Genomic DNA, 61,716 nt, shown 5'->3' with positions numbered 1-61,716 from the left:
TCATAACAAAGTTATCTCAAGGCACTTTACAAGATAAGGTTTAAGACCTTACGCAACTAAACCCAATAAATCAAACATACTGCAAGCATTTAATTACAATTTGACAGCAACAGGGGAGAGGTAAAACTCCCTCTCTAACAAGGAAGAAACCTCCAGCAGAGCCAGGATGAATGTGGGCGGCCATCTGCCTCGACCGGTTGGGGTGAGTGGATAGACAGAGAGAAATGGCACAGAAACAACAACAAGAAACAACAGAGCACAGGCAAGATGGTTGGACTAAAGACTGGACACAGGCAGGATGGTTGGGTCCACAGCTGCCTATCACAGACATCAAGCACTTAGTCTGATGATACCTGTAGGTGAAGACAGAGTTGGAGGGGAGAGAAAGAGACAAGGTTAGTTAAACATGGAACTATAATGGGAGGTTATTGGATAGAAGAGATAGAAGAAAACAGGGGAGCTCAGGAAACTCCTTTTAGCTATATTACTAAGGTGAGAGTGGGCGGTTCTAGAGATTTGTTTAATGGATTATATAAAAGAGAGATTCTGGCCAAAGATGACAACAAGGTTCCTCGCAGTAGAATCTGAAGCTAATGTCATGTCATCCAGGGTGGCTATCTGACTCAATAGTGTCTCTCTGATTTTTAGGCCCAACGATAAGAACCTCTGTTTTATCTGAATTTAGTTGAAGAAGGTTTTGAGACATCCAGGATTTGATGTCTTTTAAACAACTTTGAATTTTGACTAGTTGATCTGTTTCATTTTGTTCCAAAGACATATATAGCTGAGTATGATCTGCATAACAATGAAAATTTATAGAATGCTTCCTAATAATATCACAGATGGGAGACATGTATAGACTGAGCAGAACTGGATCAAGCACAGAACCCAGCGGTACTCCAAAGCTAATCTTTGCATATGGAGGATTTGAAGATGCAGGTAACAGATGTTTTCAGTATAGCTCAATGTGAGTTACTGTTAGTGTATATAAAGCTGGTTCTAGAAACAGACAAACACATCATGGTATGTATGTATCTTTGTGAAACACATAGACAGTAGAGGAGTGGAGAGAGTAGTGACAGTATACTGATACTATCACACTGTGACCTTAAACCCAAGCTCTGGAAGAAAAGAGCTTAGCTGCTTAACAATAATAGAAAAATTGAAATGGTACTGGACAGGACAAGAAAAAAACCCAGCAAAAATAGGAAACTGATATGCATGACATGAGTAACTAAATTAAGGATTAGGACCAAAACCCTGCCAGGCAGAGCCAAGAAACGGGTTATCGTAAAAAAGGTGCAGACAGAAACTGCAATCCAGTGTCTGTAACAAGAGCAGAACACGTTAACAGGAGCAAATAAAAGCTCAGGATGAGTAGGAAACGGTTTAGACAACAGGACAGTGACAGTAAATGAGCTGATTAGAATGAGCTTGGTAAGAGCAGGACGAGACAAGGCAGAATCTTAACTGTAGAGCACTTTTAGTCCAAAAGGCAAACAAAATCTAGATATTGGACAGGGTTGAAAGATACAAACATGGCACTAGGGTTTCCAACCATTACCGCTTATCCAGTATATGATTATTTAAAACCTATTTTAAACTAAATATAATTCTACATGCATGCCATTTTGTCACTAACTTTGTAAAATACTGTTTTAACCACAAAACACTGTTGAATCAGTTTCTGTTTTCGCCACCAGGCACTACGATCACTAATGTTTATCTCCAATAATTAAATCCCAGCTTTCAGTGAATAAAAGAACAAAATGCCTCTTATTGTGAAAATCTACTCCTGTTTCCTGCTTCCCCTCTAGGTAACAGCTCACCTGTCTCAGGTGTAAAGAGAAGAGTCGTCTTCTACTCTGAGAAACAACTGTAAGTTTGCATTGTTTAATTTTTCCTTTTTTTCTGTATGTTGGTAGCAGTGGTTTGTGTCTTAATGATATTTACTTTTTGACATGTAGATTATATTTATTCATTGAAGACATATTCAAATTAAAGAGAAAGAAATACATTTGTGTTAGTCGCTCTGAATAAACACTTTAACATTCACCATTAACTTGTGAAATACTGTAAAGAAGATTTTATTTCTGGAGTGATTTCTCTGTCCCATTGAAATGTTTATCTTTTTCCCCTGTTTAATTGTCTTTTTTAACCTATAGATGTGTTTATGTCACATGCTTGTTGCCCTCTTGCACTCTGGCCAGGGTTTCTCAGATCAGATAAACTCTATTGTTTAGGTCTAAGGTTCATCTCTGTTGTTACATATTAACTGAGTAGCCAGACATAATCAGCTCATACTCGGTGATGTGTTGAAATAGATGAAGCAGCTCAATTCATACAGTAATTAAAATGCTTTGGATCTACTGTGCATTGAAGATGCAGCATCGGTGTTCTGAGTATTTAAATCTTTTACTGTTGATACTAGAATCATACTACTCTAGTACTTCAGTCATGTATGAGGTAAACATATGAATCATATCTTTCTACTTTGTGGTGATGATGCTCAGATAAAACAGAACTTTGTTTATTCAGTACATAAACACAAACACACAGAAAGCGAATGTTTTTCAGCTGCTGGTTTTGATCCTCACTTAATCTGTTTATTATTATTGATCAGTAAATGGTTTACTGTGCAAAGAAAAACTGAAATGAATGAGAAATACTATATAATATAAATTATTATTAACATTTAGACTCTTTCAATTTGGTCATTGATGAAGGATTCTAAATATGGGAGGCCTGTTAACCCTTCTATCATTAAGATTCACTCTCGTGAGGACTCAGGATCATGTTTAACCCTGCACCTTCCTCCTTAAGGCTCTTTCCTGTCCCATAGTCAGACAGTGTTCTTGCTGTTCTGGGTAAATACTGTTGATGCATTGTGTTTCTTCTCCACATGAAGGTAAAAGTGTGTGTGAGCTGATGTGGATGTAAATTCAGGATCATGAACCAGCATGAGGATAAAGAGGAGGGAGCCCCTCCCTCTAAGATCAGGCTGTGTGGGGATCATGAGAGCCAGAACAAAGCTCAGAGGTGAGATGACGAATACCATCTGACTGATTCTATCTCCAAATCACAGACACCTTTTAATATTTCACCATCACATATCTCCTTTTATGGGTCATAAAGAAACGTTCACTGAATATGTGAAAGTCACTGAAGTTGTTTTTCTTTTAGGCCTTATCAGAAACAAAAAACAGCTGAACCTAAACCTGGACCTGGCCCTGAACCCAGCTGTGTGTCCTACAAGAGCAATGACTCAAAGGACATTATTTTTACTTTTAAAGACAAATGTCTATCAGAATCAAAGTGAGTTGTTGTTTGAGTTGAGTTAGTTTGAAGTGTTAATTGAAAAGGAAAAGGAAGAAACTGATCAAGACAAATGTTCAACTTTGATCAAATCTGTATCATGTGTACATGAAGATTGAGACCTTTTAATATTTCACCATCACATATTTCCCTTTATAGGTCATAAAGGAAAATTTAACTGAATATGTGAAAGTCACTAAAGTTGTTTTTCTCTTAGGTCTTATCAGAAACAAGAATCAGCTGAACCTAAACTTGGACCTGGCCCTGAACCCAGCTGTGTGTCCTGCAAGAGCACTGACTCAAAGGACATTATTTTTACTTTTAAAGACAAATGTCTATCGGAATCAAAGTGAGTTGTTGTTAGTTTGAGTTAAGTTTGTTTGAGGTGTCTTAAACTTATCAGGACAAATGTTAATCTTTGATCAAATCTGTATGTACACAGGATTTTAGTCAAATATGTCAAAGCATGTTTACTTCCAACAGTAAATTCTATTTACTACTGGAGACTTTAGTTGTGATGTTTTTGTCAGTAAGTGAAGACTACTGTTTTTCCACACACTAAAAAAAATAGATCTTAGACATGACATTTATTTTTGTAATTCTTGACAATCTTAAGTACAGGCACACAAGAAATCATCTTGTTGATTTCACTTCTTTACACTGATAAAAATAAACTAACTTTTTTTTAAGTAAAAGTATTTAAATGTCTATGTAAAAAGTAGTATTTTCTTTTGAAGTTTTGTTAATTTTTCTAGTAAATTCCACTCAATAACCCAGTAGTCTCAACTGCGCCCCCTCTGAATATGGTTGCTAAACACCCTAGATAATCAGTGCCTAAGCAATTGGAGTAGGAAACCCTGTGTGGATATACAAGCTCTTCCCCTCTACCAGAGGCCTGGGAACTTGAAGGTCCTTTGCAGTATCTTCTAGACAGAAATCTCAGCGGTTCCTGGGAGCTGTTGGCGCCACTCTATCATGGGAGTTACAGCCCCTAGTGTTCCTATCACCACGGGTACCACTTGTGCCCTCACACTCCACATCTTCTCTATCTCTTCTTTGTACTTGGTACTTCTCGATCTTTTGTGCTCATTGTTCCTGATGTTGCTATGACCTGGGATTGCTAAATCTATCACTTCAGCCTTGTTCCCTTATTTGTCCACCACTACTATATCAGGTTGGTTGGCCATTACCAGTTTGTCAGTCTGTATTTGGTGGTTCCTAGCTGTGTCATTGTCAACCACTTTTGGTGGTGTGTTCCATTTGGACTTTGGGACTCCCAACCTGTACTCTGCACATGTGTCCCTGTATTGTATATACCGGCCACTTGGTTATGGCGTTCCATGTATGCCCTGCATGCTAGCGTCTTGCATCCCACTGTTATATGCTGGATTGTTTCAGGGGCATCTTCGCACAGCCTGCACCTGGTGCCCTGCCGGTGGTAAATACCATGCAGCAGTTTGTTCCTTCATGAGGGTTCCTCGTCCTTCTACCCTTCTCCTCTGGTTACCGCTGCCTGAGCTATTCACAGCATGTCATCTGTTGGAGCCATCTTCCTGATGTATTCATGGAGCTTAGTTGTTTCATCCTGGATAGTGGCTTTGACGCTCACTAATCCTCGGCCTGTTTCCTTCTGCTTGGCATAAAGTCTCAGGGTGCTGGATTTGGGGTGAAACACTTTGTGCATTGAATCAGGAGCAGGAACAGGAAGGATGACTGTGGCAGATGACTGTGATGACTAAGGGCAGGCGGAGTCACGTTGTGGAACATAACAACTTTAGCCTTGTTCAATGATGGAGAGCTGCTGAGACTGAACCAATTGACTGTGACAGTAAACCTTCATCCCTACAGACAGTCTCCGACTCACTGCTCACATCCAACATCACTTCATGGACTTTTACCTTGTGTGTGTCTGTGTGTGGACTCACACTATGTGACTCATTGTTCATGGTTCCTCCACAGAGTGGACCAGCAGAGCTCAGAGGTTCCCAGTGCTCAGTCTGTCCAGCAGCACCAAACACAGCTGAACTCCATATTTATGGTCTGTACATGTACAACTACTACTGTTCATCTGTTGTGTTCACAATAATCTCATGCTGCACTTTTTAGACCAGTGAATTGTCAGTGTGTCCAACATGAATCTGATGTTTGGCTCCGTGGTTTTACTTGGAATGTGTCATTCATATAGTTTCTGTTCCAGCTGCTGGAGGAAAACATTGTCACATTTGTGAAGAAGGAGCTGAAGAAGATGCAAAAGGTTCTGAGTCCAAATTATCCAAAATGCTTAGAGAGTCAGAGGGAGGATGAGCAGTTGGATGATGAAAATGAAGAGCAGAGGATCAGCAGCAGAGACGCATTTCTGAAGATCACAGTGAACTTCCTGAGGAGGATGAAACAGAAGGAGCTGGCTGACTGTCTGCAGATCAGTAAGAGGGTTTATAACATTTTACATCACAAACACAATTACACATTTAATGATGTTAGAGAATTTAGTTGTTAAATGTGGAGCAGAATTCAATTGTTATGAATCATATTTTTGTTCATTCAGGATCTTTTGCTCCAGCTTCTCAGCGTCATCTTAAATCTCAGCTGAAGCAGAAGTTCCAGTGTGTCTTTGAAGGCATCGCTAAAGCAGGAAACCCAGTCCCTCTGAACCAGATCTACACAGAGCTCTACATCACAGAGGGAGAGACTGGAGAAGTTAACAATGAACATGAGGTCAGACAGATTGAAACAGCCTCTAGGAACCGAGACAGACCAGAAACAATAATCAGACAAGAAGACATCTTTAAAGGCTCAGCTGGAAGAGATGGAGCCATCAGAACAGTGATGACAAAGGGAGTGGCTGGAATTGGGAAAACAGTCCTAACACAGAAGTTCACTCTGGACTGGGCTGAAGACAAAGCCAACCAGGACATACACTTCACATTTCCATTCACCTTCAGAGAGCTGAATGTGCTGAAAGAGGAAAAGTTCAGCTTGGTGGGACTTGTTCATCACTTCTTCATTGAAACCAAAGCAGCAGGAATCTGCAGCTTTGACCAGTTCCAGGTTGTTTTCATCTTGGACGGTCTGGATGAGTGTCGACTTCCTCTGGACTTCAACAAAACTAAAACCCTGAGTGATGTCACAGAGTCCACCTCAGTGGATGTGCTGCTGACAAACCTGATCAGGGGGAACCTGCTTCCCTCTGCTCGCCTCTGGATCACCACACGACCTGCAGCAGCCAATCAGATCCCTCCTGGCTGTGTTGACCTGGTGACAGAGGTCAGAGGGTTCACTGACCCACAGAAGGACGAGTACTTCAGGAAGAGGTTCACAGATGAGCAGCAGGCCACAACAATCATCTCCCACATCAAGACGTCACGAAGCCTCCACATCGTGTGCCACATCCCAGTCTTCTGCTGGATCACTGCTACGGTTCTGGAGGATGTGATGAAAACCAGAAAGAGACCAAAGCTGCCAAAGACCCTGACTGAGATGTACATCCACTTCCTGGTGGTTCAGACCAAAGTGAAAAACATCAAGTATGATGGAGGAGCTGAGACAGATCCACACTGGAGTCCAGAGAGCAGGAAAATGATTGAGTCTCTGGGAAAACTGGCTTTTGAGCAGCTGCAGAAAGGAAACCTGATCTTCTATGAGTCAGACCTGAAAGAGTGTGGCATCGATATCACAGCAGCCTCAGTTCACTCAGGAGTGTTCACACAGATCTTTAAGGAGGAGAGAGGACTGTACCAGCACAAGGTGTTCTGCTTTGTTCATCTGAGTGTTCAGGAGTTTCTGGCCGCTCTTCATGTCCACCTGACCTTCATCAACTCTGGAGTCAATCTGCTGTCAGAAGAACAATCAACATATCAGAAGTCTGAAACAAAAACCAACAAATATGCCGAAATACAGTTCTACCATGACGCTGTAAACATGGCCTTACGAAGTCCAAATGGACATCTGGACCTGTTCCTGTGCTTCTTCCTGGGCCTTTCATTGGACACCAACCAGACTCCCATTAAAGGCCTTATTAAACAGTTAAGAAGTGAAAAAAAGATCATACAGGAAACAATTCAGTACATCAAGAAAAAGATCTCAGAGTCTCCCACTGCAGAGAAAAGCATCAACTTGTTTCACTGTCTGAATGAACTGAATGATTGTTCTCTAGTGGAGGAGATCCAACAGTATCTGAGATCAGGAAGTCTCTCCACATATAAACTGTCTGCTGCCCAGTGGTCAGCTCTGCTCTTCATGTTGGTGTCATCAGGAAATGAATTAGATGTGTTTGACCCAGTTAGATACTCTTTTTCGGAGAATGGTCTTCTGTTCCTGTTGGGTGTGGTCAAGGTCTCCAAGAAAGTTGTGTAAGTGTGAAGATACAATTTCTGTGTTAAAATGCTTTTCATTATATTTTAACTCACTAATACTTCCATTCTTTACATTTTTCTATTCAGACTGAGTAGCTGTAATCTTTCAGAGAGAAGCTGTGAAGCTCTGTCCTCAGTTCTCAGCTCTCAGTCCTCTAGTCTGAGAGAACTGGACCTGAGTAACAACGACCTGCAGGATTCAGGAGTGGAGCTACTGTGTGATGGACTGAAGAGTCCTCATTGTAAACTGGAGACTCTCAGGTCAGGTCAAGTTATTGTATTGTTTTAAATATATGAGCATATTTATTGGACATTTGAGATATGTATTGAGAGAAGAGACTAATCAGTGTAAACCTTTTAATATTAGAATTTTGTAAGTTTGATGAACAATCTTGTTCCACATTCTGAAAAAGAGACCACTTACAGCTGAGCGGTGTCATTTAATAGTTTTGTGATAACACAAAACCTGCTTATATGTAACATAAATTATTATAATTGGGATTATAGCTCCGGACTGGAGTTACCAATTATGCTTATAATTTAGTTTATTAGCTATAATAAAGTATTTATAACTATGTATAAAAATTGTGTTTAGTGCACTGCTGAAAAGAAAGTTGTGTTATAAATATTGTACATTTTATTAGCCAAAATGTGTAAAAACGTCTCTACGCTTTTAACAAGAGGTTATATTTTAACAGTGTGTTCGAATGAAGACACTCTTTCTAAGTCATTTAGCAGCTTTTTGTTTTGAATCAAAGCAGACAGTTTGTCGAAAGTCACAGATTCTGCATTTAGCCAAAGCCCTCTCCGTTTCTTCATTTGCAGTTAGTGGCTGGAAAAACAATACGGTTGTCCGTTTCAAGAGTCTCTGTGACGATATGTGGCTGGCCGATATTAATGGTCAGCCTGACCATTGCTGGAGCAGGTACCGAGAAAACCAGCAAGCACTAGTTGTAGTTTGTGAGCCCACGAGCAGTTGCGAATTACGTGTTTTACGTCATCATCTTCAACTTCAACAATGCCCTGGCGACTTTATGCAGAGAAATATGTCATAATTTGTCTGCATAGAAATTATGGAAGAATCTGATGGTCTCTTCATTCTTCAATACTACTCAATGTTTGTGTTCAACCCCTATTGAAATGATATTGGTGTATTCCTTTAATTTAATGATTAATAATAATTATTAAGTGAAACTGATAATTAATTATTAATAATTATTAATGGTGCCCCACCCTGCTACCAGGGTGGGGCAGGGTTATCAAGAAATAGCCAATACAATTTCTTACCTACTGTGTGTGTGTGTGTGTGTGTGTGTGTGTGTGTGTGTGTGTGTGTGTGTGTGTGTGTGTGTGTGTGTGTGTGTGTGTGTGTGTGTGTGTGTGTGTGTGTGTTACCATTATTTTTTTAAATCTCCGCTACTCCCTTGTGTGTACCTCTACCTGTGACAGCAACCAAAAGTGTGCAAAACAATTTCCCTCTGGGATGAATAAGTTTTTCAACAATACCTCAAATAAATCAGCAAAAAATAAATTAATAAATTGGTGTGTTTGGCTAAAAGTATATGTGTGCTTGTTACCTAAGATGGGTGTGCGTGCGTATGTACAGTATGTGAGTGTGGGTGTGTGTGTGTGGGAGAGAGCGATGAAAGAAAGCGTGCCCCCCTTTAGGCGTGTGGTGAGACTGCACAGAGGCAGCTGTGCCGCAGTATCTGTGAACTCTTTGAATGGCGCACACGTGTCCGGCACTCAGGAAGTGTGCAAAGCAATGTGAAATAGAACTAGCAAAAAGCACAGCATGCAGCAGCATTTCACCTCCCTTTTTACGACAGGACAAAAGAATGCCTCTGTTTTATTGCTCAATACTGGTGATGGGTTTGCGTGTCTGCACGGTTGCGGTCCGAATCAGGTGTGGGTCGCAGTGATGGCGCTGGGATCGGCTGATCCTCATCTGTGAGGTTGCAGCAGCGGTGAGCGGGACAGGCTAATCAAGCTGGCGGTTCCCTTTCGGGTTGATGGGAGTAGATGGGTGGTCAGAGTTGTGTCAGCAGGGAGTCCAGACGCCTCACTGGGGGAGCCAGGTATGGTTCTGCAGCCTGGTGCCTGGTTTTGGTGCTTAAGTTTGAAATCCCTTTCTTTCAACTCCCTAAAACCAGTCTGAAGATTTCCATGCAGGCAACATTTAGGCATATGATGGCTCATCTATATGCTGGTTAATTAGGGACCATTTGAGCATCTGGCTCCCCAACACCTGTAAAATGATATGTAATATGAGATGTCCACAAACACAACACTCAAAATTTTGAAGAGAAAAGATAAAATCTCACTAGGCAATGTTGAATGGTCATTGCTTTTCCATCAGTCACAAAACAACAAAACTTTAACTAATTGATCGCCAATGACCCAATGACCCACAGGAACAACCAGAGCAACAAAACAGCATCTCCCACAAGGGTTTACTTCTCCTAATTTCCTACATTGTTCATATCTGTGTTTCAGACTGAGTGCGTGCAACCTGTCAGAGAGAAGCTGTGAAGCTCTGTCCTCAGTTCTCAGCTCTCAGTCCTCTAGTCTGATTGAACTGGACCTGAGTAACAACAACCTGCAGGATTCAGGAGTGGCGCTACTGTGTGATGGACTGAAGAGTGCTCACTGTCAACTAGAGACTCTCAGGTCAGGTCAAGTTATTGTATTGTTTTAACTCTCAGGTGTTTCTAACTCTCAGGTTAGAAACATTGTCATACTGTACAGTAAGTAGCATTGTCACACTGCCATACATTATATAGTAAAAATCTGTGAAAACACAGTATTTAAAAGTTTATAATAGGTATAAATGATGATGAATGAACTCAAACTCACAAACCTTAAATATAGATATTCTGAGCCTGACCTGTGTTTTTTAATCTTCAAAAGTGATAAATGTCTTCAATTTAACAAATTTGCACTGTAGGTTTGTCAGTGTGTGACTCCAGTTCTCAGAGCCTAATTGTTGTCACATTGCCGATGATAAGATCAGATTAAATTTAATTTTATTTAAACTTTTGTTTGTTTGTGTTGTATTATGTGTTTGTAGGCTGTCAGGTTGTCTGGTCTCAGAGGAAGGCTGTTCTTCTCTGGCCTCAGCTCTGAGCTCCAACCCCTCCCATCTGAGAGAACTGGACCTGAGCTACAACCATCCAGGAGACTCAGGAGAGAAGCTGCTGTCTGGAGTGGAGGATCCACACTGGAGACTGGACACTCTCAGGTATGGAGACAACCACAGTGTCTGATAAAAGAAATCTGAATATTTAATAATAGTTTATTACTGTTAATGATCAGTTAAAGGTAGAGTAAAACATGTAAGGGCAAATAATGTCATGTTTGGAATGGGATTCAACTGGGTTTAAACTGGCAACCTTTTGCTTTCCAGGATGGTGACCTACGTACCAGGCCAATAACCCCAATTTGAATCCAACAAAAGCCAGAATTATCATGAAAAACAGATTACAGGTTAAAGGGCAACAAAACCAAAGCTCTTATGAGGGAGAATGAAAGAGCAAAGAATCAGGCGTGTAACAGAGTAAAATGATGCTGGTACTAATGATGATACTGAGAAATAACTAAAGATCAAGATAAAAGACAGAAACACATAGAATTAACTAATGCAATGCAAATGAATTAAATAAATACTGATGGAGCTATGAGCATAACTATAATAGATCCACTACCTTAGTTTATGGACTACATATATCAACTTTTGTATTTGAATCCAAAATGGGCACTCTGTTGTATTCTATAGGTATTTCTTGGAACAAAGTATGTCACTACATTTACTTTGTCATGATAATATTCCTGCCTTATACATTCAGTTAACTCATAACTCAATCACCTACATGTAACATATTTAGACTTTTGTTTATATTTGTCAGTTTAAGTCAAGTATAGTTGAGTATGATTACAAATCTGGATGAAAAAAACTTCACTTCTTTGTTATACTTGTAAGCAGAAACCAAGTATACTTGATCGCTTAAATATATTTTATAAATACTTTTTCATTTTTTAGTTTAAAACAAGTATACAAATAGTGTACTTGTATGAGCTACTTTTTGACACGCCTCTATCTGAACACAATCCTAAACCAATGTGTGTATTAGAGCCATGTAATGTTCATGTCTGCATGTCTCTGACCTCCTCCTTCTTTCAGGGTGGAGCCTTGTGGAGTCCGATGGTTGAGACCAGGTCTGAGGAAGTGTAAGTGTGTTTTTAAAGAGATCAGCAACATTCAACCATCTTCAAACTGTAATGAGTCATCATCAAACTGATGATAGATCAATAACTGCAGCTGGATTGTGTCTTGTTCTTTCCATCAGATTTCTTTCAACTCACAATCGACACAAACACAGTGAACAGAAAACTACAACTGTCTGACAACAACAGGAAGGTGACACATGTGAAGGAGGATCAGTCATATCCTGATCATCCAGACAGGTTTGACATGAAAACTCAGCTGCTGTGTAGTGATGGTCTGACTGGTCGCTGTTACTGGGAGGTTGAGTGGAGAGGATGGGTTGATGTATCAGTGAGTTACAGAGGAATCAAAAGGAAAGGGTACAGTAGACATTGTGTGTTGGGTTGCAATGATCAGTCCTGGAAACTGATCTGCTCTGATGTTGGTTACTATGTCTCTCACAATAACATAGAATCATTTATCTCCTCCTCTGAATCTCACAGAGTAGCTGTGTATGTGGACTGTCCTGCTGGTTCTCTGTCCTTCTACAGTCTCTCCTCTGACAAACTGATCCTCCTTCACACCTTCAACACCACATTCACTGAACGTCTTTATGTTGGGTTTGGGTTCTGGTCTCCTGGTTCCTCAGTGTCTCTGTGTGACATGTAGTAGTGAGAGTCTAGTTCTGTTGGAGAAAGGTTGTGTGCATGCTGTATATGTGTCCTTTCATTTACTGTACTATATATATATATATATATATATATATATATATATATATATATATATATATATATATATATATATATATATATATATATATATATGATCGTAGCTGTTTAACTCTTGACCCCAGGACTCAGATGACTCAATATTGTAGTTTTATGTTTGTGTCTGCTTGAAATTGCAGAGAGATGAGCACAGTTCATACTGCCACCTGTAACATATATCCCAAAACCATACTATGTAGTAAATGCAAACATTGCATTGTGTCAAAAAAAACAATACTTGTTGGACCATGAGTGGGTTATTTTGTTCTTGAGAGAGAACAAAACTTTCTCTAGTAAACATACATTCACATAAACATACATTCATATAAATCACATATGGGAATTAATTTAGTTGGGAGCAAGAATAAAGGTTATCTATCTCCACACAAATCAAGGGTTAGAAAGAGAACCTCCTCCCTTTGCACAGAGCCTACTGGCCCTCTGTGCTGCTACATACACTTATATCTCAGCATGCACTTATCTCTCTTCTTGCCATAAAGCAGGTGTATAGATGATGACATGAATTAAACTGGAGTGATCATTTTTGTAAATTTGAAAAATTTTCACGATGTTGTTTGTATAGATGTATTTGTCCTATTGCACTTACTGTAATGTACTGTAAAGGTCCAGCTGAGTTTAGTATCATGTTTCTTTTTTATTGGAGTCTTGTATATTAAACCATCTGAGTTTAAGCACATGATAAATATCTATTTCACAGTGTTTACATATGATGGGACACAATAAAGCACATGATAAATATCTATTTCACAGTGTTTACATATGATGGGACACAATAAAGCTCTTTGTTCTCTGAACTCATTAATAAAAAATGAATAAATAATGTATCTCCAGTTTACATTGTGTAAATTGTCAGTGGTGACTGATACAAGTCCTACAACACCATGACCACTTTTTTTAGTACAGATTAACTATATATAACAACACCACCACCACACTTTCCTACAAATAAAACTACTAAAATGACAGTACTAGTCAACGTGGAGAACAGGTCAAAAACCGGAGGCAGTGTCAGGAATAGGAGTTTGTAATGTAACCCTTCTTTTATAAAAAAATGTTTGTTTTTGTTTTTTTTTTTTTGCTACATTTAGGATATATTTATCCTATAGGTTTAATCCGTCCCTGAAACGTAGCATTCAACTCACAGACAGGCCGATAAAGCTTCTTGGTTACTCACCAGTCTCCGCAGCACCAGAGGCTTTTCTTTTACTAGTTTTGGTTCTGAGCTCATATTGAACTTTTAAACTCTGAACTCTTGTCGCCTCCTCCCTGAACCACCGCCTTACCGTGGTGGAGGAGTTTGTGTGCCCGAATGACCCCGGGAGCTATGCTGTCGGGGCCTAAATGCCCCTGGTAGGGTCTCCCAAGGCAAACCGGTCCTGGGCGACGGGCCAGACTAAGAGCGGTTCACAACCCCCCTATGAAAGGCAAACCACCAAGGCCAAAGACGTCGCCCGGTATGGCGCAACCGGGGCCCCACCCTGGAGCCAGGTCCGGGGTTGGGGCCCGTATGCGAGCGCCTGGTGGCCCCACGGGGCCCGGTCGGGCACAGCCCAAAAGAGCGATGTGGGGCCGTTCTCAAGTGGACCCACCATCCGCAGGAGGAACCGTAGGGGGCCGGTGCAGAGTGGATTGGGCAGCAGTCGAAGGCGGGAGCGTAGGCCAATCCCTGACCCAATCCCTGGATAACTAATCTGGCTATTGGGACATGGAATGTCACGTCACTGGGGGGAAAGGAGCCTGAGCTTGTGCAGGAGGTCGAGCGGTACCGGCTAGAAATAGTCGGGCTCACCTCCACACACAGCCTGGGCTCTGGAACCCAACTCCTTGAGAGGGGCTGGACCCTTTTCTACTCTAGAGTTGCCTGCGGTGAGGGGCGGCGGGCTGGTGTGGGCTTGCTCATAGCTCCCCAGCTTAGTCGCCATGTGTTGGAGTTTTCCCCGGTGGACGAGAGGGTTGCTTCCCTGCGCCTTCGGGTGGGGGATAGGTCACTCACCGTCATTTGTGCTTACAGGCCAAATGGCAGTGTGGAGTACCCGGCCTTCTTGGGGTCCCTGGAGGGAGTGTTGGAAAGCGCTCCAACTGGGGACCCCATCGTTCTTCTGGGAGATTTCAATGCCCACGTAGGTAACGACAGTGATACCTGGAGAGGCGTGATTGGGAGGAACGGCCTCCCTGATCTGAACCTGAATGGTGTTATGTTATTGGACTTCTGTGCTAGGCACAGTTTGGCCATAACAAACACCATGTTCGAACATAAGGGTGTCCATCGGTGCACATGGCACCAGGACACCCTAGGCCGGAGGTTGATGATAGACTTTGTAGTCGTTTCACCTGACCTTCGGCCATATGTTTTGGACACTCGGGTGAAGAAAGGGGCTGAGCTGTCAACTAACTGATCACCACCTGGTTGTGAGTAGGATCCGCTGGCAGGGAAGGAGGCTGGAACGACTTGGCAGGCCCAAACGTATTGTGAGGGTCTGTTGGAAATGCCTGGCTGAACCCTCTGTCAGACGGACCTTTAATTCACACCTCCGGTAGAGCTTCGACCAGATTCCGAGGGAGGTTGGAGACATAGAGTTCGAGTGGACCATGTTCTCCGTCTCCATCGTCAACGCGGCCGTTCAGAGCTGTGGACGCAGGGTCTCCGGTGCCTGTCGTGGTGGTAATCCCTGAACCCGGTGGTGGACGCCGGAGGTAAGGGACGCCATCAAGCTGAAGAAGGAGTCCTACCAGGTATGGTTGACCTGTGGGACTCCTGAAGCAGCTGATGGGTACAAGCAGGCCAAGCGTGCTGCAGCCTGTGCTGTTGCGGAGGCAAAAACTTGGGCTTGGGAGGAGTTCGGGGAGGCCATGGAGGAGGACTATCGCTCGGCCTCAAAGAGATTCTGGCAAACTGTTCGGCGCCTCAGGAGGGGGAAGCAGTTCTTTACCAACTCTGTTTTCAGTGGAGGTGGGGAGCTGTTGACCTCAACTGGGGATGTTATTGGACGGTGGAAGGAGTACTTTGAGGATCTCCTCAACCCCTCTGACATGCCTTCGGCTGAGGAAGCAGAGGCAGGGGACTCAGAGGTGGACTCGCCCATCACCCAGGCTGAGGTCACTGAGGTAGTTAGTAAGCTCCTCGGTGGCAGAGCAGCGGGGGTGGTGGTCGAGATCCGTCCTGAGTACCTCAAGTCTCTGGATGTTGTGGGGCTGTCTTGGGTGACACGCCTCTGCAACATCGCGTGGAGGAGGGGGACAGTTCCTCTGGACTGGACAACCAGGGTGGTTGTCCCTCTTTACAAAAAGGGGGACAGGAGAGTGTGTTCCAACTATAGGGGGATCACACTTCTCAGCCTCCCTGGGAAAGTCTATGCCAGGGTACTGGAGAGGAGAATTCGGCCGATAGTCGAACCTCAGATACAGGAGGAACAATGTGGTTTTCGGCCTGGTCGTGGAACGCTGGACCAGCTTTATACCCTCAGCAGGGTGCTTGAGGGTTTGTGGGAGTTTGCCCAACCACTCTACATGTGCTTTGTGGATCTGGAGAAGGCATTCGACCGCTTCCCTCGTGACATCCTGTGGGGGGTGCTCTGGGACTATGGAGTCCAGGGCCCTTTGCTAAGGGCTGTTCGGTCTCTGTACAACCGGAGCAGGAGCTTGGTTCGCATTGCCAGCAATAAGTCAGACCTGTTCCCGGTGCATGTTGGATTTCGGCAGGGCTGCCCTTTGTCACCGGTTCTGTTCATTATTTTTATGGACAGAATTTCTAGGCGCAGCCAGGGGCCGGAGGGGGTCTGGTTTGGGGACCACAGGATAGCATCTCTGCTTTTTGCAGATGAGTTGTCCTGTTGGCTTCATCAGGCCAGGACCTCCAGTGTGCGCTGGTGCGGTTTGCAGCTGAGTGTGAAGCGGCTGGGATGAGAATCAGTTCCTCCAAATCTGAGGCCATGGTTCTCGACCGGAAAAAGGTGGTTTGCTCTCTCCAGGTTGGAGAAGACTTCCTGCCCCAAGTGGAGGAGTTTAAGTATCTTGGGGTCTTGTTCACGAGTGAGGGAAGGAAGGAGCGTGAGTTTGACAGACGGATCGGTGCGGCGGCTGCAGTAATGCGGTCGGTGTATCGGTCCGTCGTGGTGAAGAGGGAGCTGAGCCAAAAGGCAAAGCTCTCAATTTACCGGTCAATCTACATTCCTACCCTCACCTATGGTCATGAGCTTTGGGTCATGACCGAAAGGGCAAGGTCACGGATACAAGCGGCTGAAATGAGTTTCCTCCGCAGGGTGGCTGGGCGCTCCCTTAGAGATAAGGTGAGGAGCTCTGTCATCCGGGAGGAGCTCGGAGTAGTCGCTGCTCCTCCACATCGAGAGGAGCCAGTTGAGGTGGCTCGGGCATCTGGTTCGGATGCCTCCTGGACGCCTCCCTGGGGAGGTGTTCCGGGCATGTCCCACCGGTAGGAGGCCCCGAGGAAGACCCAGGACTCGCTGGAGAGACTACGTCTCTCGGCTGGCCTGGGAACGTCTTGAGGTCCCACCGGAAGAGCTGGAGGAAGTGTCCGGGGAGAGGGAAGTCTGGAACTCTCTGCTTAGACTGCTGCCCCCGCGACCCGGCCCCGGATAAGCGGATCAAAATGGATGGATGGATGGATGGACTCTCGTCGCAATGCTTGATGAAAGTTGATGAAGGTGCAACTGTGCAAACAAACACAGCAGATCCTCGAACCAATCTGGTGATGCATATGCATAGCAAGCCTCAAGGATATTAATAGAAACAGCGCTTCCAGGACACATCATGTCCGACTGTGATTCGTCAGAAACGAACAAGACGAGGTTGGGCATCACCCCAGGAGGACACCGGACGTACTGTAAGTGGGTCCACAGGTTAGAGGATTCCCAGGTTGGATGAACCAGAGACCGGTCCCACTTCCCCCAGATTGAAGGACTTTTCCAAGTTGGATGAACCAGTCCTGAGTTTTCTGGTGAGATGATTCCCAGATGATTATTACCTTGCTTGGTGATTTTGGTTTGGTGCCTATAGTAGGAGTGATGTGGCACCTGAGAAAAGAAAAAAAAAATTGGGGTATTGAACCCCGGCCTGCCCTGCCACCTTCCCAATATCAGCGTCATACAAAGCCCAGAAGATAGGAGAGGATGTCTACTCTCCGTGCCACAAACTGAACACAAGTCCCTGTGGCATCTTTGTGGCAGGCCCCACAACCAGACAACGGAGTGCGTTTCGAGGACCTGTTTGTCTGACACCTGGTAGGGCCTTTACATTGATCCGGATAATCTGCCCATAATGGGGCCAAGCACAGGGATCGTGTTCTGTTACATGGGCAGTCTCGACCCGGGATACCTGTTCAACATTGGTAGTGACAAGAAAGCTCACAGCGTTGGGTTTTGTTTGACCCTGTGCAGTGTGATTATGATCATGCAGGGCCCTTCGAGCTTCACAGAGGCATCAAAAAGATCTTTAAGTGTGGTAAAGGATTGAACACAAAGCTAAGGCAGAGCTGGTCCAAAGTCGAGACAACGAACAACTCGAAACACAAAAAATGTCCAGGACAGGCAGGAAACATAGCAGACAGCAAACAGAAGAGGTGAAAGAAGTAGAAGTAAAATCAGGTCATATTGATTATCTGAAACCAATGGAAACCCTGAATTCAAAGCAAACTGACCATGAGAGCTTGTGTATGCATACACACAATGACAGAAATTATGAAACTATATTCAAAACCTAAAACATTAGTAATTAAATAAATAGAGGAGGACCAAACGCTAGCAGCAAGAGTCAGGGTCTGATTCACTGTCCAGGTAAATTCACCAGCAGAGGGAACCTCTGATGAAAACAGAATCAGATTCATTTTTTTAGAAGTGAAATCAAAGAAACAGGTTGTCGTGAACAGGTGCAGACAGAGACTAGAATCCAGGGTCTGTAATAAGAGCAGAACATGCTAACAGGAGCAACAAAACCTCAGGATGAGTAAACAATTAGGTCATGTATGCAAAAGACAAGACGGCTAATAAGCAAACAAACAAAAACACACAGCCTAGCTGAATGCTTTAAATAGTCAAGAGAACAGTGACAAAAAATGAGCTGACTAGAATGAGCTGGGTAAGAACAAGACGAGACAAAGCAGAGTCCTCACAAACGTACTGTAGGGAATGTCCATGACTTTCTACACTATTATTTCTACACCGCCTCAGCCCCACACCACGGAGTGTACCACCCGAAACACAGGAAAACATGCTTTATTTCTTTACATGGCAGAGGTTAAAACTTTATTTTAAACACAGCTAAATTATGTCACCGTTCAGAAAGTACAACATCACGCAAATTGTGATTTAGTTTGGTGTTTGAAAAGTGGTCAGGTCAAAAACTGCTTACGCTCAGTCATGCTGCTACCTGCTCTAATCGGATTACCTGATGTTGACTCACTTGAGTAATACTTCCCATGCTTAACTGTTTCCTTCCACCAAAACCACGAGTCCAGTTTTAATGGATCCCTGCTCCACACAGTGTGAACACGTCTGTTATATCAGTTATATCTGTTCTATATATTTAAATTCAGTTTTTAAACAACATCAAACTGAAAGAATTTTGTGTTCATCCCTGAACAAACTGTCAAACTCACGCTTTGCATAGATTAGAGATTTTATTAAAACTACAGAGTCACTACGATCATCACATCTACCAGCGAGGAGGCTGAAACCATGAGACACAGTCACTGAGCTCTTTGTTTCAGAGACTTCAGAGCTGGGAGGATGTCACCCAAACGACAGACTCCTGAAACACAAACACGTCATCAGCAGCTGCATAAAGGGTCAAATCACAACACCAGTAATTACTGTAACACTTTATTTAAGGACATGGTTTAAACAAACATTAACAGTGGTTAATTGGTGTCATTATGGGATGAGTAGCATTTCACCAAACACTGATTTTTCACATTTCGGCCATCACTGTGTGTTTGTTGCGTTTATGAGGCTTATGAACTGTTGGATCAATCCAAATCTACTGTATTACGTATGAGATTGGTCCTGTTCTTACCCAGAGTGTGTAACAGCTCTGTCGCGAGGCCATGGAAAGCTGGGAAGAACTCCTCATGCTGCTTCACTTTAACAAGGATACTGAAAAACAACAGTAATGTAGGTTACAGAGGTACTGCAGTAAAACTGACTCCAGCATTTCATGTGTGAGTTACGTGTGTTTGAACCTTTCAATGTCAGAGTCTACCAGAACATCTCGGAGCCCAGCAGAGCGTTTAGTGGAGGACACCAGCGACGACACTGTGTTCACCACCTCAGCAGGAGGAACCCGGCTGTCTGAGCCACAACACACACAATGTCTGTCAGACACATGCAGTACTGACTCTGACAATATATATAACAATCGATAAATATTTAAATAGAAAAAGTAGTCAGTTTGGCCTGAATACTAGTAACTACACAGATCCAGGTTTCACACCGAGTAAGTACATTAAAACTTTGATTTTCATTTCATTTTAATAAATTTATTGTACGTTTTGTGACGTTTTTGTTTGGTGGTTTGCCTTTTTTTTAATGTGTATTGGCTCAAAAGGGTTGGACAACACTGCTATTAAAAGTAATGTTAAATAATAAAAGGTGAATTTAAAAATAAATAAAAGAGAAGAACCTGACAGCTGTACTTTAGTGAATGCACTCAGCTGCAGTGTACTGTACAGTACCTAGGTCCAGAACGTCTCGGAGGTTCCTCATGGCTGTAGTCATCTCCCCCAGCCTGGTGTAGACCTCATTCATACGAGGGTAGACACCGCTGAGGGAAGGGACGTCAAATAGTTTCTGGAAGTGAGAGACCATGGAGCCCAGAGTGAATGGTGTCGGACTCCTCCCAGTCTGGATCAGCACATCACACCATAGAAACCATGTTAATCAGTCAATTTAGTCAATGCAGTCCAGTATGTGAGTACTGAAGTGGTGCTAAACTTCACCTGATCATCACCAGTGCAGGTGTTTTCCAGCAGCGAGTCTACGAGCACCATCATGTCCTCCACCTTCACAGCTTCTGTAGAACTGGCCCCAGAGTCCGGAGGCTGCCAGGGCACCAGTCTGACAGCCAGTTTATCCAAACCATGCTGCAGCTCCTGAACCATCACACAGAACAGGTCAGCAGCTTCAGAGTGTATTTAACCTATCTTTAATATGTGTAAAAAAAATTTCTGCACATTGTGTCAAAACTGGAACATGGTGAATTACATATTAAATTACCAGGACCATTGTAAAAAAACACAATAAAACTGTGGTTTGGTTGTTGCCAGTTCTGACTGACAAACCTTTCAGAAATCTCTGGTATTTGGTATTTCCCAGCTGTGCTATGGTTCTGATGGGAGTACAGTATGAAGTATAGTAGTTATCGTAATAGTAGTAGTTCTGAAGTATTTACCTTCAGCAGGTTCAACTGCTGAGCCCACATCTTCACTGTGGGGACCAAACTCTGGAACCCAGCCAGGTCCACACCAACAGAGGGTTTCTGTCTGTGCAGCTGTAATGGAGCACTGGACCCAGTCACCACCGAACTGATCTCAGTCAGCAGCTAGAGACATCAGGGACAGGTTCAGTCAGATAGTGGTACGGTTAATTCATTAATGGATCTGGCTTAAGGGCAGAGTCTCTTCTAATGAAGTTCTGTGGTGAGTGTTTGGGTCAACAGAACCTCTCTCCAACCATAAAACACCACAACACCTGATGGATTTAGAAAACAAGCCACTTACATAGTGATACTGAGAACAGAACCTAGCATCTCTGACTGGGTCACCAATGTCTTCATCACTCTCAGGTGTTCTGCCGTCTGACCTGAAAAGATCAAAAACTGACATCACCACAACAAACTAAAATTAATCTGGTGTTGGTCCTTCATCACATGTCAGATACTGACTAGCAGGTCAGACTCAGGGAACTCAGAACCAAACACATACTGTAAATGAGCGTTCCTACCTTGTATCATTGGGTTGGTTTAATCTCAGATGACCCAGTTTGTGTTTGTAGAAATTCTCATCTCTCAGTGTCGGCCTGAAACCATAAAACATATCAGCTCACTTAATTCATCAAACTGTTTTTATGGGTGTAAGGTTTCTATCAGAAATTACATTCTAATTTGGTATCTGTCAGCACCAGAATAGGTTTTAACGCTGACTGGAGAACAGTTCGTGTTTTCATACAGGTCAGTAACATAGCGTCAGTGTTTAGTGAATCCAAAAATACCATATGTTCATTTGTAACTGCATGTCACACTATAAGAGTGTTCATGTAATAGATGTGTGTGACAGCTGCTGGAGGCCTGTGTTACCTGAGCTCATCCAGTAGCAGAGTCAGCTTAGTCTCATAGAAGTCGATGACATCCAGCAACCTGCAGACACAACAACATGGACAACAAAGCTGTGAATGTCGTTGAATTGTTTAGCTTCTCTTTAATGTGAAAGTCTGAGAACACTTCAGTACTTCTTCAGTAAGTAAGTCTACGCTTTGAGAAGTAACTGCATATAGTGTGTACACATTAGGAACTAGAATACTGTGTGCACTACAGTGGCTACTGTCAGTTTAAGAAGCTGAATGTGAACCATCTTCTTACTGCTGGTCTGCTGCAGAGCTGTGTCCGCTGACGTTCTTGCAGATGTTCTGAATGGCCCGACTCTGCCGAGCTAATCGATTCTCTTCCTCTTTGACGGCGAAATAAAGTTTTCTCTGCAGCTGAGCATTCTCCTCTGTCTGCTTCAACAGTTTCTGCTGCAGAACCTCACACAGTTTCTACAGGAACAGACATAAACAGGTTAAAACAGGAGGATTAAACATCAAAGACTAAAGCTGATTATTATAAATACCAGTCGTGAAATTCTCACATACCTGTGCATCCTGTTTTGCCTGCTGTGGCTGGTACTCCTGCCCAGCCTTGCTGAGGTAGCGGTCTTCCAGGTCCTGAACCCTGGTCTTGACCCGGTCCAGCAGCCCCTCCAGCTTGGCTGCTCTCTGAGACTGTTGAACAGCTCGACTCATGTGCTCCTGAGCGTCCTGTCTGACAAAAACACACAGAAAGGATCATGAGCACTTCCTTCACCTGCTGCATCTTCTCCTGGATCAGAAAGCTGAACCAGTCATACACAGAACCAAACATGAAGATTCCAGAGGCTGTTATAGCAGCAGATTCATGTTTAATTACATCTTATTTGTTCACATGGCTTAATTCAGATTAGGAAAATAAACCTGTTTGAACAAAGGTGTATTAACAACCTGAGTGTTTGAGTTAAGATATTCAGATAATTTAAACTTTATTTATCCCACAGTTGGGGAAATTTATCTCTGCATTTGACCCATCCCCTGGGAGAGCAGAGGGCAGACACGGTGAGGAGCACAGGAGGGAAGTGTCTTGCTCAAGGGCACACCTTGCGCCAGAGGCAAGGATTGAACAGATCAAACCTTCTGCTTCCCAGTTCAATGCTCTACCTACTGACCTACCAAGCCACCACTTAACAGATGAGGAGAAAATGAGCAGGGGAACTCACCTGAAGCATACAGGTTGAATGGCAGGAGAACAGGTGGTCGACACAACTGTCATTTATTATTAAACATATGAAGACAAAACCAACTGTACTAAAGCCATGTGTAGTCTGAGGAAATACTCTTCTCCAAGAGTATATTTTGGTACAAAACTGTCAGAGTATCTGGCTCTTCTTTGTCCATTAGCATAGCATTAAGCAGCTCATCTTCCCAATCCAATTACTTTAAATCAATATGCAACAAACACAAATTCTCGATTTACTCTTATTCCTCCGCTCTGTTAAACTAGCTGAAAACACAAAAGCAGCTGTTGAAGTAACTGATTCAGAGTCAGTTCCAGTTGAACTGTAGTATTTACTGATTAAATTGATACAATGGAAATAAGTTGCTTCACTGCTAAACTTACTTGAGTTGGTTGTTGGACCTTACAAGCTCGTGAATCAGAACCTGTCTCCTCTCAGAGTCTGTGAGCATGGTCCTCAGAGTGGACCGGACCTCAGCAGCTGATCTCCGGTCCAGGAGAACCAAATCTAAAGACAGAGTAGGGTAGCAGGAGGATCACTATTAAAAAAAAACAAGTTCTGCAGTAACTTTAAAACGTCTTAATTCTGACACCACTAAAATAACAAACCCACTAAACTTATACCACTACTACTTATACCAACATCTTAATACTCTTTCTACTGTATTATCAGAGACTCACCTGAAAGGTTCTTATTCTGGACGGGATCTGCAAACTGAACCGGTTTAAAGCCATGGTGCTGGAGCAGTTTATTCAGGTCGGTCCATTCCACCTGCTCCTGCTGTGAGACCAACACACAATAAAAACAGAAGAACGGGTTAAAAACCTCCCACAGCAAACGGTGCTGACCTGGAACCGAGTGCAGGTCCACAGATACACGAAGGTTTTATCTGCCGGCTGTGAACAGGGAGCGGAGCTCAGGTCCATGTCCTGCCTGTCGAACCGTACAGGTACCAGTCAGGTCCTAAAGCCACAAGTGAGCACGTTGCTAGCGTGACGTCAGCAGCTACGCACAGTGAAGCGGATACACACGGTGACGTGTAGTGTGTTACACTAGCTCGTGAACTCACCCGCTCCATGTTGTCACTTGGCTGAAAGAAGCCAAACACGTTTTGTTGTTAGTGTAGTCACGTTGCGTTACTAAGTCCAAATAAGAGACACGTTCAGAGCTGTCCTTTATGGTAGTATAACAATGAATATTCAGTAAAACAATAAACACACAACCGTCTGAACGGGCAGCGGTTAGCGTCTAGCTAACAGGCGGATAAACGTCAGACTATGACGACGAGGTTTTACACCGTTAGCATGTTAGCAACTCTTTACTCAACGTTAGAATAAATTAACTACTAAATGAGTTACCGCCGGTTCTATTTATGGCAGTTATCGTTACTGTTTGCCGACCCGCCCCACTGTACGAAAACTAGACAGTGACAAACCGCTACGAAGTTCAAAATATCAGTCACGTGACAGACGAAGCGCTTGTAAAGGCAGTAACTTCCACCGGAAGTTGTCAGATTAAAATGATGAAATAATGAAAAACAATGATAAATGTGGTTGTAATGAGCCTGATGAGCCTATAAAGATGTCCACTTGTCTGACTAGTTGTTTTTCTCTGTCTGGATTTTAATACAAACAGGAGAAGAAGCCAGTGGTTGTTTTACTTTATATTTACTGTAGTGTCGATATGAATTTTGTTTGAGTAGGCCAAATGGTAATTTGCTCGATAGTAATATCTACAAAGCAAAATAAACATTGATGAACTAATCAAATGTTACAAAATATCAGACCTCAGACCTCAGAAGAGTGGTCCATTACAGTAAACCCCCTTAACAAGCGCCTCTAAAAAAGTGTCACCCAGTCTGCCTGGGTTGTCCCTGTAGAACAGGTGGATATGAGCCAGAATATAATGGAACCTGCGTGGATGTGCTGGCAGAGGATTGACGAGATTGCATATGAATTGTTGGAAGACAAGAGCTTAGTCTGCTAACATTAACATTAACATTAATATTAACATGTGTCTGGCATTATCCAGTTTTGCTCCAATGTAAGAAGGTCATATTGTTGGTTTTTTTTTTGGGGCTCAAAATACACAAATCACACAAGTACCAATTGGAAGGCATTCATTGTTCCAGGAAAAATGTTTAGTGAATACATAGAATATACGGTCTGTTTATGTTTGCTTTTAGTAACATTCTATAGTGTTTGCAGGATATGACACTGTCGATATGACCCTCACTATAACTGAGTACAGACATCTGTGTATTTCTGTATGTGTCTGCAGGCTGTCAGGTTGTCTGGTTTCAGAGGAAGGCTGTGCTTCTCTGGCCACAGCTCTGAGCTCCAACCCCTCCCATCTGAGAGAACTGGACCTGAGCTCCAATCATCCAGGAGACTCAGGAAAGAAGCTGTTGTCTGGACTGGAGTATCCATGCTGGAGACTGGACAATGTAAGGTATTGAAACTACAGGCCATGTCTGTTAGAGGCAGTGTTGCCAGAAGGGAAAATATAAAATACATAGCATCTAACTCCAAGAGTTAGATGAGCAACAATACAGAGCAACAATCTGGCAATGAGCCCCTTTCAGCCTGGTGAAGTCCATTGGTTGAGACCAGGTCTGAGGAAGTGTAAGTGTGTTTTTAATGAGATCAGCAACATTCAACCATCTTCAAACTGTCATGAGTCATCATCAAACTGCAGCTGGATTGTGTGTTGTTCTCTCCATCAGATTTCTGTCAACTCACAAATGACACAAACAGAGTGAACAAAACACTACAGCTGTCTGACAACGACAGGTAGGTGACCCATCAGTCAGAGGATCAGTCATATCCTGATCATCCAGACAGATTTAACTACTGGCCTCAGCTGCTGTGTAGTGATGGTCTGACTGGCTGCTGTTACTGGGAAGTTGAAAGAATACATTTTTTGGAAAAATACTGCATTTAATCATTGAAACATTTTTGCTGAAGCCTTGTTAGCTGTGCTATAGCTATAGCTATAGCCTTGAAGTTTTCTCCCTTCTGCTCTGCAAGAAATAGGGAGTACCGGTGTGTAGCATCCTTATCTGATGAGACCAATGCTTGCTTTGTGCAGAAAATATTTCCCACGTTCTGTGTGAATATGCACCTCCCAGAATGCAATACATATTATGAGCTGAATCCTTGTCTTCTCTTCAGTGAGAGGAAGTTGCCTTTGCTGTAAACTGCTCACTCCTTGCAAGTAAAATCCTGAAGAAGGTCTCAACTGATTGTGTCTGCTTTATTTAAGATTTACAAAGGGAACTAACAATTTCCCTAACAACATTGAAATATCAGTGGGTTACAGAGGAATCAGAGGGAAAGGGGACAGTGGAGACATAGGTTTGGATACAGTGATCAGTCCTGGAATCTGAGCTCTTTATCCTTCTACAGCGTCTCCTCTGATGAACTATTTCACCTTCAGTCAACTACCAGCAGTCAAGACAATTCCATACACCTGTACCTCCTACCTACCCACTGAGGGGAAAGCTGTTCGATGACTTCATGCTTTCAGATGTTTGATGTTTCATGCCACTGGAGAGGCAGCTACAGTAAATTTAACTGTATACTGACTATAAGGTTCCTGCCAAGTTCAGGAGTGAGACATTTCACCTGACTTCAGAGAGTCGGTGCATCCTGTTTTTGTTGTGTTTTCTTGTCTTTGTTTTGCTTGGACTAAGTTAGAGCTCAGCATTTCCTGTTAGCCCTGTCAACGCGCTGGCAGTCATTTAAAATATGCATTGCGCTTAACTACTTACTAAATACCCAGCAGAGGTACAGCCAGGGACTACGTCATAAAAGAGGCATGTGTACAAGATCAAAAGACTTACACACAAATGCTGGGTTTGGCAAACTGAGAATGTGCACAACCAGTCTGGCAACTGGTTATGGAGAATACTGGTGCTTAAATACTAACACAGAAAATGACAAACTGACTGCAACTGATGAATCACGTGACTGGACACAACTAGAGAGAACAACGACATGTCGAAAACAAACAGGAAACACCAAAATAAAACCAGACATAAGCTTGAATGATAAACATGAAGCTGGAACTGTGACAGTATCTTGCTTTACAGTAGCTCTCTGTCCCTTCTCACAGTGTCACAGCCCTCTGTGCTTTTCTCTTCATAGTGTAAAAGCCCTTTGTCCTCTTTATTGTGCCACATGTCTCTGTCCATGTCACAGGATTAGCTCCACAGCCCTGGGTTTGTTCTTGTCCTCCTCTTTTTGCAAATCCTGCCCTAGTTTAAATATGTGTTTTTTGATTTCCTTCATTATTGTATTCTGGTTTTCAATTATTAAAGAATAGAAAATCAATGATCAATGAAGGTTCAAGGAACTTCTACCGGCCACCAGGCGCTCGCATACGAGCCCCAACCCCGGGCCTATTCCCACGGGGCCCGGCCGGGCACAGCCCGAAAGAGCGACGTGGGGCCGTCCTCAAGTGGACCCACCATCCGCAGGAGGAACCGTAGGGGGCCGGTGCAAAGTGGATTGGGCAGCAGTCGAAGGCGGGAGCCTAGGCGCCCCAATACTTGGATAACCAATCTGGCTATTGGGACATGGAATGTCACGTCACTGGGGGGAAAGGAGCCTGAGCTTGTGCAGGAGTTCGAGCGGTACCGGCTAGAAATTGTCGGGCTCACCTCCACACACAGCCTGGGCTCTGGAACCCAACTCCTTGAGAGGGGCTAAACGTTAGTGTGGAGTACCCGGCCTTCTTGGGGTCTCTGGAGGGAGTGTTGGAAAGCGCTCCAACTGGGGACCCCATCGTTCTTTTGGGAGATTTCAATTCCCACGTAGGTAACGACAGTGATACCTGGAGAGGCGTGATTGGGAGAAACGGCCTCCCTGATCTGAACCCGAATGGTGTTATGTTATTGGACTTCTGTGCTAGGCACAGTTTGGCCATAACAAACACCATGTTCGAACATAAAGGTGTCCATCGGTGCACATGGCACCAGGACACCCTTCTCAGCCTCCCTGGGAAAGTCTATGCCAGGGTACTGGAGAGGAGAATTCGGCCGATAGTCGAATCTCGGATACAGGAGGAACAATGTGGTTTTCGGCCTGGTCGTGGAATGCTGGACCAGCTTTATACCCTCAGCAGGGTGCTTGAGGGTTTGTGGGAGTTTGCCCAACCAGTCTACATGTGCTTTGTGGATCTGGAGAAGGCATTCGACCGCGTCCCTCGTGACATCCTGTGGAGGGTGCTCCGGGAGTATGGAGTCCAGGGCCCTTTGTTAAGGGCTGTTCGGTCTATGTACAACCGGAGCAGGAGCTTGGTTCGCATTGCCAGCAATAAGTCAGACCTGTTCCCGGTGCATGTTGGACTTCGGCTGCCCTTTGTCACCGGTTCTGTTCATTATTTTTATGGACAGAATTTCTAGGCGCAGCCAGGGGCCGGAGGGGGTCTGGTTTGGGGACCACAGGATAGCATCTCTGCTTTTTGCAGATGATGTTGTCCTGTTGGCTTCATCAGGCCAGGACCTCCAGCGTGCGCTGGTGCGGTTTGCAGCTGAGTGTGAAGCGGCTGGGATGAGAATCAGTTCCTCCAAATCTGAGGCCATGGTTCTTGACCGGAAAAAGGTGGTTTGCTCTCTCCAGGTTGGAGGAGAGTTCCTGCCCCAAGTGGAGGAGTTTAAGTATCTTGGGGTCTTGTTCACAAGTGAGGGAAGGAAGGAGCGGGAGTTTGACAGACGGATCGGTGCGGCGGCTGCAGTAATGCGGTCGGTGTATCGGTCCGTCGTGGTGAAGAGGGAGCTGAGCCAAAAGGCAAAGCTCTCAATTTACCGGTCAATCTACGTTCCTACCCTCACCTATGGTCATGAGCTTTGGGTCATGACCGAAAGGGCAAGGTCACGGATACAAGCGGCTGAAATGAGCTTCCTCCGCAGGGTGGCTGGGCGCTCCCTTAGAGATAAGCTGAGGAGCTCTGTCATTCGGGAGGAGCTCGGAATAGAGTCGCTGCTCCTCCACATCAAGAGGAGCCAGTTGAGGTGGCTCGGGCATCTGGTTCGGATGCCTCCTGGACGCCTCCCTGGGGAGGTGTTCCGGGCATGTCCCACCGGTAGGAGGCCCCGAGGAAGACCCAGGACTCGCTGGAGAGACTACGTCTCTCGGCTGGCCTGGGAACGTCTTGGGGTCCCACCGGAAGAGCTGGAGGAAGTGTCCGGGGAGAGGGAAGTCTGGAACTCTCTGCTTAGACTGCTGCCCCCGCGACCCGGCCCCGGATAAGCGGATGAAAATGGATGGATGGATGGATAATCAATGAAGCTAAATCACAGACACAACCTGAGGTAGAAAAAAACTTTGTGATGGTCCTTGTGGTGTTAATTGTTTTATACGTTGAATGTACACCACAACCTGTTGACCTGAAACTGATTTAGATTTTTTGAAAAATAACACTAGGGAATTAGTTACAGTACGTAAGACAACATAGAAGAATGACTGAGCTATATTAATGAGAGGTTTCCAAATGTTTATAGCTGACTGTAGAACAAAAACTGTTGGTTTGAATGGTTTTGACCAGTTTGTTCATGTTCATCAGTTTGCAGAATCATTGCTCATGATGTTTGAATAGATGCATTTTTTTTCTTTTATTACTTAAAGGTCCAATTGAGCTCAGTGTCATGTTTTACTTATTGGAGTCTTGAATATTAAAGCTTCTGAGTTTAGTCAAATGATAAATATCTTTTCCACAGTGTTTGTATATGATGGGACATGTCATAAACTCAGTCATTGCATCACTGTTTTGGTTATCTCCGGTTTTATGTTCTTTCCACTTCCTGTTCTAGTCATTGTTAGATTCTGTCAGCTTTACTTCCGGTTCTAATTAACTCACCTGCAGCCTCTCTAGTCATCATCACTCCCAGTACTTAAGCGCCACCCATTGCCATGTTACCTTGCTAGATTGTCTGCGTTCATTCATGACCAGCACTCCAGCATCGCCGTTACTGTGTATGACCCGTTTTGGTAAACCTGTCTTGTCTCTAGCCCAATATATATATATATTTTATATTAGTGTTGAAGGGGGTAAAGTCATATTTAATATTTTTGGACTCTTTTTGATGATGACTTTACACAAGGTAGAAATGGGCAATAAAGAAATAGCCTCAATAGAAACAGCTAACATTTAAAATTGAAGATTCCACACACTGAGCCAACAACATAGTTGTGATAGTTAGTGTGAATTCATATGAATATCAGCAACACCATTATTGTTATAAACCTTTCACTTCTTTCTTGTATCTGGTTCGTTGTGTTTATTGAGTGAAGCTGATGCAGTTAGTGACTCTGATCACCAGAGGACGCAAATATAAAACCAGCTGTACACACACCCAGTAACCCGGTTGCTCAGGTAACAACCGTCACCTGTGTCTTCATCAGAAAGAGGCGGAGTCAAGCTGCAGAACCACTGTCCTCAGGTAAGAGTCACACAAACTCAGGCACTTCAGCAGTTTATTATGGAAGTGTTTTAGACCAGGGGTGTCCAGCTTCAGTCCTCAAGGGCCACTGTCCTGCTAGTTCTCCAACTCTTCCTACTGATTACAAGTTTTTCAAGATTTTAAGTAAGTCAGTCTACTGTAAGTTTTTCCCAACAACTAAAGGACAACAACGCAGAGAATGTTTGTTCTACTGAAGTGAACATTCAGGTTTGACCAAAGTGACGCAGGGTAAACCTGAAACCAAAAAGCAGCTCAGTCTAAGGTCCCGATCTCAATGAGTTTGTACCAGTGACCCAGCTCAGGCATCTTTAACTCCACTGACTGGACTCTAATATGTGAGGAAAACCAGGACCAGGAGTGTCTGTTGTCATCACCACGGCTGTAAGTCTATGATGCAACATTTTCTGTTGGAACTTAAGCTGCAGTTTTCTTGTTGTCTACAGTACAGAGACGTCAGCAGATACACGAGTGACCACAGTAGGGTTCATAATTAATGTAGAATATAGTTTAGTTACTTTCACTAACAATAATAAACAGATTTTTATAACAAGTGAATTAACAAATTTACACTTTGCTTCTTCTTCATTTGTACTGGGCAGCAGCTTCATGTCTCCTTTAGTGACTGATAGTAGAAGTGGAGCAGCTCGTGGCACCTTCCTCTGACTGCATCCAGCTGACACTGATACAGTATGAAACAAAGAAGAGACAATCAGTAACAACATCAGCTGCTCATCTACAGCTGATATTGTTACAGAACTGATAAAGAAGGGGAGTTTGCAGTTAATGTGCTGATCAATGATTTGTGTTTTCTCCACATGATGGCAGAAAGTGTGTGTAAGATGATGGATCAGGGTGAGGACAAAGAAGAGGGAACCACTCTGTCTGAAACCAACGCTCAGAGGTGAGATGACTGAGACCATCTGACTGATTCTGTCTCCAAGTCCCAGACAATATTTGTTAAAACATATTACTGGGTTGTAAAGAAAACTTTGTGAAATGTGAGAGTCACCTAAGTTGTTTCTCTTTCAGGTCCCATCAGAGACAAGAATCTGCTGGACCTGGACCTGAATCCAGCTGTTTGTCCTTGAAGAGCAGCCAGTCAAAGGGACACCCTAATGATTTTAGTGACCAACCTACAACTGAGTCTAAGTGAGTTGTTGCCAGTTGTTATATATCAACTGTTCTTCCACCAATCTCTCTGATTAAATGTGTTTCTTTACGTCTCTGCATTAAGATTTTGGTCAAATGTTTTAACTTTTAAAGTTTCTACTTTAGACGTTAGTGATGTGGTCGCAGGAGGTTTAGACAACTGTTTGTCCAGTGTCTGAGACTGAACCAACTGACTGTGAACCTTCACCACTACAGGGTGTCTCTGACTCACTGCTCACATCAAACATCACTTAATGCACGTTTACCTTGTGTGGACTTATAATATGATTGTATTCTTTATGGTTTAAAGGGAGGACGAAGAGCAGAGGATGGAGCAGGAGGATGCAGCTGTCTGTCTGCAGGGCGGTAAGTAGAGTTTGCATCATTTAACATTAGAGACACAAACAATTAAGTTTGAGGGTTACATTTGTAAATGTAAATCATCAAATCTTTATTATTACATTATGATTATAATTACATTAATATTTTAGGTTTTTCTGTTACTTCAGGAGCTCCTGGAGCAGTTTGTCAGCATCGACTTAAATCTCGCCTGAAGCAGAAGTTCCAGTGTGTCTTTGAAGGCATCATTAAATCAGGAAACCAAGTCCCTCTCAACCAGATCTACACAGAGCTCTACATCACAGAGGGAGGAACTGGAGAGGTCAACAATGAACATGAGGTCAGACAGATGGAAACAGCCTCCAGGAAACCAGTCAGAGCAGAAACATCCATCAAACCAGAAGACATTTTTAAAGGCTCAGCTGGAAGAGACGGAGCCATCAGAACAGTGATGACAAAGGGAGTGGCTGGCATTGGAAAAACAGTCCTAACACAGAAGTTCACTCTGGACTGGGCTGAAGACAAAGCCAACCAGGACATACACTTCATACTTCCATTCACCTTCAGAGAGCTGAATGTGCTGAAAGAGGACTTTAACTTGGTGGAACTTGTTCATCACTTCTTCACTGAAACCAAAGCAGCAGGAATCTGCAGCTTTGAGCAGTTCCAGGTTGTTTTCATCTTGGACGGTCTGGATGAGTGTCGACTTCCTCTGGACTTCAACAAGACTAAAACCCTGACTGATGTCACAGAGTCCACCTCAGTGGATGTGCTGCTGACAAACCTGATCAGGGGGAACCTGCTTCCCTCTGCTCGCCTCTGGATCACCACACGACCTGCAGCAGCCAATCAGATCCCTCCTGGCTGTGTTGACCTGGTGACAGAGGTCAGAGGGTTCACTGACCCACAGAAGGACGAGTACTTCAGGAAGAGGTTCACAGATGAGCAGCAGGTCACAACAATCATCTCCCACATCAAGACGTCACGAAGCCTCCACATCATGTGCCACATCCCAGTCTTCTGCTGGATCACTGCTACGGTTCTGGAGGATGTGATGAAAACCAGAGAGGAAGGAGAGCTGCCCAGGACCCTGACTGAGATGTACATCCACTTCCTGGTGGTTCAGACCAAAGTGAAAAACATCAAGTATGATGGTGGAGCTGAGACAGATCCACACTGGAGTCCAGAGAGCAGGAAGATGATTGAGTCTCTGGGAAAACTGGCTTTTGAGCAGCTGCAGAAAGGAAACCTGATCTTCTATGAGTCAGACCTGACAGAGTGTGGCATCGATATCACAGCAGCCTCAGTTTACTCAGGAGTGTTCACGCAGATCTTTAAGGAGGAGAAAGGACTGTACCAGGACAAGGTGTTCTGCTTCGTCCATCTGAGTGTTCAGGAGTTTCTGGCTGCTCTTCATGTCCATCTGACCTTCATCAACTCTGGAGTCAATCTGCTGTCACAACAACAATCAATATCCCAGATGTCAACAAGACAAGACAAATCTGCAGAGACCCAGTTCTACCATGATGCTGTGGACAAGGCCCTACAGAGTCCAAATGGACACTTGGACCTTTTCCTCCGCTTCCTTATGGGTCTCTTATTGCAATCCAATAGAACTTTTCTACATTGTGTAATTACCCAGACAAAAACTAATTCAAAGACAAATCAGGAAACAGTTCAGTACATCAAGAAGAAGATCTCAGGGTCTCTCTCTGCAGAGAAAAGCATCAACTTGTTCCACTGTCTGAATGAACTGAATGATTGTTCTCTAGTTGAGGAGATCCAACAGTACCTGAGATCAGGAAGTCTCTCCACAGATAAACTGTCTCCTGCTCAGTGGTCGGCTCTAGCCTTCATGTTACTGTCTTCAGAAAAAGATCTTGATGTGTTTGACCTGAAAAAATTCTGTGCTTCAGATGAACATCTTCTTCGACTGATTCCTGTGGCAAAAGCATCTAAGAAAGCTCTGTAGGTATATTGATGGTTACAGATATATATGTTACATTTGCCTTAAGTAATATTAGTGATATTTTCTAAAACAAAATAAAACTATAAAATGCTGTGTTTTCTAGATTCAGTGACTGTAACCTGTCAGAGAGAAGCTGTGAAGCTCTGTCCTCAGTTCTCAGCTCTCAGTCCTCTAGTCTGACAGAACTAGATCTGAGTAACAACGACCTGCAGGATTCAGGAGTGAAGCTACTGTGTGACGGACTGAAGAGTCCTCACTGTCAACTGGAGACTCTCAGGTTGCATCATATTAAAATTATTTATTCCCAAATATTATATTTGCGAATCGTCCATTAGAATTTCATACCGGTTCGGTTGAGGCCTGGGTTAACCACGCCCGCGACTGATGCTGTTAACTGACTGACAGGTGGACTACCATTGGTCGAGAGGCAGAAGGGTTTTTGACAGAGAGAGAAGAGGAAAAGCAGAAGCATACATTTGAGAATAGGAATACTTAATGTTGGAACATTGACAGGGAAACGCAGAGAGCTAGCAGACATGGAGTGATCCTGAAGGGGGAGGTTGTGAATAATTTTCTAGAGGTGAAAAGAGTTTCAGACAGGGTGATGAATCTAAAGCCAGAAATGGAATGAATGGAAGGGGTGATGGTGAAATGTAGTCAGTGGGTATGCTCAGGTGGGTATGAGTTTGATAAGGTCATAGAGAGCATCCCCAGAGGAGAGAGGGTAGTGGTTGGAACAGACTTCCGTGGGCATGTTGGTGAGGGGAACAGAGGTGATGAGGAGGTGATGGGCAGGTTTGGGGTAAAGGAAAGAAACCTAGAAGGACAGATGGTGGTGGACTTTGCTAAGAGGATGGAAATGGCTGTAGTCTCTCAGGCAGAAGTTGAGGCAGGCTCTGGGTGGTCAAGAAGAGCTTCCAGATGACTGGGAAACTACAGCAGAGGTTATCAGGGAAACAGGTAGGAAGGTGCTGTGTGTTATATGGATGGAGGAAAGAAGATAAAGACACTTGGTGGTGGAATGAGGAAGTACAGGACTGCATCCAGAGGAAGAGGTTGGCTAAAAGGGAGTGGGATGTAGAAAAAAGGAGGAAAGTAGACAGGAGTACAAGGAAGCTCAGAGCAGAGTGAAGAGGGAGGTGGCAAAGGCCAAACAGAAAGCTTACGATGAGCTGTATGACAGGTTAGACAAGGTGGAAGGAGAGAAGGACTTGCACAGGCTAGCAGACAGAGAGGTAGAGATGGGAAGAATGTGCAACAGATAAGGGTGACTAAAGACAGTGAAGGAAAGGTGCTAACAACCCAGGAGAGTGTGCAGAGAAGATGGAAGGAGTATTTTAAGGAGCTGATGAATGAGGAGAATGACAGGGAAAGAAGAGAGGAAGATGTGGATGTTATGGAGCCGGAAATAGCAGAAATGAAAGAGGATGAGGAGAGGAAGGCTTTGAAAAGAATGAAGAGTGGAACGTCTGTTGGTCCTGATGACGCACCTGTACAGGCGTGGAAGTGTCCAGGAGAGACAGCAGTAGAGTTTCTAACTAGCTTGTTCAACAGGATTCTAGAGAGTGAGAAGATGCCTAAGGAATGGAGGAAAAGCGTTCTGGTGCCGATCTTTAAGAACAAGGGGGACATGCAGAACTGTAGCAAATACAGAGGAATGAAGTTGATGAGCCACACAATGAAGCTGCAGGACAGAGTAGTGGAAGCCAGGCTCAGGAAAAGGGTGGAGATTTGTGAGCAGCAGTATGATTTCATGCCCCGTTTCATGCACCACTGATGCCATTTATTCTTTGAGAATGTTGATGGAAAAGTACAGAGATGGTCAGAGGGAGCTGCATTGTGTTTTTGTTGATTTAGAGAAGGCATATGACAGGGTGCCGAGGGAGGAGCTGTGGTACTGGATGAGGTTGTCGGGAGTGGCGGAGAGGAACGTCAGAGTAGTCCAGAATACGTATGAGAGGAGTATGACGGTGGTGAGATGTGCTGTAGGTCAGACAGAGTTCAAGGTGAAGGTGGGACTACACCAAGGATCAGTTCCTTCTTATTTGCTATGCTGATGGACAGGCAGGAATCTACCTGGACAATGAGGTTTGATCTGCAATGAGAGTAGAGAGCTGGAGAGGTGGAGGTTTTCTCAGGAAGGAAGAGGCATGAAAGTCAATGGTAGTAAGACCTTTGGAGCGGGTGGAGGAAAGTGACAGGAGTGTTGTGTGACAGAAGAGCGTCAGAGCAAGACTCAAAGGGAAGGTGGAAAAGACAGTGGACAGTGGTGAGAGGAGTGATGAGGTTGGACAGAATCAGGAAGGAACTCATCAGAGGGACGGCTCACGTTGCCTGCGTTAATAACAAAGTCAGAGAGGCCAGACTGAGATGGTTTGGACACGTTCAGAGGAGGGATAGTGAATATATTGTTAGAAGGATGTTGGAGATGGAGCTGCCAGGCAAGCGGACAACCAAGGAGGAGATGTACAGTATGGATGTGATAACAGAGGACATGAGGTTGGCTGGTGTGAGAGTATAAGATGCCCAGGATAGAATGAGATGGAAAAGGATGATTCGCTGTGGCAACATCTGATAGGGAAATGCCGAAAGAGTAGTAGATTCCCAAATTTTTTATTATATATCTCTATGCTACTGTAGGTATCTACCATAATTCCAGTTTACAAATATTTTGTTTATTATTCAGAAGATAAATTACTGTATGGTTTGTCTTCCATGTTGTCGCTTTCTAGACTAAGCGGCTGTAACCTGTCAGAGAGAAGCTGTAAAGCTCTGTCCTCAGTTCTCAGCTCCCAGTCCTCTAGTCTGATTGAACTGGACCTGAGTAACAACAACCTGCAGGATTCAGGAGTGAAGCTACTGTCTGATGGACTGAAGAGTCCTCACTGTCAACTGGAGACTCTCAGGTTGAGTGAATGTTTTATTATACTTGAAATATTTTTAAATATATTTTGGCAATATTTATCATAATGTTTTATTATTTTCTCATCAGACTGAGTGACTGTAACCTGTCAGAGAGAAGCAGTGAAGCTCTGTCCTCAGTTCTCAGCTCTCAGTCCTCTATTCTGAGAGAACTGGACCTGAGTAACAACAACCTGCAGGATTCAGGAGTGGAGCTACTGTGTGATGGACTGAAGAGTCCTCACTGTCAACTGGAGACTCTCAGGTCAGGAACATTGACTGTTACAATACAGTAACAGTATTGTCACACTGTCATATATAATATAGCAAAAAACACCAGTAACTCTCAGGTCATTTCAAGTTATTTTTCTTTATTTTCTCCTCTTCCTGGATTCATTGGTTCTACGTATATTAAAAACAACTACAAAAACTGCATGGTTAAATATAATATATTTATACAACATCATACTTCATACATAAAAACATACTTTCTAATATACAAACGGTAATTATGTACAATCATCAACAAGTGGTTGACTTGGTTGACTGATTTTCACTAACCATTAACACAGCAACCAAATGTCACAGCTGCACTACAAGTTGCATTGCAAGCCAGAGGAAGAGCATGCTCAGGTAGCAGAATGAGTGAATGGAGCATAAAAAAGACCTCTTAGACACTCACTCACATGCAGTAAACACCCACTCATTGCAATGTGAATGCAAATAGAGCCACACAGCCACCCATGACAACTGTCCCTATATTATTAGAAAAATGTGACAACAAAACATGCTAAATGGAGTGACAGAGGGCTTCTTGTGTGTGCCTGCAGGCTGTCAGGTTGTCTGGTCACAGAGGAAGGCTGTGCTTCTCTGACCTCAGCTCTGAGCTCCAACCCCTCCCATCTGAGAGAACTGGACCTGAGCTACAATCATCCAAGAAACTCAGGAGAGAAGCTGCTGTCTGGAGTGGAGGATCCACACTGGAGACTGGACACTCTCAGGTATGGAGAGAACTACAGACAGTGTCTGATAGAGGAGAAACCTGGGGATGTTATTAATCAATTATTAAGTACTAATCTCATCTAAACTGTGTATACTGTATGTTTAATCAAAGATGGGAACGATAGAAGGCAAGGGTCAAAAATTGCATTGTATTCCTCAATTTTGTTTACATAAAATATACATTGCCATTTATGTAGATTTAATAACGCCATTTACAAAGAAACACGTCCATTTTTGAACCATAAACACTATGCCTTTTCCATAGTGACTATAAGGAAAGCAGCATAAGGAATGGCTTCACCAGTATGTATAGTAACATTATAGTGCAGATAGTGTTGTTCTCTAGAGCAGCCTCACCATGTTGTTGGTTGGGATGATATTAGCTTCCATTGTGACTGGTTTACAAACAACCTGAGGTTTTCTATCATCATTATACTCTGCATGTCAATGGAAAGTATATGACTGGGAACCTCATAACCGTGCTCACCTCCTTCAAGCCATGGAAGAAGCTGCCTAGACATATCTGTAGATATATGCCAGGGGTGGATGAGGCATGCAGGAGGGTTTCATCCCCGCTGCCTGGCTAGGACTAATGTGGTCTGTGATGTGGATGAAAGTCTCTGACCTGACCCAGAACAAAGACAGGAACCTGAGGTGGAATTGTTTTTGTTGTTGAATGAATAAAACTGTGCCAGCGTGCACATTGTGTTTTTGGGTTCCTGTGACAAGGTTTATAGAGGAGACAGACTCAGTGTTTGACAGTTTTGGAAAAATGATTACAATTTTTAGCATCAGTGTTTTAGATTATGTTGTTGATTTGTTTGAGGGCTTGTGAGTGTCTCCGAAATCAAGCTTTGCCATTAGACACCAAAGTGAATGAAAAATGCTTCATTTTGACCTGAAAATAGGATGTTTGGAGAATTCGGTCAGATGATTGGTGGTTACTGTTAAGATCATGTGAGAACGCGGAGAAGACAGTGAACTAGTCACTTCTGAGCTTAAACAAAAATTGCATCACATTTGTGACAAATCCATTATTTATATTTCACATTTTACAAGTTAGTGTAAAAATTGATTACTGTAGTTGCCATTTTATACTAAAATTAAATTTAAGATTTTAGGGAATGTGTAGGATGTTTAGGGTGAGTAAATCCATAGCAACCATATTTGCAAATCATTTTTTCAACACACAATATGTGTGTGACCTTTAGACAGTGATTAGCTCAAGGAAGTATGAATTTTACTGAATGTAGAAATTCGGGACTTGTATATTATATTACTTAATCATTATTTAACCATTAAAAAGATGAACTGTCATTAAAATGGGATTTTAATTGTTAATGATTCCAGTTCCTATGTAGTTTTGTTTTTTGGGTGCTCTTCCCACAGTATGTGTGCCTGGGATCCAGTAACTAGGTTAAGATAGAGATCCACTTCCTTACAGTAGTTGTTGGTGCCTAAACAAATGTGTGTATTAGAGCTATGTAATCTTCATGTCTTCATGTCTCTGACCCCCTCCTTCTTTCAGGGTGGAGCCTGGTGGAGTCCATTGGTTGAGACCAGGTCTGAAGAAGTGTAAGTGTGTTTAATGAGATCAGCAACTTTAAACTGTCATGAGTCATCATCAAACTGATGATAGATCAATAACTGCAGCTGGATTGTGTCTTCTTCTCTCCATCAGATTTCTGTCAACTCACAATCGACACAAACACAGTGAACAGAAAACTACAACTGTCTGACAACAACAGGAAGGTGACACATGTGAAGGAGGATGAGTCATATCCTGATCATCCAGACAGATTTGACTACTGGCCCCAGCTGCTGTGTAGTGATGGTCTGACTGGTCGCTGTTACTGGGAGGTTGAGTGGACAGGATGGGTTGATGTATCATTGTGTTACAGAGGAATCTCAAAAAAAGGAAACACTAAAGACTGTTTGTTTGGAAACAATGATCAGTCCTGGAGTCTGAGCTGCTCTAATGGTCATTACTCTGTCTGTCACAATAACAGGGAAACATCCATCTTCTCCCCTGTGTCTCACAGAGTATCAGTGTATGTAGACTGTCCTGCTGGTTCTCTCTCCTTTTACAGAGTCTCCTCTAACAAACTGATCCACCTTCACACCTTCAACGCAACATTTACTGAACCTCTTTATCCTGGGTTTAGGTTCTGGTCTCCTGGTTCCTCAGTGTCTCTGTGTGATGTGTAGTAGTGGGAGAAGTCAGAGAAATTAACATAAACATACATGTAAACAGTTAAAACAAATTGAAATTCCAGGTTCTGATCAACCTGTGATAAGCATTGTTGCCTTGCAGAAAAAGTCTTTCTTGATATTGTCTCTGGAGATATGTGTCAAATAAAACTCAGATTGTTTAATAATGCAAATGTATCAATGGAATAAGGTGTCAAAGGAGGGATTAACACTATAAAATGTAGAAGGAAGATGACAAGTATGTTCAGATATTCACTGTACGTTTCTCTGAATGTCAACCTTTTTGAGTAATAAACCTAACTGTGCTTTTGAACTAACATTTGTTGCTATGAGGTTATTTTGTTTTAAAGGTCTCAAGACTAACAGCTATTTTCTAGACACCACAATAGACAAGTTATAGACAAACAACATTCACCTTGTTGTATGTGTGAAGTAACGGAAAGCCTGTTAAAAGAGAAGTGTAGTGTAGTGTGTTATTGTAGTAAAAGGCTCATAGCAGGTTATCAGAGTGGTTCTATGTGGTATTGATGAACCGAAACAATATCTAGAGGATGAGGATAGGAGACAAAGTGAATGAGATCAGCCTATAATCAATCACAATGATAACCATACATGCATATGTGTATTTGTAACATTCAGCCAAAGAGTGGAAGGTTGTTGTATCACATGTTGGTGTTATGATTCCTGGGGCCGTTTTTGTATTTCCTATTTTATTTTGAAGGACTACCTGTTTCAGCCAGATCACCTGTTTCCTATGTTATCTCCGGTTCACCTTACACACCTGTCCATAGTTAGTATCACCGCCAGTATTTAAGCACCACCTCAGCCAGCAGTCAAACGCCAGATTGTTGCATGTATACTCACCTCTTTCCAGCATTGCCGTGTTAGTTTACCTTGATCCTTCACTTGTTCCTGAACCTTGTTACTCCTGATTCCTGCCCGCTCCTTGTCTGTACCTCTGCTACGATAACCTGGTAACGTACCTTTGACCTGAGACCGCCTGATTCTTATCTGTACCTCTGCCGTGCTTACCTGTTGACGACCTCGCCTGTTTTTGGACCTGAACCTGCCCGCTGCCTTTGTACTGTCACTGAAGCTTCCTCGTGTATGAACCTGCCTGACCTGACCACGTCTGTATCAATAAAACCTGTCTCCAGCTAAACTACAGTCTTGTCTGACGCTGTGCATGTGGGTCCGACATCTGCCTAAACCCGACAGTTGGTAGTTAAAAACGTGTGCCAGTCAGTCTCAACATGTTTAAGTGTAGTTTGATCAAATCTTCACTCAGGAGCCTGGAGATTCATGAAGAAGTTTTAAAAAGCAGCAGTAAAAAGTTCCCATGGACCCAAACTGTCCCAGCAGCAGTGTGAGGTGGTGATTTGTCTCAGAACGTGGTGGAAGCCTGGCTGCAGTGGTTTAGATCAGCTGTAGAGACAGCAGGAAACAAGAGCGTGACGTGGTGCTTACACTGTAGTGTCACATGGAGGCTCCACTGAGGCTTTAAATCCAGCCTCTCATTGTCTGGTTGTCGTCTGGCTCCATGTTTCCTGCTGCAGGGTTGGTGTCACTCAACCACACAGACCAAACAGCTTTGATTCTCAGGCTCCAGGTTTCTCTGCACTCACTAGATTTGTTTAGTGACTTCTACTGATTGGACCTGTTGAACTGACCTGTGTTCCCTCTGCTTGAAGCTGATGTTGAGCCAGTTGGTGACGCTTCATTATCAGGAAATTCAGTGTGTTCCCCTCAGTTCTCACTGTGGATTCAGAATCAGAGTCAGACAGGATGTGTTGAATGTGTGTTAGTGTTGCGTTGTTGTAATTCTAGCTGATGTCCACCAGGTGACATTTGATCAGAACACAGTAGCTGACTCATTATACCAGATTGATATTCATCATTGTTTGATTACAATATCCTGAAGAGTTGAATGATTTGTTACAGATAAAGGTTTTGCAGGAATGTAGTATCAGATCAGTTTGATGGTACCAACCATGAACCCCCTGACAGCATGTGATTCAGCAGAGCTAAAGTGAACGTTGCTTCATGAAGGTGATGATCTTTCGTGTTGTTGTGATGTTGTTCAGCTCATCATCAGCAAAAGAAATCTTTCAACATTTAAAGTAGCAGTTTGTGCTGATTTAAAACATTGATGTGGAATTGGTTGTCAGATGGTTTGTTTCACAAAATGTCAACACAGACAAACAACAAAATAGGTTTTTAAGCTCCTCATCCAATAACAGACCATTTTAATCTATGAGCGAACTGGTGAAGCAACAGATGTTTGATCAGACTAAAGCAGAGCTGTTGCTGGTGTTGGTGTTGTTGAGCTGAACAGTCTGCTGAGCTCGATATAGTAAAAATAATGCAACAGTACAATAAAGTCAGTTTAACCAAACGAGGTGAAGAAGATGAGAACTGCTGAGCTGAAGGAAACAAACAACTGGCTTAAATGTTCCTCTGTTTTTGGGCATTTCTTTGCTAAACTTACACAGTTTACACATCAGCTGTATGGTGGAGTTAGTTTTTCCTCACCAACTGTTTGAGTTTTTTTCTGTGGGCCGATCAGCAATTGTATTTAATGCTCCACACAGTGAGTTGTGGATGCATATGAATATCAGCAAGAATGAAATTCATTCTTGTACTGTATCATTTGGACTTTGTCTTGGTAATGCAAAGTCAGGGACTCTGACCACTAGAGGACAACATCAAACCAGCTGCACACACCCAGTTACACATGCTGAGCAGCCCAGACAACAACTGTCACCTGAATCTTCGTTACAAAGAGGCAGGGCAAAGCTACAGAACCACATTCTTTGGATTGGAGCCACACAGACTTATACAGGTACAGTCACTTCATCAGTTTTTTATGGAACCAGGTTTATAGAGAGTACTTATATACTCAAGAGGAGTATATAAGTAATATACAGTATATACTCATCTTGATTAATGGTTTATTTTTTATTTATTGCCTGTGTATTGGTTCTAGTGTTGTTTAGTTTAATACAGCTGTAACATAACATTTTTCACCAAAAGGGTTAGACAGACGTTACATGAACAGTGCCATTTGTGGAAGCCAGGGTGATGAGAGCAACCCGGCTGCAACATCCTTGTGCCCAGAGAGGTATGGGGTGCCAAATGTAAAAGGAGCACCTATAACTAGTTTTCTCACATTTAACTAAATGACACAACATGTTTTCTCACATTTAGTTAAATGTGCAAAAGTCTAAATGTTAAATGTTAAATGTAAATGTTAAATGCTAAATGTAAAATGTAAATGTTAAATGTTAAATGTTAAATGCTAAATGTTAAATGTAAATGTTAAATGTTAAATGTTAAATGCTAAATGTTAAATGTAAATGTTAAATGTTGGCCGAGCGTAAAACTGAATATTCATGAATGGGCAAGTAGACTCCATCCCTACCCTCAAACAGCGCTGGTCTCAGATCAGAGACGCGAACTCAATCACCTCAAACAGTGCGCGCAAACCCCGCCCACATCTGATCTGGAAACTTTTGTTTTTAGCCTGGACGTAACTTCGGCTAGCTAGTATAGTTAGCCAACTAATTCTCCACCGGCGCCACAGAAATATTCTTTTTAAACCTACTTGACTCCTCATTAATGGTGTTTACGACAGAACGGCAGTTTGAAGCGGAGCCTCAGCCCGCACACCTGCCGTTACAGCCCGTTCAATCTCCCCCAACGGGAGGGAGTCGGAGCTGGCGGCCATGATGGCTTCGACTTCAGGCTTCTCTTCAGTATTTTCGTGCACCGATCCAGATTCAGATGTGGGCGGAGCTATGCGTACTGTTTGACGTGTTTGAGTTCGCGTCTCTGATCTGGGACCAGCGCTGTTTGAGGGTAGGGATGGAGTCTTGCCCAATCATGAATATTCAGTTTTACGCTCGGCCAACATTTAACATTTACATTTAACATTTACATTTAACATTTAGATTTAACATTTAACATTTACATTTAACATTTAACATTTATATTTAACATTTAACATTTAGATTTAACATTTAGATTTAACATTTACATTTAGATTTAACATTTACATTTAGACTTTTGCACATTTAACTAAATGTGAGAAAACATGTTGTGTCATTTAGTTAAATGTGAGAAAACTAGTTATAGGTTCTACTTTTACATTTGGCACCCCATAGAGAGGGACCCCTCACATGCCAACCGCACTGCATATACACACACACACACTTCCACAACCCATGCCCTCTCACATACATGAATAAATGAATGTTGAATAAAAGTGGGGGAGATCTCCAGGAGCACAACTGCTGGCTGACAGTGTGTCTCCTGTAGTTAAACCTAAAGACGGCTGGTGGGGCCACAGCTGGCCCCCGCCTCCAGGCCCCAGTGAAACAGCCCACCCCCTGCCCTAAATGTATGTGTGCTTAGGTTGAGAAACCTTTGGAAGACCGCCAGTTCCCCAAGGGATCCAGCAGACAGAGCCATCAAGGCGAAGGCTGAGTCCTGGGTGAGTGTATATGACTAACGCTGTTAAAACTGAGGAGCATATTACTTGTTACCAGTGTGTTTCCAAATAGCCCTGCGATCCATCCCACTATCCCCCGCCACCCCCCAGCAAGAAACAGGCAAGCCAGACCCACGGGGCCACGGTACTACTACATCTGCATGACAAGCAGCGCAGCCAGCCAGCTAAACTATCTTTAATTATATCCCTTTGTTTTGATCACTTCTTTTTGCTTTGAGCTTTTTTCTGCGCCCCTTAAAGCTTCCAACAGCCCTAACTAGTTAGTTAGACCAATCACAGGATACCAACTGCTGCTCATCACCCCTACAGACTGACTAACGCAACTGGGTCCAGTGGTTCTGTTTCTTCAGTAGGTTTTAATATTTTCTAGTTTCAGATCAACCTCAATCTCGGTGAGTCGGTGCCAGTGTTCCCAGCAACAGTGACCCAACTCGGTGTCCTTCAGCTCCACTTTAATCTGAGAAGAGAACCAGGACCCAGAGTGTCTGCACCTGTGGTGGAAATTTTCCATAAAGAAGTAGATGAGAGAGAGTTGTCCTTTTGTGCGATTTATTGAAATAGTAAAGAAAATAAAAATAATGGGGAAAGCAAATAAAAAGCATGGATGTTGATCGTGCACATCAACAAACCAAAAACCAGCTGGGGAGATCAGTGCACACACCACGAAGGTGTGATGCAAAGAGCCCACGATCCTCAAGTTGCTTCTGCCTTTTAGCTTCTCTGTCCGACTAGGGTGGAATGTCTTTCTAACCCAATCAAATTACATGCACCATCTCCTCCCTGTTGCAGTGTGTGTGAAGATTTTTACATTCTCACACCTGCATTGCTGACGTCCAACTATCTGTGAGAAAGGAGCACCGAGTCTCAACAGACAGAGACACAACTCCCCGACCTTGGGTTTGGGAGCTAGAGTTGAGAGTCTATCAGGCAGAGACAACCATTGAACAATGTAGGTGAAATGTCAAATGCATACAGTAAGACAAAACATAAGATATTAATTGCAGAACATAAGTCAGAAATCATATAATAACTGCATAGAAGTAAGGAAGAGACATAGAAATAAGGAAGAGACAATTTTTCCCATAACAGCACCACTACTGTAAGTGATGTTTAAAGTTACATTTGGAGTCATTGCTTATTGTCTATGGTAACTGGTAACATAAATTATTCTCACAAAAATCATTTTGAAATTAAACTGTAAACAATTTACTTATTTAATAACTATGTCTTATTTCACTTCACTTTATTTATATTCTGCATATTGTGTGTACAATGAGGTTGTCTGTGTCTATATGTGGCATTGTTAAGGTTGAACCTCTTCTTCTGTCTGATTGTAAACTGTGACAGGCTCCAGCAGCCTGAGACCCTTACGAGGAATAAATGACCAAGATAGAGTGAATGAGTCTATAAAAGGATTCCTGACGCAGCTGAAGTTAAGGTTGAATATTTCTCTGAAGTGAGAGTAAGAACATAAGTATACTCCAGTATAAAGTTGTTTTGCTCTTCTTTTTTTTTGATTCCTTTTATAATGATATCACTAACTCCCTGAACACTTTAGACTTCATACAATGGCATTGAAGGTTTCATTGAAATGACCAGGAAATAAAGCTGTGCAACACTGAGACTCAGTCCAACCAGTCGCACTGCATATTTTCATAGACACAAACAACAATTACTTATTGTTATTGTATAGTTAATTTAGTTACTGTATTATTTTATTCTTAACAAGAATTGAATTACAAACGTTTTTTTTTTTCAAATTTCTACTCAATGTTGTGTTTTAGTAGAGTCAGAGCAAGAGCAAGAGTTAGCTGATGGTCAGCAGCTGGTTGTTACTGTGTCTCCTCTTACTGAGGACTGAAGCAGCTTTTCCTGCTGCCATCAGCCTGTAAAGGAGCGAGAGATGAGTCTCTGCTCTCCAGTTGTCTGAGACACAGAATCGTCTTCTCCTTTGGCTCACAGCATTGTCCTGTCACAGCATGACAACTGTCAGTTACATGTAGCACAGTTCAAATTACGATTGTCCTGTCATGTCATTTATTGTGCAGATGAGTGATTTGTGTTTCTTCTTCACATTAAGGTAGATAGTGTGAATTCAGCACCATGAATCAGTGTGAGGAGAGAGAGGATGAAGTCCATCCCTGTAAAATGAGAAAAATGGAAATTAAGACTAAATCTCAGAGGTGAGGTAACTAAGATCATCTGACTGATTCTGTCTCCAAGTCAAAGACATTGCTTAACATTGCATCATAGGTTATTAACAATTATTGATCATTTATGAAGAATATGTGAGAGTCACCTACTGTAAGTCACCTTTTTTTTATTAGGTCCCATCAGAGACAAGAATCTGCTGAACATGGACCTGACCCTGGATCTGAATCTGAACCTGAACCCAGCTGTGTGTCATTAAAAAGCGACTACTCTATGGATTTTGGCGTAACTTTTAAAGACCAACCTGTGTCAGAGCCAAAGTGTGTTGTCAGTTTGAATCAATCTGATGTTAACTTTATATGAAAGATATTTCTGGTGTGAGTTAATGTGAAGATGAAGCTTTATTCACTGTTTTTCCTGCAAACACTTCTGCCATCGATCACATTTCCATCACCAGTAGCTACTGTAAGGCTTTGATCTTAGAGGGTCACAGAGGCTGCTCGTCTTCTAATGAAGTGCTCACTTGCAGGCAGAGGTCACAGGAAGCAGCTGATCAACACAAATGTTCATCAGTTCTGTTTATTGACATACTGTACTGTACATTACACTTTTGGTGAAATGTCTTAAAGCATCTTCATTCCAGTAGTAAATTCAAGTTACCAGTTGATTCTGGTGTCAGTAACAGAGCCACCACGTCCCACAATGAATGAATGTAGAAAGTAGCTATTGTAAATATTCCTGTTGTGAGCAGCAGCTCTGCCTCATATGCACACAGTTCAACATATTCATACTGGGTGCTGCACAGTACAACCAGTCTGATCCCAGCAGACTCTGTTCCTCACTGTTCCAACACTTCAGCCTTGTTCAGTGATGGAGGCAGAGATTTATGTTCAGAGCTGGTGAGACCGAACCAACTGACTGTGACAGTAAACCTTCACCACTACAGAGTCTCTGACTCACTGCTCAAATCAAACATAACTTCATGGACCTTTACCTTGTGTGTGTGTGTCTGTGTGGACTCACATCATGTGTCATGGTTCCTCCACAGAGTGGACCAGCAGAGCTCAGAGGTTCCCAGTGCTCAGTCTGTCCAGCAGCACCAAACACACCTGGACTCCATATTTATGGTCTGTACATGTACAACTACTACTGTTCATCTGTTGTGTTCACAATGATCTCATGCTGCACAGTGTCTTACAGTGACAGTGAGTCCAACATTATTTACGATCTGATGTTTGGCTCCATGGTTTTAGTTGGAATGTGTCATTTATATAGTTTCTGTTCCAGCTGCTGGAGGAAAACATTGTCACGTTTGTGAAAAAGGAGCTGAAGAAGATCCAGAAGGTTCTGAGCCAAAATTACCCAGAACGCTTAGAGAGAGAGTCAAAAGGGAGGATGAGGAGGAGTTGGGTGGTGAGGATGAAGAGCAGAGGAGGAGCAACAGAGACGCATTTCTGAAGATCACAGTGAACTTCCTGAGGAGGATGAAGCAGGAGGAGCTGGCTGACTGTCTGCAGAGCAGTACGAGGATTTATAACATTTACACATCACAGACACAATCTCACATTTACTAATGTGGTGGAGAGTTTGTTAAAAGTGAACCATGATTAAATTGTAATTCTTCTGCAGCCATGTAGAGCAGCTTAACTTATCTCTTGAATCTGGTTGTTACATTTTTGTTTTGTTTTAATATTGGGTGACAGGTTTGGTAATGCCCTATAGTGGTTAACTGGAGTGACTTCAAGTAGTGTAGAGGGCCGAGTGCAGCATTTAGCTCTTGTACATAGTTGTCTCTAACTGTTAAAAATAAAAATCTGATACATCAGATTAATTGAAGTTGAGCTACAATACCATTTCTGCTTTTAAAGTTAAACCTCCTTTTATAATCTTTATTCTTCATTCTTTCTTTTTTATTCTTCATTTGCATTATTATTCCTATCTGCTCCGTCCTCTGGTTTTCCTCGATAAAGTCACCATAGGCTTCCTTCTTTGTCACTGGTGGTCATAGAAATTTCTGTATATTCATTGAAAGAACTGAACTAACATAAAAATATATACTTTATTGCTTATATAACTGACCCTTCTGTTCATTTGGATATTAGCACACAACCTATTGTGGCTACATGTGTGTGCCAAACAAATTGCTCAACCTAAGAAATTTCTATTCTATTTTGAACTATATTGGAACTTACATTTCACTGTGACACTGTTTGATTTATGGCTTGTAAAAAAAAACAAGAGATGTCATGTATTTCTGAATCATTAATCGGAGGATTAAACAGTAAATGGGATGTTTGTATACAGTAGTTTTCTAACGTGAGTCTTAATTTATAAGAATTTATAATTATAATTTTTGCTTGTTTATCCAGGAACTACTGCTGCAGTTTGTCAGCATCAACTTAAATTTCAGCTAAAGAAGAAGTTCCAGTTTGTCTTTGAAGGCATCGCTAAAGCAGGAAACCCAACCCCTTTGAACCAGATCTACACAGAGCTCTACATCACAGAGGGAGAGACTGGAGAGGTCAACAATGAACATGAGGTCAGACAGATTGAATCAGCATCCAGGAAGCGATACAGAGCAGAAACAACCATCAGACAAGAAGACATCTTTAAAGGCTCAGCTGGAAGAGTTGGAGACATCAGAACAGTAATGACAAAGGGAGTGGCTGGAATTGGGAAAACAGTCCTAACACAGAAGTTCACTCTGGACTGGGCTGAAGACAAAGCCAACCAGGACATAGACTTCACATTTCCATTCACCTTCAGAGAGCTGAATGTGCTGAAAGAGGAAAAGTTCAGCTTGGTGGAACTTGTTCATCACTTCTTTACTGAAACCAAAGCAGCAGGAATCTGCAGCTTTGACCAGTTCCAGGTTGTTTTCATCTTGGACGGTCTGGATGAGTGTCGACTTCCTCTGGACTTCAACAAGACTAAAACCCTGAGTGATGTCACAGAGTCCACCTCAGTGGATGTGCTGCTGACAAACCTGATCAGGGGGAACCTGCTTCCCTCTGCTCGCCTCTGGATCACCACACGACCTGCAGCAGCCAATCAGATCCCTCCTGGCTGTGTTGACCTGGTGACAGAGGTCAGAGGGTTCACTGACCCACAGAAGGACGAGTACTTCATGAAGAGGTTCACAGATGAGCAGCAGGCCACAACAATCATCTCCCACATCAAGACGTCACGAAGCCTCCACATCATGTGCCACATCCCAGTCTTCTGCTGGATCACTGCTACGGTTCTGGAGGATGTGTTGAAAAGCAGAGAGGGAGGAGAGCTGCCCAGGACCCTGACTGAGATGTACATCCACTTCCTGGTGGTTCAGATCAAAGTGAAGAACATCAAGTATGATGGAGGAGCTGAGACAGATCCACTCTGGAGTCCAGAGAGCAAGAAGATGATTGATTCTCTGGGAAAACTGGCTTTTGAGCAGCTGCAGAAAGGAAACCTGATCTTCTATAAGTCAGACCTGACAGAGTGTGGCATCGATATAACAGCAGCCTCAGTTTACTCAGGAGTGTTAACACAGATCTTTAAAGAGGAGAGAGGACTGTACCAGGACAAGGTGTTCTGCTTCATCCATCTGAGTGTTCAGGAGTTTCTGGCTGCTCTTCATGTCCATCTGACCTTCAATAACTCTGGAGTCAACCTGCTGTCACAACAACAATCAACACACCAGATGTCAACAAAACAAGACACACCTGCAGAGACACAGTTTTACCGTGACGCTGTGGACAAGGCATTTCAGAGTCCAAACGGACACCTGGACCTGTTCCTACGCTTCCTGCTGGGTCTTTCAATGGGGGCCAATCAGACTATGCTAATAAGTCTGATGAAACAGACAGGACGTACTTTGCAAAACAGGGATTATGCTATCCAGTACATCAAGAAGAAGATCTCAGAGTCTCCCTCTGCAGAAAAAAGCATCAACCTGTTCCACTGTCTGAATGAACTGAATGATTGTTCTCTATTAGAGGACATCCAGAAGTACCTGGAGTCAGAAAGTCTTTGCTCAGATAAACTCTCTTCTTCTCAGCGGTTAGCTCTGGTCTTCATGTTGATGTCATCAGAGAGAGATCTGGATATATTTGACCTATTTAAATACTCTTCAAGCTTTTCAGAGAAGGACCTGGTGTTTGTACTGGGCGTGGTTAAAGTCTCCAAGAAAGTTGTGTAAGTGTAAATATTGGATTTATTCATCATTATATGTACATGTACTGTTTTTAAACAGCATACTGTATATTGTTATAAAATTTGTTAAATTACTTTTTATTAGACTTCAACACCAATGCTCTTGTTCTTTATCTGTACTGTATCTTTCAGCCTGAGTAGCTGTAACCTGTCAGAGAGAAGCTGTGAAGCTCTGTCCTCAGTTCTCAGATCTCAGTCTTCTAGTCTGATTGAACTGGACCTGAGTAACAACAACCTGGAGGATTCAGGAGTGAAGTTACTGTCTGATGGACTGAAGAGTCCTCATTGTCACCTGGAGACTCTCAGGTCAGTTTAAGTAAGAGTAAGGAGCAGGAAGAGTGAGATTCTGCGAGATCAGTGCGACTACTACTACTACGTTTCTTTTGGCTTTTCCCATCAGGGGTCACCACAGCGAATCATCCTTTTCCATCTCAGACAGCTCAATAAACTGTCCACCAATAAACATATAATTGCTACGTTATTACAGATGTTTACCCAAAATCTGAAAGACATGGCATCACTAGGTCCACTAGAAGTTATAGCAGTTTGAGACCGATATAAGCAGCTGTAGTCCTACACAAACCGAGCTAAACGCCTTAACGAGGCGGTGCACGCTCCTGCATATGCCAATCGATTTCTGGCAGGGATTCACTTTTTGGCACTGGGCATAGGTGAACTGGGTGGTTGGGGATAACAACAATGATAGCAGCTAATCAAATATTGAGTCAAAAAGATCTAGAGGATTTAATGTTTCGCATCAAACACACCAGGACACAGTTGTAGAGTACAAAGTAAATGTGTACATTATTTACAATGATGACAGTTCATTAAATCAACAAAAAAAACATGAATATAATAGTCCATAACACACAAGCTAAGTGTGTGGTCGGCCGTCACGTCTCCTACCGAACCAACAAAAATGAGGGAAGCAGTGTCTGTGCTCTCACTCTCACTTTGTTATTTGTCTCACTTCTGTTTGTCTGCTCTTACACTAATACTCTGGTAGCAATTATGATGTTCAACTTAGCATCACTAAGGACAACAAAGGCTTTATTGAGGACGTTTCTGAAATTGTTAAACTTTTCAAATCAGCAGACAGTGCAATCCCAGTGCAACACTTCATTGCATGAGAATCTTCACCATGATGATGTTTTGCCTTTGGACAGTGTATTAAATATAAATGCAGCATATGCCCGTTGTAAACAGCACTGTTTCGTCCACGGTCAAAAAAATCAAACAACCCGCCCGTGGGCCCTTGGAACAATATAGGGTTACAGTACAAGAAAAGAGCAACTTCAGCTGATATACAGTAGCTGCAACTGCTTCTAAAGGGAACATGTTGAGAGCTATGAAAGTTTTTCAGACTCAAAATCCAACTCACAATACATTTGTCAACTGGCAGTTCAATATGCAATATTGTCATTCAATTTGAAAATGCATTTAACATTTTAGAAATTCAATACAGAAAATTAATTAATTATAAGTTTACATAAAATCTTAATAATAAAAAATTGCAATTCGTATTGTCATGGTTTTTAACATTCTAAATTTAAATGGCAATGCATTTTGCAATTGGCATTTCAATATGCTATTTGGTAATTAAATTTGAGAATGCAGGATTTTATTGAAGATGATCTCCTTCAGTTTTTTTGGCATTTGCATCATAACACGAGAATTACAAATTACCCATAACCACGACTAAAATTGACCAACTGCATACAGAGTAAATATATAGACAATATAGATCAGATTATGAATACTGTAGTTCAGCTACAACTACAGTACTCAACTGTGAAATCCAAAATCTCTGTCAAATAAAACTGCCTATTGACCAACAAATTATCATACTGCTGTTAAATGTACATACTGTACCTTTGCTCTTGAGGTTTATGGGGTGCCAAATGTAAAAGGAGCACCTATAACTAGTTTTCTCACATTTAACTAAATGACACAACATGTTTTCTCACATTTAGTTAAATGTGCAAAAGTCTAAATGTAAATGTTAATTGTAAATGTTAAATGTAAATGTTAAATGTAAATGTAAATGTAAATGTTAAATGTAAATGTTAAATGCTAAATGTTAAATGTTAAATGTAAATGTTAAATGCTAAATGTTAAATGTAAATGTTGAATGTAAATGTTAAATGTTAAATGTTAAATGTAAATGTTAAATGTAAATGTTAAATGTTGGCCGAGTGTAAAACTGAATATTCATGAATGGGCAAGTAGACTCCATCCCTACCCTCAAACAGCGCTGGTCTCAGATCAGAGACGCGAACTCAATCACCTCAAACAGTGCGCGCAAACCCCGCCCACATCTGATCTGGAAACTTTTGTTTTTAGCCTGGACGTAACTTCGGCTAGCTAGTATAGTTAGCCAACTAATTCTCCACCGGCGCCACAGAAATATTCTTTTTAAACCCACTTGACTCTTCATTAATGGTGTTTACGACAGAACGGCAGTTTGAAGCGGAGCCTCAGCCCGCACACCTGCCGTTACAGCCCGTTCAATCTCCCCCAACGGGAGGGAGTCGGAGCTGGCGGCCATGATGGCTTCGACTTCAGGCTTCTCTCCAGTATTTTCGTGCACCGATCCAGAGTCAGATGTGGGCGGAGCTATGCGTACTGTTTGACGTGTTTGAGTTCGCGCCTCTGATCTGAGACCAGCGCTGTTTGAGGGTAGGGATGGAGTCTACTTGCCCATTCATGAATATTCAATTTACACTCGGCGAACATTTAACATTTACATTTAACATTTACATTTAACATTTACATTTAACATTTAACATTTATATTTAACATTTAACATTTACATTTATATTTAACATTTACATTTATATTTAACATTTACATTTAGACTTTTGCACATTTAACTAAATGTGAGAAAACATGTTGTGTCATTAAGTTAAATGTGAGAAAACTAGTTATAGGTTCTACTTTTACATTTGGCACCCCATAGAGACAAAAAAAACAATGTTACATTACCAGTGTGTTGCTCCTACTATAAAGCAAAAAAGTATCTGCAGCTTCTGGGGTGGGTTAACACGGGGAAGAACACTCCTAAGGCACAAGAGAGCCCATGGGCACAGACGCAGAGAAACACTTAACAGAGGACACATGAGGGACAGGGATACAGGAACCAAATGAACAGGAACACAGCAGTAAGGACAGGTATGGTGTTTACACCGGAGGTGAATCGGGAGTAGCGTGGCAGTGACAGTGATACAGGTGTCGTGCCAAAAAGTGACTGTCTGCCAGAAATTGATTTCGTCACGCGGGAGACGAAACCGCCTCGTTAAGGCCTTTAGCTCGGTTTGTGTAGGACTACAGCTGCTTATATCGGTTTCAAATGCCCATAACTTGTAAATATTCTAAATATTCTAAAATAAGCTTATTGTCAAAAGATTAGCATGAGGGCGGCACGGTGGTGCAGTGGGTAGCACTGTCGCCTCACAGCAAGAAGGTTCGATTCCCGGAGGCGGCCCTGGTGCCTTTCTGTGTGGAGTTTGCACGTTCTCCACTTGTGTGCGCTGGTCGTTGCCCGTAGGTGTGAGTGTGTGAGTGAATGGTTGTCTGTCTATGTGTTGCCCTGCGATGGACTGGCGACCCGTCCAGGGTGTACCCTGCCTCTCGCCCGTACCCAGCTTGGATAGCACCCCCGTGACCCCGCACTAGGGAGTAAGCGGTTAAGAAAGTGGATGGATATTGGCATGAATCACTTTTTGGCAACGTGGAAAAAGCTTCTTACCGGTTGAACTGGTCTTAGACAGGTACAGACAGCGGTCAAGTTAATTGAATTTGTTAATATGAACAAGAAGAGCTCCACTGACTTAAAATGAGGCAGAAATAAGCTTCTTGTTAAAAGATATTGGCATGAATCACTTTTTGGCAATGTGGAAACAGCTTTTTACTGGTTGTACTGGTCTCAGACAGTTACAGACAGCGGTCAAGTGAGCTGGATGCTCATTAAACCTGTTAATATATAATAAAGAAGAGTTGATAAAGAAAAAAATGAGGCAGAAATAAGCTTCTTATCAAACGATATTGGCTGTAATCACGTAAACACAGCATCTTACTGGTTTAACTAGTCTCAGACAGGTGTGGAAAGTGATAAAATGTACTGGATGCTCATTAAGTCTATTATTATAATACAGCAGAGCTCCATGAACTTAAAATGAGAGAAAGAAGCTTTCAGTAAACAGATATTGGCTTTAATCACTTTGTGGCAACATAAAACCAGCATGCTACTGGTTCTACTGGTCTTGGTGTATTACATCTGTAAATATAACAAAGCAGAGCTCAGTGTATTTAAAATAAGACATAATTAAGCTTCTGACCAAAAGCTTTGGCTCTAATAATCACGTTTTGGCAACATGAAAGCATCTTACTGGATAAACTGGTCCCATACAGGAAGTTAAAAGTGGTGAAACAACTCGGTGGTCACTCGTGCAGTTTTAATCAGACACAAAATGTGAAGAACAAACATGCTGCAGCAATATTGGGTCGTAGATCTGAGTCCAAGCATCATGTCATACATAGAGTTAAAAAGTCACGATCGACGATCACTGTAAAGAGAGCTACGATGATTATTTCTGTCGTTTACACAAAATTTAAAAGACGTGGCATCACTACGTCCATAGCGGATAATATTTACAAGTTATGGCCGTTTGAAACCGAAATAAGCAGCTATAGTCCTACACAAACCGAGCTAAACGCCTTAACGAGGCGGTGCGCGCTCCCGCGTGCGGAAATCAAATTCTGGCATACAGTCACTTTTTGGCACAACACCGGCACGGGTCCATTTACAATAAAATTAATCCATAAGGTTCTCCTTTCTTGTTCCGCTGGTAAAATGAAAATACTTGATGCTGGTTGGAACAACCAACAATGGAGCACGTTTTGAACCTTAATGGCGCCATGTCAGTTCGTATAACAGTGAGTGGCTGAAACGCAATGTGGTAAATTTAGGTGTCCATGTTTGTCTGGGTGGGGCCAGAGCTAGTTCTGTGAGTGGTCTAAAACTGTAGACAGAGACTATTAGGTACATCGATTGAAACCGATCGCTCTTGGACCGGATTGGATAAAGGAGCAAAATGTGACATAAGTAGGGAGTGTGCTTCTAACACATCAGGAGTGTCTTAACATGAATCAGAATCAGAATCAGAAAAAGCTTTATTGACAGGTACAGTAGAGAGCACTTTTCAAAACTTGGAATTTGACTTGATGTTGTTAGTTGGTGTATCTAAACATAAAAGTAAAAAACAATTAAACTGGAGTTATGTACAGACTATATACAGTGGAGTGAAATGGGTGTGTAGGTGGTCTGGAATGGTGTGACCTGCCTAGAGTGGCAGCGATTGACCTTGAGTTGGGAGGTCACCTGGTGGGGGTTGGCACAGTTCAATAGACTGTCACATCACCCACATCACGTTCTTGAGTGTTCAATTAGCCACTGATTTGATTTATTGATTTTGACAAAAGTCAACCCCTCACATGGCCCTGCACTTCCATACTGGTCCATTGGTCACAAAAGAATGGAACCCCCACATTGTTGATTATGAAATGCCTGATGACTCCTAGGAAACAACCCCCAATACCTAACATCTCTCCTATGTACAGATATCTAATCTACCAAAATGTTTATCACTGTTTTTCAGATTGAGTTTATGTGACCTATTGGAAAGAAGCTGTGAAGCGCTTACCCCAGTTCTCAGCTGTCAGTCCTCTACTCTGCGAGAACTGGACCTGAGTAACAACAACCTGCAGGATTTAGGAGTGGAGCTACTGTGTGATGGACTGAAGAGTCCTAACTGTAAACTGGAGACTCTCAGGTTATGATTCCTCAACCTAAATAGAATTTTACATTTTCCTAGCATGATATGGAAAAAATATATATATTTTTAACTCAGCACTGTCAGCATTTGACTCCAGTCTCCAGGACCTAATTATCAAATTGATGGTGATCAGATAATATTTCATGACCAAACCTGAAAATTATTAAACAGTAAAAAAAATTATGTTTTTCATAACTGCAGGATGTCAGGTTGTCTGATCACAGAGGAAGGCTGTGCTTCTCTGGCCTCAGCTCTGAGCTCCAACCCCTCCCATCTGAGAGAACTGGACCTGAGCTACAATCATCCAGGAGACTCGGGAGAGAAGCTGCTGTCTGCTGGACTGAAGGATCCACACTGGAGACTGGAAACTCTCAGGTATGGAAAGAACTACACTGATAAAAACAACCTTAATTTGGAGTGGGATGTAATTTATCGTTTAAATGTGCTACTCATGTTTTAAAATTACATTCACTCACATTTTCTAATTAGCAGCTGCACATTTCTTATATTGTATTGTATATATTGTACTTGAGATATAGAATCTGTACATGTGAATGTGTTATGTATTATAGGTAAATTAGGACTAAGGCCAGTCTTACTATGAGCTGAACCCTACAAACTAAAGCATGCTCTGGCCTGCTCCACTCAGAGCCTATGGCCAGGCAACATACAAATAAGGGACCCAAATGCACAACCACAAACGAGAACGTGAATTAAAGTGATTTAACTGTGATACAAACAAATAAATAAAAAACAACTATAAATAAAAAACAACTAAAAATCACTGCTGATGCAGGCCAAAAGGTAGGGACTGAAAAGATAAATATGTAACCAACACAAAACACTGACACACACAAAGCAAACAAACCTTCACATGAGATAACAGGAAATACAGATTACATGAGCAACTGAAAAATGAAACAACAAAGAACTTAGCAAATACCTAGGGCTTAAATACTAAAAGGGTGAAACTTATTACACATGACAGAAAACAAACAGGAAATGACATAACAGCAAATACAGGACTGAAACAAAAGGGCCACCAGCAGGCCAGAGGGCTGAATTGTAACAGAATGCTGAAATGCAACTTCAGCCAATACTAACCTACAGTGAGAACACTTTTTTTTTATCATGGGCATTCTATAGTCACAGTACCTTCACATTGCTTCTGACCCTGAATTATTTGCAAATTAAATAAAGTACTAAATACTATAATTAAGAAACAGAACAAAAAGCAGTAACAGAATACTGTTTTAAACAACAATCTCATGTTTGGAGGCATGACAGAGTACTCCACACTGCGTCTCCTGTGCAATGATTATCTACGGGGTTTCCCAAGCATAATCAGAGGTGGCGCATTGACATTGCTAGAAAATTTACCAGAATTTACTGCAAAAACTGAAAAACTACTTTTTACATGGAGACATTTAAGTAGTAAATACAAAGACAAGTATTGCCATGTCTTACCTTAATATTATTAAGTACAGTAGATCATGCAGGTTATTTTAATCAGTGTAATAAAGTAAAATCAACAAGATGATTCATTGTTGTGTGTGTACTTGATTGTCAAGGATTACAAAAATAAAATGCACAATATCTTTTCTGAACAAAGTCACGTTAAATGGTAATTTAAATTCTTTTACGTAGGCATGCAAACTTATTTGTTTGCTAATAATATAGATTATATTATGTTACATTTACATTATCTAAGATCTTTTTTCAGTGTATAGACAGTGTCTGTTTATTGCTGTTTATTATTAGTTACAGGTAAAATAAATATACATACATGTCATGTTTTGAATTCAATAAAGTCGGGATTTAAAATGGAAACAGATTCAAATGAATTACAAACAAACAACAAATTTATCAGTTACTTAAACACAAGATTACATACTTCTAAATAATATTTTTGTATTTATTGATTGATTTTTGTGTTTATTTTCCTGGTAAAATAATGAAAAACAAACTAAATAACATTTTTGATGACCTTCTAGAATCTAGAATTACACTTTTTTTTCCCTTTTAATAAACATGTTCAAATTAGAACAAATTAGAATTGCCATGTTTTTTAACATTGTCCGACAACACTGCAGCGTCAAAAGGCTTTAGCTTCAATCCCAGCAACAGTTTGAATCCGTCCCTAAAACCTAGCGCCTAACAGCTAGGCAGGCAGATAAAGCTGCTATTTGCTTACCTGAGTCTATTCTTTTGGTAGTTTGCTTTGGTTCTGAACTCATGTTTGCTTATTTTCGTTTTTGTTGCTATGCTGGAAGAATGGTGCAACCGTGCAAACAAACGCAAGCAGCTAATTAAACCAATTAGCAGCGCTGCTGATGTGATTGACAAAGAGGAGCCAATCAGCTATGCGCAAAGACAGTTTCTGGCAATAAGATAAAAATCAGTTTCAAAACTTTTGTATCATCTTAATTATGGGTCCTAGCAGAGCAGATGTTTTCAGCAGCTAAATTAATGACAGCTATAGTGAACAACACCCAGTGACTCCATCATGTGGATCAGTTGGATTGTGAATGATTTCCTATAAAACCAGGTGATTGTAGGTTATGTTGGTTTGATCACATAAAGTAAATGCAACATATTTATTCTGAGCTACAGTAATGTTTGTTCTCCAGTGAAGCTGCAGCTACAGTGTTGTGTTAAATACTCTTCGACCTGTTGATTTTTCCTGGCCAATTGCTAAATAGTCACAAATGTAAGAGGAAGCTCCACAGTTTGAAATAAAACAAATGTGGTTATTAAAGAGCACTGCATTTATAATCTATTAACTAACTATTCATTGTGAACATTGTCGGCTATTAACCAAACTCACTTATTCTTTATTTATTATTATAGAAAATAAATTAAAACAAATGTCTTTTCAAAATACTTAGATGTGATTAGCCCTAATAATGCAAGTGAAAAATCCAAAATGTGACCACAAACCCCAAAATACCTCCTATAATTGAAAATCCACATGATGGATCAAGGAAGTGAAACACATGTATGGGTTTTTATACTTAAAAAAAACAAAATGGGAAAAAAAAATCCAAAAGCACATTGCACTTTATGAATGCACATAAGATATTTGTACAAACTTGTTATACAGTATGAACAAGAACAAGAACATTAAAGTGGTCCAGAGGTATTGAAAAGACTCTTAAAGCATTATATCAGAATAAGTTCACACCAGAGAAAACGTGTATTAGAGCCATGTAATGTCCATGTCTGCATGTCTCTGACCCCCTCCTCCTTTCAGGGTGGAGCCTGGTGGAGTCCGATGGTTGAGACCAGGTCTGAGGAAGTGTAAGTGTGTTTAATGAGATCAGCAACATTCACCCATCTTCAAACTGTCATGAGTCATCATCAAACTGATGACAGATCAATAACTGCAGATAAATTGTGTCTTGTTCTCTCCATCAGATTTCTGTCAACTCACAATCGACACAAACACAGTGAACAGAGAATTACAACTGTCTGACAACAACAGGAAGGTGACACATGTGAAGGAGGATCAGTCGTATCCTGATCATCCAGACAGATTTGACTGGAAACCTCAGCTGCTGTGTAGTGATGTACTGACTGGTCGCTGTTACTGGGAGGTTGAGTGGGGAAGAGGGGTTCATATATCAGTGAGTTACAAAAGAATCAGAAGAAAAGGAAACCATAGAGACTGTGTGCTTGGATACAATGATCAGTCCTGGAGTCTGAGCTGCTCTGATGATGGTTGCAATGTCAAACATAATAACAAAGAAACACCCATCTCCTCGTCCTCTGTGTCTCACAGAGTATCAGTGTATGTGGACTGTCCTGCTGGTTCCCTCTCCTTCTACAGCGTCTCCTCTGATGGACTGATACACCTTCACACCTTCAACACCACATTTACTGAACCTCTTTATCCTGGGTTTAGGTTCTGGTCTCCTGGTTCCTCAATGTCTCTGTGTAAAGTGTGGTACTGAGAGTGTGATTCTGTCAGAGAAACATTGTTGCATTAACACGTAATTATGTTGAGGAAGAGAGCTTAAAGTAGTAATCTTTGTAAATGGTAAATTATTGTAAATAATTGTTTACGTTTGATTGCCTCGCCTCTTGTTCTTTTCTACTTGTTTTTTTTAAACAAAATAAAATAGTGTGACAGGCTGATGCCATTTTGTGATGCGTTTAGTAGTGATGTGACGTTCCATATTCCTACCCCATGACCTCACCTTTTAATCAATGTTCAAACCCAAAATTCTTAACCACTCATATCAATCCCATGTTTAGTTTATTTTTAAAAATTTTTAATGTATGTAATTCAAATACAATGTTTCAACCAAATAGAAACCCTTGTTTCTTTTACATTTTTAAAGCAGGAATGACTTGCCATGCCACATTAATGTCACAGGCCTCTCAGGTGTTTCCCTGAGGTGACGTAGGCACTGCAGACGTGCTTTCAACAGGCCTATGGTCATTTCCACCCGGGCTCTTATTCTGCAGTGACACATTAAAGCGCTGCTGGGAGCCTGCTTCAGGTTCTGGGTGAGGCGTCAGTAGTGTGGGCTGCCATTAACCCCTATCTCCAGCAGAAAGCTGTCAATCTCTCCTAGAAGAAAGTTCACATTACTTTAGTGCTGCATAGAAGTGATCCTGTGGGTGTGTAGTGCATGCATTGGAATAAGTGTATAGGACATACATGTACTTACCACAGTGCAGCCTGTTACTTAGGGTTGACTCACGATATATTCATGAGTCATGACCAGAGCTGGGCCACTTGGCCTCCACGTTTGTGATAATATGTGCAGCCTCACATATGATCTTGGTGGTGTAA

General features: G+C 42.2%; 4 protein-coding genes across 4 annotated transcripts; 3 read left to right on the top strand and 1 right to left on the bottom strand.

Annotated features, from left to right (window-relative positions):
• Positions 1-2,885: 2,885 nt before the first annotated feature.
• On the top strand, positions 2,886-12,631 carry LOC114842981 (protein NLRC3-like). Its single transcript, XM_029129108.3, has 11 exons — positions 2,886-3,039; positions 3,184-3,315; positions 3,533-3,664; positions 5,275-5,353; positions 5,513-5,738; positions 5,861-7,664; positions 7,755-7,928; positions 10,164-10,337; positions 10,738-10,908; positions 11,848-11,894; positions 12,014-12,631. The coding sequence occupies exons 1-11, from the start codon at positions 2,951-2,953 to the stop codon at positions 12,538-12,540; spliced, it is 3,555 nt and encodes a 1,184-aa protein (XP_028984941.1). The 5' UTR covers positions 2,886-2,950; the 3' UTR covers positions 12,541-12,631.
• Positions 12,632-19,271: 6,640 nt separating this feature from the next.
• On the bottom strand, positions 19,272-24,619 carry cep70 (centrosomal protein 70). Its single transcript, XM_029129141.3, has 15 exons — positions 24,260-24,619; positions 24,039-24,153; positions 23,871-23,970; positions 23,574-23,697; positions 22,517-22,685; positions 22,245-22,420; positions 21,963-22,022; positions 21,611-21,685; positions 21,388-21,469; positions 21,060-21,209; positions 20,608-20,760; positions 20,344-20,512; positions 19,852-19,960; positions 19,686-19,765; positions 19,272-19,421 (listed from the first exon to the last, which is right to left on the bottom strand). Exons 2-15 carry the CDS (start codon positions 24,114-24,116, stop codon positions 19,360-19,362), a joined length of 1,587 nt encoding a protein of 528 aa, XP_028984974.1. The 5' UTR covers positions 24,117-24,153; positions 24,260-24,619; the 3' UTR covers positions 19,272-19,359.
• A 5,995-nt stretch (positions 24,620-30,614) lies between these two features.
• LOC114842971 (NACHT, LRR and PYD domains-containing protein 3-like) lies at positions 30,615-40,539 on the top strand. The gene is made up of 11 exons (XM_055506882.1): positions 30,615-31,036; positions 31,255-31,556; positions 31,685-31,804; positions 32,115-32,170; positions 32,296-34,111; positions 34,216-34,389; positions 36,845-37,018; positions 37,105-37,278; positions 37,844-38,014; positions 39,544-39,590; positions 39,697-40,539. Exons 2-11 carry the CDS (start codon positions 31,471-31,473, stop codon positions 40,221-40,223), a joined length of 3,345 nt encoding a protein of 1,114 aa, XP_055362857.1. The 5' UTR covers positions 30,615-31,036; positions 31,255-31,470; the 3' UTR covers positions 40,224-40,539.
• Positions 40,540-46,083: 5,544 nt separating this feature from the next.
• On the top strand, positions 46,084-61,052 carry LOC121202023 (NLR family CARD domain-containing protein 3-like). Its single transcript, XM_055506877.1, is given in 12 exon segments — positions 46,084-46,198; positions 46,817-46,919; positions 47,064-47,207; positions 47,936-48,014; positions 48,175-48,273; positions 48,276-48,408; positions 49,257-51,063; positions 51,214-51,387; positions 56,739-56,912; positions 57,117-57,290; positions 60,169-60,215; positions 60,333-61,052. Coding segments are annotated over 11 exon segments (3,447 nt in total). The 5' UTR covers positions 46,084-46,198; positions 46,817-46,839; the 3' UTR covers positions 60,869-61,052.
• Positions 61,053-61,716: the final 664 nt, after the last annotated feature.

The sequence above is a fragment of the Betta splendens genome, chromosome 2 (assembly GCF_900634795.4).
Source record: "Betta splendens chromosome 2, fBetSpl5.4, whole genome shotgun sequence".
Taxonomy (NCBI): Eukaryota; Metazoa; Chordata; class Actinopteri; order Anabantiformes; family Osphronemidae; genus Betta; species Betta splendens.
The sequence above is the reverse complement of the archived record's forward strand: the minus strand, read 5'-3'. Positions and strand labels throughout refer to the sequence as shown.

What these genes read in the sequence shown, in the direction of transcription:
- LOC114842981 (XM_029129108.3), top strand. Translation starts at nt 2,951, where the DNA reads ATGAACCAGCATGAGGATAAAGAGGAGGGAGCCCCTCCCTCTAAGATC. An exon ending in AAATGTCTATCGGAATCAAA is followed by an intron (nt 3,665 to 5,274) that starts GTGAGTTGTTGT and finishes GTTCCTCCACAG; the next exon opens with AGTGGACCAGCAGAGCTCAG. An exon ending in TGTCAACTAGAGACTCTCAG is followed by an intron (nt 10,338 to 10,737) that starts GTCAGGTCAAGT and finishes ATGTGTTTGTAG; the next exon opens with GCTGTCAGGTTGTCTGGTCT.
- LOC114842971 (XM_055506882.1), top strand. Translation starts at nt 31,471, where the DNA reads ATGATGGCAGAAAGTGTGTGTAAGATGATGGATCAGGGTGAGGACAAA. An exon ending in AGCTGTCTGTCTGCAGGGCG is followed by an intron (nt 32,171 to 32,295) that starts GTAAGTAGAGTT and finishes TTAATATTTTAG; the next exon opens with GTTTTTCTGTTACTTCAGGA. An exon ending in TGTCAACTGGAGACTCTCAG is followed by an intron (nt 34,390 to 36,844) that starts GTTGCATCATAT and finishes GTCGCTTTCTAG; the next exon opens with ACTAAGCGGCTGTAACCTGT.
- cep70 (XM_029129141.3), bottom strand. Translation starts at nt 24,116, where the DNA reads ATGGACCTGAGCTCCGCTCCCTGTTCACAGCCGGCAGATAAAACCTTC. An exon ending in GGACCTGCACTCGGTTCCAG is followed by an intron (nt 23,971 to 24,038) that starts GTCAGCACCGTT and finishes TTGGTCTCACAG; the next exon opens with CAGGAGCAGGTGGAATGGAC. An exon ending in CCAGAATAAGAACCTTTCAG is followed by an intron (nt 23,698 to 23,870) that starts GTGAGTCTCTGA and finishes CTCTGTCTTTAG; the next exon opens with ATTTGGTTCTCCTGGACCGG.